This window comes from Liolophura sinensis, chromosome 7, assembly GCF_032854445.1.
Source record: "Liolophura sinensis isolate JHLJ2023 chromosome 7, CUHK_Ljap_v2, whole genome shotgun sequence".
Classification (NCBI taxonomy): Eukaryota; Metazoa; Mollusca; class Polyplacophora; order Chitonida; family Chitonidae; genus Liolophura; species Liolophura sinensis.
The window spans coordinates 49,143,675-49,215,763 of record NC_088301.1 but is presented as its reverse complement, the minus strand read 5'-3'; the positions used below and the strand labels follow the sequence as shown (position 1 = coordinate 49,215,763).

The 72,089-nt window shown below is 38.8% G+C and overlaps 4 protein-coding genes across 4 annotated transcripts in view; 1 reads left to right on the top strand and 3 right to left on the bottom strand.

Moving 5' to 3' along the window:
- The window catches only part of LOC135470996 (monocarboxylate transporter 14-like), an 8,787-nt gene extending 8,660 nt beyond the window's left edge, over positions 1 to 127 (bottom strand). The window contains exon 1 of the mRNA XM_064750046.1: positions 1 to 127. This exon is cut by the window's left edge and continues 60 nt beyond it. Within this exon, the coding sequence (XP_064606116.1) occupies positions 1 to 127 (127 nt within the window).
- Positions 128 to 24,569: 24,442 nt separating this feature from the next.
- LOC135471195 (monocarboxylate transporter 13-like) lies at positions 24,570 to 36,673 on the bottom strand. The gene is made up of 4 exons (XM_064750304.1): positions 36,483 to 36,673; positions 32,929 to 33,072; positions 31,584 to 32,342; positions 24,570 to 27,006 (listed from the first exon to the last, which is right to left on the bottom strand). Exons 1-4 carry the CDS (start codon positions 36,640 to 36,642, stop codon positions 26,831 to 26,833), a joined length of 1,239 nt encoding a protein of 412 aa, XP_064606374.1. The 5' UTR covers positions 36,643 to 36,673; the 3' UTR covers positions 24,570 to 26,830.
- Positions 36,674 to 46,003: 9,330 nt separating this feature from the next.
- On the top strand, positions 46,004 to 53,975 carry LOC135471334 (mesoderm-specific transcript homolog protein-like). Its single transcript, XM_064750525.1, has 11 exons — positions 46,004 to 46,135; positions 46,374 to 46,450; positions 47,667 to 47,744; positions 48,228 to 48,358; positions 49,481 to 49,542; positions 49,779 to 49,819; positions 50,282 to 50,349; positions 50,591 to 50,692; positions 51,085 to 51,161; positions 51,709 to 51,769; positions 52,254 to 53,975. Exons 1-11 carry the CDS (start codon positions 46,009 to 46,011, stop codon positions 52,378 to 52,380), a joined length of 951 nt encoding a protein of 316 aa, XP_064606595.1. The 5' UTR covers positions 46,004 to 46,008; the 3' UTR covers positions 52,381 to 53,975.
- A 346-nt stretch (positions 53,976 to 54,321) lies between these two features.
- LOC135469698 (uncharacterized) lies at positions 54,322 to 71,616 on the bottom strand. Its single transcript, XM_064748253.1, has 7 exons — positions 71,578 to 71,616; positions 67,754 to 68,411; positions 57,840 to 58,074; positions 57,317 to 57,522; positions 56,315 to 56,482; positions 56,040 to 56,151; positions 54,322 to 55,134 (listed from the first exon to the last, which is right to left on the bottom strand). Exons 2-7 carry the CDS (start codon positions 67,827 to 67,829, stop codon positions 54,705 to 54,707), a joined length of 1,227 nt encoding a protein of 408 aa, XP_064604323.1. The 5' UTR covers positions 67,830 to 68,411; positions 71,578 to 71,616; the 3' UTR covers positions 54,322 to 54,704.
- Between the last annotated feature and the right edge of the window lie 473 nt (positions 71,617 to 72,089).

Below are 72,089 nucleotides of genomic sequence, written 5' to 3'. Positions count from 1 at the left end.
TGTCAAACGTCTCCAGAAACTCCACATAGAAGAGCCCAAGGGTGTTGGCGAATCCAGCGCTGAACAGTTGGGATATAAAGGCACCAAAGAGCACCATGAATTTCTCAGTCCGATGTGATTTTTTCATCCTGACTCCCGTTCCCCTTCCCACTATCCCGGCACGGGCAATATATCACCAATGGAACTCGGACACGTACTGGACGGCGTGTATGATGGTTTCCTCAAACGAGACTCGCTACATATCTGCAACCAACCGAAGAACTGGAGACTTGCAGTTCGCTGCAAGGCAAAGATTGTGACAGTGTACAATCGTTGACAGTTCCCCATGTGATTCTGTGACACACACAAACCCCTCTTTTAACGGTTTACTGAATAAATCGCAGCTATCACGTGACCAACATGCACGCTCTCACACACGCACACCAGTTAACGTAGAAATAACCCACTGGGCATTTCCTGCAGACACCGACCGTATTTATAATTTTTTTCCCTTCCCCTCGGTTTCTCTGCTGCTGGTAATACCAAGTGTACACCGTGGTTCAGTCTGTAGCCTGTACCTGTCTGGCCTATAGGTCGAACTGACAACCTATATAACGACCTGCCCAAGGTCGGCGAAAGATAATCACGGTTTAGGTTAGTATCAAGGTACGCTTCCCTCCAGACTGATTGCTAATAAGCCATGTTTGGGAAGGTATCGGGCTGTCCCATCAAGCAGTCACACTATCTCCGAGAATACACGGATAATTACTTAATTACTTGGGTTAAATGAGAAAGAAGTGATCAACTGGATACAAAGTCCAGAAACGCCGGTATGTCAGCCCTATCAGTAGAACGATTACAGCCAGCATATCCTTTGAAACCAGACGCTATAAAGCGCGGATGATAAAGAAAACTTACTTTGTTTCATTAATACAGATATTAATAACACGGGATTTTCACCTGCTGATTTCATGGCGGGAGAGAAATAGAACAATAGTTTGGCTTCCAGCCACGTGTCCTTTACGTAAGTCGGGGTGAATGCAAATGCTGCTGAGACTTGGATCTGGCTAATAACGTGTCTTCAAACCCAAGCGCTATGGAAGCCTATTTAATAAAGATTTGCACCCAGCTCACCTAAAACACTGTGTCAGGGTAGACGTCTTTTCGACAAGCTATCTCAATATAAATGTTTGTAATAATTATTTTATTGCAGTGAAATAATAACAACCTTATGACAGCCTTGGGTGTATTCATTCATACCCAATTTCAACACATCTGAACCTAGACAGGCATACTCCTAACTTAGGTCACCCAGTTATGGCTAGGATGACTTTGTCGCGCTACCAACCATAAAACAAACTATTACAAAACAGTACAGTGTAAATGAGAAACAAATTTCATATGAAAACTGAAGAAAGTTGCTGTGATGTGTTGAGGTTGCAGACAGACTTAAAAGTTTCGAATATATTTTGAGGCGCATTTTGGGTATATCTAAAATAATTTGATGTGTATCAGCACGTATGTGTTATGCATTGTCAAAGAATACTTGGATACATCTTCCCAGTAAAGACTGTGCCCTCTTTTTCTTCCTTTGCATTGTTTTATGTGATTGTATGTTAAATGTGATGACAACACAGCATTTTGAGTAAATATAAACCAGTGACGTCTAATGAATTGCAACTACAATCTCTGCGTATTTTGCCTAACTGGGTCTTCGCCATGGTCCTAGTGCTCGTGTGATATGCTCCTATTGAATTATTTTCATGAACAATAAACACTAACTGAGCTAAACTGGCAAGACGACGTTTACCAACTACCGCACTGTCGTCGGTGCTCTGGTTTTACTCCCTATGTAGTAAGTCTTTTATTTTGTACATCGAATAAAACTTTCATTGGTCACGCATAGTTTTGCATGTCCTATATGTAAGATGCTACGAATAGATGTCTGAACGCGAACCAGGTTTCGGATCATCTCGCCGTATAAGCACCTCATTATGAGTTTTTACATTGAATAACGAGCGTTCACTCCAAGCTCGGTGCACAACAAAGATTTGGTAATGTCATGTTTGTGAGACTATACATAGTCGCTTTTATATCGCAACGACAAAAGGAGTTTTATAGATTCATGAATACAAATATTCAGCTGCCTCTGCATATATGGAGTCATCGACCCAAGGTCTACTGGTACACCATATACTTGAAGAAAGCATTCAATGGGACACTCATAAAATATAATTAAAGACGTACAGCGTAGAGAGTAAAACCACAGCAGCAACGACAGTTAGCTGACAGCTGGCAAACTATCACACGTAAGGGGTGAAATACAGCCTCTTGTCAATTTACCTGAGTCAGGGTTTTATTCTGCCTGTTCTGCCCCCTAGCACCACGGCTTCAGCAGAATTAGGTAAAAAAATGCACCTAGGCATACTCCTAATTAATTGCAATTTATTAGACGTCACTGGTTCAGAATTACTCAGTAGGTTGCGTTTTCATCACATGTAACATACAAACAACATTAAAACAATGCAAAGAGACCGGCCTCGTGGGTGCCTAGTGAACTCCCACTCGCCTTCCCATCTTGAACAGTGGGAACCAAAGCATTGTACACTTTTGTTCTTTTTTGCATTTGATCATATTTCTCGGTGCATGTGCGCTAAAAACAACTAGGTGGCTTAGGCAAGACGTTTGTGGCTACAAAACAGAAAACGGAGTTTTTCTTTACTGCGGTTAGTAGGTCTTTGGGTAACCTGTGATTGAACCGAACTGTTGACCTTTGTGTAGGACACTGTTAATTCGTTCCAATGACGTCACTGGTTATGTTCCACCATAGTCCCATTAATAGGAGGACAGACCTAGCCGAAGCTGAGTGCATGTCAACTTATCGCAATGATTTAAAACGAGGTGCGTTATTTTAGACCTGTGGCCGAATTGCGGGAATATATTAACATTCCCCAGTTTCCGGTGAACTCAAATACCGATGTACTTCTTTCGTACGTCGAACAAGCAGAAAGGAAGACTACAGTTGGCCTATTTATTCAATAATATCTCTGCGATTCCTTCTGAAGCGAGATCAATATTTCATCCACTCTTCACTTATGACAGTGTCAAAAAATTAGCATTTTGAATTCTAAAAATACAGCTTTATATACTTAGTATGTAATGGTATTTTACTGCACTATTCATTGTAAAGAAACAACACCCAAAAAATTATAGCATTACACAGCACTGAATTGGAAGCAATACAGATTACGAGGAGACAATAGCAAAACTGAAGAGCTGTGTTTCAATTTAGATTTTCAGACATATATGATCACCATTTTCCTCATTTAGTGCTTATCTTCGACCTTTGATGCTTTCTTTTCTTCTTCTGCACTACCATTAACACGGCACCATCTGGTCGCATACGCATCAAAACATAAGCCGCTATAGCTGTATTCAAGTATTCAGACCTCGCGGCATTGCATACTGGTCACATTAGTTGCGTTTTATTTCATCTAAACTGCAAGTGCATATTAGGGCTGAGAAGAGAGTATAGGGGTTGAACATTATGCAGTTTAGTTTTACATCTAATATCATATTTTACGCTGACATATGGTTGATTATGCAGATACAAACTGTTTTCAGTATAAGCTAAGAAGCAGAATAATTATGAAGAAGATGATAATATATGTATATATTCCATTATTTCAATTGACTGGTATACCCCATTGCCCGAGGAGGAAAAATCATTCAGAAACATTCTCTATAAGTTTACAGGGGTTTGATAAAATGTCAGGAATTCCCTCTGTGTTATACGGACACCGTTGCCGTAAAAAACATATATACAGTGATTTTGGCAAATTAGCTGTAAATTTACAGAGGTAGACTTAACTCTGGCGTTATCTGTAAAGGAAGATACTGTAAATTTACAGAGGTAGACTTAACTCTGGCGTTATCTGTAAAGGAAGATACTGTAAATTTACAGAGGTAGACTTAACTCTGGCGTTATCTGTTAAGGAAGATACTGTAAATTTACAGAGGTAGACTTAACTCTGGCGTTATCTGTAAAGGAAGATACTGCAAATTTACAGTGATCTGTAAAAAAAAAGTTGATTTTTTTTTAATTGACTGTACTTTTACCTGCTATTTTTAAGGGAGAGGGCAAAAGTACAACTAATTTTTCAGTAATTGTTTTAGCACTGTATTTAAAATTTCGTATTTAGTGCTTACAAAGCATATAAAATATATTTTGGCTTGAGGAATATTTCAGGAAAGCTACACTATATCTGTTATACACAGCTCATAAACTTCAGAGGAATTCATCATGTTAAAAGACTTACAAAGCATAGAGAGTAAATCAAGAGCAGCGATGACAATCTGATAGCTGGCAAATTCTCACACGTAACCGGTGAAATACGGCTTCTTGTCAATTTATCTCAGTTAGGGGTTTATTCTAACTGTTCGTGTAATTACTTAAAAAGTAGCAAGTTACACATCCTCTAGCGCCACGGTTTCAGCAGAATTAGGTAAATCATGCGTTCATGTTAATTGTAATTTATTGGATGTTATTGATTTAGAATTATTCAAAATGCTGTGACCACGATTAGCAACATTAAACAATATAAAGGGACCAAATGTACAAAATATATATAATTACTAAGCATTGAGCCAAAAGCCGGACATACTCATCAACTACAGTAAAAAGAATATTCAATTCATACTTCAAAATTCATTACTTAACCTTTATTATTGCATGTAGAAATACGTCATAAGTATCATTTTCGTATGACCTTCGCCGTGTGTTCTACACCCATCAGTGTCAATGACCTTCATGTCAAATGTCACACGGTGTATAAACATAGATAGATTACACTTTGCATCCTATTATTTATCAACCTTCATTCTGACTTATCATTTTAATAGTGTGCCATAGATATCTTTATCATCAAACTATATACAGGCGGTCTGTGGCTGTCATATCTTGTGTATAGACATTATCGGTTACAACGATATGTGCAACTATGACAATGTCATCTCAAGCAGAACATCACATCCTTTTTGAAAAGATAGCCAGTATTCAAATGTAACAACTTGTGACTATTATATTCTTTACAACCAGATCATCACCGTTCCTTACACTGACTGTTATACCCCTTTTAAATATATCGACATTTCTTGAACTCTAATATTTACAACCGTCTCTGTGTGCAAATATATACAACCACCGACTATTATGAACACACCATCAACATTCCTTCCATTCTACCATTTACAACCTGATTATTACATCCTTTATGACTAATAAAAAAACTAAATAATATAACAAGACACACTGTGGACACAATCTGTTGTATGTGTTCATGTTTTTTACCCGTGTTATACGCTTATTACTTACACCCATAGATAAAACGTGATCTTTGATCACGAACTTTGTGTTATATACATGACTATTGGTGGGAAGCACGATATTGGTGAAATGTGTAAGACATGGAACAGACTGTATGCCACATTTTTGAAGGTGTAGTGTCAAAAAATTACATGTTGTCTTCTGTGTCGATTTTTTTTGTCGTGCGCATTTTTTGTTTCAACGATATGGTATCAAAATATAGAATTGGTTCAGAATATTTAGGAGACTGGCACAGCTTAAGATGGCTAAGTCATTACATAAGGTACATTGCAGTAACATGCATCTTGATGTCACTGACCACATCAAGTCTTTTGCAATATCCACGCAGACTGAGCAAAATATATTGTGTTACGATAACCATTTACGTAATCATGCTTACATATCAGTCGTAAGATAGTGCAGGTTGCCCTGAAAGTTCACTATAGAAATGTGGCGTTCCCAAACATACTCATATTGTAATCGGATCGATGTTATCTGATACATGATGAACAAAATAAACGCCCCTGATGAGGTAACTCATATAGATCGTTTGTTTGTTACAGTTTTTTGGTACGTCAGCACTTAATGTGCGGATATTCTAGCCTACCTAGATGTTATAAACTATACTCATCTGCCTAGCGTATCAAAAATATAGGGTAATGACGTTACAGCGCCCTAGGAACAGAGACCGGGTTAGCATCATAGAAACTGTGTTAGACATGCATGTAAGGAGTGGCACACATGTGTACTCAATCAACCCACACGGCAGTATCTTGGAGCTAACAGTACAATGCGCTAGTAATAAACAGGTGCAGTGGAATTTCACTCATGTTGCGGCAACTTACGGAAAACTTGTCGGAAAATTTTCGTGCTAAAACTATATCAGGTCAGCGTCGTCAAAATGTTACAAAGTGATACCGTTAACTTTGAGGCGCAGTTAGGTGTATCAAGTTTTGTCTCACTGGTCAGTATCATATTCCTTTTTGCTTTGTTTTTCTTTCAATTGCTAGGTCTGCATACAAACAACTGACAATTTAAACACTGGTAGGTCTGGTGCTTAGACCGAATACACGTCTTATGCTTAACTGCGGGGATAATTCTGAGTACTGTTCCAGGAAATTTCTAGTTCAACGAAACAGAAAGCGTGGCCATATGAAGTGTTCTCGTCGTAACCAACAGTTACGGTATTAATTCCGAATCGATATGCAAAATAACATCACATGCTTGCCTTTACGTTCAGAGCAAGCAGATATGAATATTGTGTATGGTGGCTTCTGTTCTGACGGTGACGACATTAGCTCCTGGTAATGCCTACATAAAAGACGGTCTCACTGCATAAATGGTTAATCTCAGTTGTTTCCACTGTTACATCACTATCACTGCAAGAATCACGAGGGAATGACTCCCTCCTAAAAGACAGTGATGCACCTTTCCATTCACAAATTGGCAACAATCAACAATGTTTCTACGTCAGAAAGATCAATTATTGATCCAAAGTCGGCTTCCGTCTTTCGTGTCTTTTAGTACGAGATGCTTGACGCAGCAAAAGAATGTTATCTCACTTCCACACACATTACTATCAGAACCACTGGCACCGAATTATTCTCGTCTGCTGATACCAAAAAAAAAAAAAAGAAAGAAACTGAATAAATAAACCAGTCAGCCCTTAATGGAGGATATACCTGCAATGCACTTTCTCAAGATCTTTGAAACCGTCGGTCAATTTTGAGACACGTCATTCACTCAGCTGTAGAAAACCATTACGAAATATCATTGTGAACATTTACAGTAACGCAGCAGATAAAAATTAAGGTTTCGTTGTTAATTAGCATCATTGAAGTTCGAGCTCTTGTTTATCGCCTGACTATGTGTTTGTTTATTATTAGACATAAGCGTATCTGTAAATAGGTGTCATGAACAGAAACATGGATCATTTGCGCGGGGGTTCTAGTCTGAACATGGCGTCAATGGCACGGAAGCGACTGTCATTAAAAGACAAGCATGTGAACACTGTTTACCTCGTCTACATCCCACAGAAAAGGGGTCGGGGTAATCCTGTATATTACAGATGATTCAGCCACACTTTCTGTAGCGAAGTAAATAGGTCACAGGAATCGATTTTCATTGACTTAAACAAAAATTTGAGAATAACGTATGGCCATTTGGAAAAGACCTAAAAAAAATTTCCCGGAGCACTTTAAAACTGTACTTGGTAAAATTCTTACAAGAAAATCTGCAACAAGGGGACACTACCTGCACACTAAGGAATCCTTCGTCGTCATATATATTGGTATTATGAAAGGCAATTGCATTCTCCCACAAATAACTACATCAACTCCCATTAGTTCAACTGCTGCGTATTCAATCGATATTATGTTCACATCACTTTTTTGCTGAACTACAGAAACTCAAATAAGTGAGATTTCTTTTGATTTAACCATTTCTTTTGATTTAACCATTTTGATTTAAGAGTAAAACATAGTAAAATGACAAAATCAAACCGAAGCATTTTCGGAGGTAATTAAAAATACACAGTGGAATGAGATCTGTATGAGTTGGTTGATACAAGTGATGCACTTCCAATGGCATTTACTAAGCTATATGGTGAACTTTTTCCAATAATATCATTTCTCACAAAATAACCTCTATCGTGAACAACCACTCAATCCCTTTCAACGAAAATAAAGTAAGACCTATATAGGACCCACCTAAATCCCTACCGTGTTCTGCAAAGTGAACGATTCGAAATATAACGTCTTCATACACACATACCCATAAACGACGTTCATTCCAGCAATTACAAAATCTTGATATTATTCAATTGAACACATTCTCTTGCCTTGTCGATACGTTCATATATAGGCCATTCAGCCTTCCTGCAACCTATCAAACCATTTTCAAAATGCAGCCTGGTGAACACCTTTACCCTACACGACATCAAAGATTATATATTCATATACCATTTACAAAGACTAACCTCCCGCAAACTAGCACCATGTCTTGAAGCATTCGCTTCTGTTTCACTTAATGAAATAATGGACCACCTACTGAATACTATGGATAGCAGACCGTAAGAAGGTATATGAAGAGTGAAATTAGAGGGCACTCTCGCAAAGAGAAGAAGTCAATAGTTTTTACAGGCACAAATGCCTGTGGAATTTGGCTATATGTTTCATGATGCATAAATATAGCATGCAAGTCACTGCGGTAATTAAGATTTTATGCGAGTGCCTATACTAACTTGGAGCCTGGTTTCACGAAACTTCATTAGTACAGTAAATTGATTAAGTATGTTTTTTTTTTTTTTGCCGAACTCCATTCAAGTCAAATATTATATACATAAAACGCTTATACATGATAAAGCGAAACACTTCTGCTTAAGCACAGCAAAACAGCAAGCTAGAGTCAGCTTCAGTCATAACCGAGCCAGAGTTAATAATTTATTAGATGTGAGGGTAGTTGTAATCAGGTCACACGTGCAACTTGCCTCAAGTGCATTCATCCGTGCTTATGACCCTGGACTAGATTTCAAACAACCATGCATAAGCAAATTACGTGGGCATAACGCATTTCCATCCAGACCAAGTCGATCAAGACGACGTCGTGCAGGTAACAGTCTCGGGCAATTCCTGTCAACAAATCAGAGTTATGCACAGAAGCGGCTTTTCGGGCATCATCACGCGAGATAAATAATGATCCAACAAACAATGTGAACGAAAATTAGCCATTAGTACTATAACAATGCTTTCACCGCGCGAATCTGTGGTTTTTATGGTTCCAATCATATGATGGAAATGTCATGAGCAGTTATAGATGATGAGCTATGCCTTGCTAGTTTACTATAACTCGAAATAATTTCGCTGATTGGTCATTTTGTGGGTTTGGGGTAGGCTTATGATGGTTCCTAATAAACCCGGACATGAATCGAATGAAAATTTTGTTGACAGAAAGTAGAGAAGAAAGTCCAATTTGCTAGAATACCTTGCAACGTCCAAGCAGCCTCCAGTTCTTACAGTCCGAATATCCTCCATATGATTTTGTGCCGAAGAAATCGCCTGTGGTGCAAGACCGGGGTAAGTTGATGCACGTCGTTACAAGCCCATTAGAACAACTAATAAGCAATATGCCACCGCTGCAAATGCTCCGTCGTAGGACACGCAACGTAGGAGAGAGGCGAGGAAATCCGGAATAGAGGTTAAACTGCATGTTTACAAAATTCAATTTTGACCTTTTGGTTTAACTTTCACCCTTGCGACAAGAATTTGTCTATAATTAAAACTGGGAACGTCCGTTATACTGGTAAAATTGTAATGTTAAGGCTTATGTTCATTATACATCTTTATTTACGTTCTTTATAAGCTCTGACCCCAAGTATTCATTCATTCATTCCCAAAGCTGTGAGTTAGACTGACCTGTATAATTTAACATCGTATCGGTCATTAAATTATTGGCTTTCTTCAAGTTCTTACCAATCAAATAACCCACGAGCACAGGTTTTACTGTTTATTAAATATTTAAAACAATAAGACTTACTCTCATCTGACATCTGCCTACCCGGTAGTAGGCAGGCGCTAAAAAAAATATATTAGCTGATCTATATGTACAGCCCAATCGGAAACCATTTTGCAGCTTTTGAACCCCAAAACGACGTAACACTACCATTAAACTATTCTAACCATATATAACCCATGCAATATATGGTGGGTTTTTTTTTTCGTTAAATAAAATAAATTTTGTATAAAATGTCTGACTCACCATAGGCCCTATACATGTATGGTAGTTGCTTTTGTCTATTAGGATCCCATTTCAGTGAAAGAGGTTTACTGTCCATGCTGTTGTATTTTGTATTGTATACATATGTACCTGCGTAAACCAGATTTCTGCATGCAGATGGAGTCCTCGAGGACATGTCCGTTTGATTTGTTTTCATGTAAATGTTTATTAAGATTGATGACAATACAGCCTGTTGAGTAATTCCAGATCATTGATCATTTCCAGATCACGTCAAATATATTTCAGTTTGCATCATTGCATGCTGTAAACCCACTCTGCTTCAGCCACGAATTTAGGAATGTATATGTTGAAACTTTCTCAACATTTACAAGAATAGCTGGAATAAATGCCCAACTGAATTAAATTTACGTTATGTTACACTGTTGTTCCTGCTCTAGTTTTCATTACTCACCTGCTGTAGCCTTGTATTTATACCACTGTACTTCCTAGATTGATATTTCGAGGACAAAAGGAATTTTTAAAAAACTGGCAACAAAGATAATACATAGCTAACAACTTATTCAGAGGGCCGGTACGCTGTGATGGAATAACCTGCCTAAACTAAGGAGAATATGCTATCTCGACAAATAAACTTAATACCGCTGTGAACAACCGACATGAAAAATCAACTTACCCTTATTTATAATTTTATTAACATTTTTTTTTCTTCTTGATCTCAAGGTTCCGTGAATGATCACACGTCTCCCTTTCTATGAACTACTCCAACATAGACGATGAGGTTTGACCCAAGGTTTAGGTACCTTGATGGCAAAAGCCGATATTATACAAGTTAAACAATATGATTAGTTTGGGGGATCGATCAACATTCGTGATCAATGTTTTTTATTTGGCGGGTGATGCTTATAGATGCATCCTTGATTTCATGTGGTACATTTTTGATTTCATGTGGTACATTTTACCACAAAAATATTTCACTTATACATCTCATTCATAGAAATGTGTCCTAAAACCACAGAGATTTTGATTGCTATAGCACTGGTGAGTCCTTTATTTATGCCTTGTTATTACGGACTTCAAGCGAAATGTGCTCCTTTCTAGGGTGTCCCTTCCCAAAGGAAATGAAGTGGACAATCGTCCTTATTTAAAGCTCAAAAGACAATATTTGATAAAAACCCTATCTGCGGTTAATTGACAAGAGGCCGTACTTTCATCAGTTATTCGTGCTGCACGTAACGGCTCTGGTTTTACTTTCTATGCTGTAAGTCTTTTATCATATTATATCATAACCTGTCTCTAGTGGCAGTATATCCACCAGCTGACACCCATGGCGGACGAGTGATCAACCCGAAATCCCCTACGATCTAAGAGACATTTCGAGGAGGAGATCGTCAGAGTGATATAGTAATATTTGGCTTCGTGTTATTTGAGGGCTGGTATACGTACATAAAGTCTGCATCGAACACTTAGATTCATGTACGCGGACAGCTTGTAAAATGGTAGTTAACTCCCTTGAATGTTTCAGGAAAAGAGCCCAGATTTCCAAAACTGAGAAAATGTCAATTTCGCCGGTCTGTCTAAACAGACCTGATTCTGGTACCATTTGTTTCTTTTTATGGAAATGAAATGAATAGTTTCAGAAGCTGAGCATGTCATGGATTTTGATCACATTTGTTTAGTCTCCTACGTGTACCTGGAGGACTATAGGTGTTCAAATTTAGGCGTTCACTGTATATGAATCTTAAAACTTAAGGCGCTTAAATACATGTACCATGTAAGGACGTATCCTTAGTTTCAGTTTTGACATGGTAAATTATCCCTACTTGGATAACAATATACCGAAGGGCCTTGCACATGGCGTGTACGTATTTAGATCCTGTGTGTCTTCAAACCACCTCACAAGTTAAAAGTTAGTGTGCCAAGGTTATTCCATCAAACGCCTCTTTTGTATATAAGATTTACACTGAGTAGTTGTAAGCAAATATGGACAGAGTATCAAGAATCTCTGCCGCTCTGTTTCATGATTGTGTCTAATTCCGCTTAACCCAGGGCTAAGTATAGAGAAAAGAGAAATGTCAACGTTCGATCTAACAAAAAAAGATCATTTCGGCGATTGAGGAATATGTTAAAAATGGTCAAAACAGGAGAGAGTGGATTCTTCGGTACTTACCCATTGGCTGGAGATATTCAAAAAGAAGGTTAGTTTTGCTATACACTGTATAGACATCGATGCTCTACCTAAAGTTGAACAGGTTCTGAAGGATCCCACTGTGCAAGAAACACTCGCTGACATTCAATAGTAAATTTGTCATCACTGTAACAGACAAGGCTCCTAATAAAGTCATCTTTATTTGCAAGAATTATTATTATCAAATTCTTGTTCAACAGCTATGTACATCAACAACATCCACGTATTCTGCTACTATATGTACCCTGGAGGAACCATCTAATAAACACAAAACCTTTCTTAAAGAAAGGCGTCTAAATGTACCTACCCGTCATACAGAATTACCACAACTTACCACACTGGATTCCTAAAACGCACAAATCCCCATACAAGGCTCGATTCATTGCGGGTTCAAGAATCTGTACCACCAAACTCTTGTCAACCCTACTTACCAGAGCGTTAGAAGAAGTAAAGTCACTTTCGAATAAGTATTGTTGTGCCATAACAAACAATTCAGGTGTCAACTGCATGTGGATTCTTAACAATTTCAAACGTCTTACAGAAGAACTTGATGTTCATATGCATATACGGTACAAAGACGTATCCACATGGGATTTCTCTACTCTCTATACTACAATTCCTCACAAAGATCTCTTTGAAAGAATATCGTTAATCGTTACCATTAATTGCCTCGGTATTTACTAAAACAGGTCACCGTTAGATTAACGTCAGAAGCAATGAGGCTTTCTTTAGTTCTACTATTTATAAAGGTTACCCCTCATGGGATCTTACATTATTTATTGAATTACTTGAATTTCTCATTAATAACATCTGTGTGAAATTCGGGAATACCATTCACCAACAGTGCATATGTATTCCAAAGGGTACCAATTGTGCGCCTCTTTTGGCAGCCCTATACCTGTTTTCATATGAATACGACTATATGCAGTAAATTACTTAAAAGTAATATCTTTAAAGCTCGATCCTTTTCATTTAAGTGGTATATTGATGATCTACTGGTGTTAAATAACCTCTATATTGCTGAAGCGGTGAAGGAAATCTATCCACCTTCATTGAATTTAAAGAAGACAACAGATAGTCCTGATGGCACATCGTCTTATTTGGATATATATCTGGACAAAGACGAACAGGGTCTCCTTTCACGCCGCCTTTACGACAAAGGGATAATTTCAATTTTGTAAATTATCCTTATTTGGATAGCAATATACCAAAGGGCCCTGCACATGGCGTATACATATCTCGCCTTGTAGCATTTGTCAGATCTTTAATCTGCGTCACAAGTTGTTAGTTCAAAAACTAGTTTGTCAAGGATACTCCACCAAACGCCTTCATTCTAAGTTTCTCAGATTTTACAATGAGTATAACACTCTCGCTGGTATGGACAGAGCGTTCAGAATCTCTGGCGATCTGCATTGCGATCAACCACATAGACGGCGCTGTTATCCTTATGTCCATATCTCTGGCGTACATGGTATTTAACAACATAGATGGCGCTGGTTGCCGAGTGTAACCCTCTAGCATGTCATGTGTAATATCACAGATGGCGCCTCTTGTAGTATGAGATCCTTACATGTTAACGGGAAAGACGTAATTCCCCATCACAATCTGTTCGGTTAAGGTCTGTAACGCTTGTCATTTTCGTCAATACCGCCTAACCTGGGGCAAGGGGCCGTAAAGGTAGCCATGCTCATTACATCTACATGATGCCTTCATGAATAGTTGCAATCAAAGCGCGACTGACACCTTGTTTAAATCTTTTTTGGCCTGGAACTCATTCATGGACTACGAATTTGAAATGAAGCAGATATAATATTCTATTCTGCTTACGCTTGTATACATAATCACAGCTAATTTAAAGTCTGTTGAGGTAACACATTATTTCCCTTTCCCAGTTTGTTCACCTAAGGAAAGGATAAGATAAACTCAGAAATACTGTTAAAACACCCAACCTGTCGAAATGAAACGAAACGACATAACAGCCTCTGCACAGACTTGAATGAATGGCCACATCTCTTCATCTGGTTCACCCTTCAGAAAGTAGCTGTATCGCGGCCGCTGTAAAGCACAGCTTAGTGGAGCACCAAATGTAATATATACGTATTATATACATGTATGCTATTACAAAACACATTTTATTTTGAGACACTGATATCAATGTTGGGTGAACTACGCATCCGTGATCCCTTTTTGCATTGTTTTTATGCAATTTGTGTATGAAGATCGCAAAGCATTTTGCTCAACGGATCAAATTAGTTTCCTATCGTTCGAGTCCGCCAGCTTCAGCTATTGCATTCCAACTGCCTGTTGGGAGGTATTCTGCAGTCAAGTAAATTCTATTGTTGACAACATAATTGCGGTGAAAATGGGGTGAACCCATTAACTGTCGTTAGTGACATGGACCAAAACACTGTGATAATATTAGCTGTAGCATCCTGATGTGTTTCTTGGTGCCTTCTAATCACCTAGCCCCCGCCTATTCTTTCCTGAGAGTACATATCGCCCGTAACCGCGGCCTGACCCCCTTTAATCTGAATAAAACATCTGAAGTAATCATCAGGTCCAGAGCAGGGGAGATAATCGTACTTGGTCTCGGATGACGGATAAACCACCTTCTCACATGTTTTGTGACAATAAATATTTTGATTTCAGTATTTACGGATAGCAGGAGAGCGAAGCTAGAAGCACTGTCAGTATCAGAGTACCTGTTACTGTTCCCAGTATTACCACATTTGACAACATTTTTCTACTTCCTCGTCTAAGCTTTTGTTCATGTATCTAAAGAATGAATGAATGAATGAATGAATGAATGGATGAATGAATATGGCTTAACGCCACATCCGTATCCAAAGAACATGGAGAATGAGATTTGTCATTTTTGATTTGGAGTTACCAAAACTAATATCTGTAATTAGTATTCTTGGACCGTGTGTGATCTTTTAGAAGGTGGAGCATGAAGGTGGGAGGAAATCCACGACCATCCGCGGGTTGCTGAAAGATCTTCCCCCGTACGGCCGGCGAGAAAGCCAACATGAGCTGGAATTCACGGCACCGCATTGGTGACCTTAACGGGCCAAACAAATCTGGTTTTATACATACCATTCAAAAATTTCTCATTTACTGGGTCCATCTCAGTCCTGGCAACTCAACCATTACCTTTAGACAAGACGTCACTCATCTACGTAATCATCGGTCTTTGGTTGTCACTGGTGTTTTCTCCAAGATTATTTTCTCTGTTGCGTCAGGAATGAACTTAAAGTTAGCAAATGCGTCTAAAGATATGAATCTATGTGCGTCGAAACAGACATTCGTATACCAGTCGTCAACCAATCAGGATGTCCCAGGTACATAATCTCCAGGCCAATTCACCTAAACGAGGCACAACACAAACCACCAAAGAAATACAAAAGTATATAAAAACCGAAAATTGGGTGAAATTATACAAAAAGAATCAGTCAAAACTTTTCAATGGTGTTGGAAAGACGCAAGGTATGTGGGCGACTGAGATAAATCAGTATTCAATTGTACCATGCTAGAATATAAGTTGTCGATAAAAAAAAATATGTATCTCAGTTGCGCTTTGACTGCAACTGTTAACGTATTAAACGTGGTGATCAGATTCAACACGATGAATATAAAACCTCCAGCCTCGGGGTTCAGCGGAATTAGACACAATCATGAAGCAGAGCGCCAAAGATTCTAGACGATTCTAGAGAAAATTATACTCACTGTAAAATTTAAGAAAAGCAGAGTGAAGGCGTTTGATGGAATAACCTTGACACACCAAATTTTGTAGTAAAAACTTGTGACCTTGATTGAAATCGTCACACAACACACAGAATGCAACAAATGGTACAAGTCGAGATACGCAGGACTCTTCGGTATAATGTCCAAGTATGGATAATTTACAATGTCAAAACTGAAACTAACACATGCCTTTGGGTAAATGAAGTTTTTCTCTATTGAGACAAGTTGACCCGAGTGGATCAAATCAATTGCATGAGTTTCAGAGCCACTGGAATACCTATATTTATCATCGACCTGGAAATTATTCACGAACCACGACTTAATCACTTATATACTTTGTATCGGCTTCAGAACAGTTAAAAACGCTAAAATTGTGGCCCAACTGAAGAATATGGGACGTGATTAAATTAGTTATCCTGTTGACTACTATCATGTCCCAATTGGCGAGGTTCCAGACGTTACCTGGCTACGGTATTTTATGCTGCCAGATAAGTGTTTAGAAATTTTTTATGGCTGAAGAAGCCAGTCAAAATTTATTCTGCATATGCCACTCTGTGAAGCGCCCTTTTCAGTGAGACAGGATAAGCACGTGTTGATTGGTATCGAGCGATTTGTCAGAGGTGTTTCAGGTTTGCTACACATTATATTAAACATATTTCAATATATTTATTCAGGTTATTTGGAGATTCATATAAATATTTGGAGACACGGTGGACCCCTGATCTAGATACACTTGATTTTGGAGGATGTTCTGCTCAATACAGGGCAATACAGAGAGATTATCATAACAGTGTATGATCCGCGATGTTGTATCAGCTTCCGTTGTTTGAAGCCGGACTGTCGTATATCGAGCTCGGTTGATAAGACAGGCCGGCCTCAGACAACGAGAGCTGATACACCATCGCGGAACACCCACTTTTATGACAATGTATTTATCATATATCTTTATTTTGGCGTAATATGTGGTCAAAACGCACATGGTTTTTCATCAATCAGTAGACCGGCTTGCTACAACTAGAGACCTTGCGCCGACAAAATGTCGTTCATCTTTAAGTGAATACAATTTCTTCAGATCGAATATGATAATGTTCTTTAAATGTCTATCTAATTAGTTTCATTGCAAACTATTTAAAATAAATCTATATAGTAAACGTTCACGAGCTTAGACTATTACAAGGCCGCCTTTTAACACAGTCAAATCCCTAAGCCACGCGAATTCATATCACTGACTGTATGGGATTGATAAATATGTGAACATTTATCTACACGGCCTTGTGTTTAGGTGGGTAGGGAACAAAGTTAAAGATTTTTACCAAGAAAATCAGTCATATTTTCACTCTGTTTTAATAAAAACCGCGACGTTGTGGTGTTAACCAAGCTTGATGCGTAGAACGAGTTAATTTGGGAGCCACGATCAAAGTTGGGACAGCTTTGGACTTGAAAGTTACATGATTTCTCCCAAGCCTTAGGGGGCATGCTTGTCATTCCTTTGTGTTCTGAAAACGAAGACCATTAAATGCGTTTCTTTACAAATTGATGCTATTGCTATTACATCACACCAAATTCCGATGTTAGTTCAGGGATGTCTCCAGCAGTCCATGTTTTCAGAGGATGCATATATGGAAAAGTATAGGATGCCTATATCACGTGGGTAACGGCCATATGTGTATGATAAAGGAAAAAACGCGTAAAGGATATAGGATGGAACTAAAATGTAGAAAATATAGAACGTTTCACCAAAATGTAGGACAATATATAATGGAACTAAAAATAGGCCTTATTGGACATGGGAGACATACGAAGCCTTTTTCTAGTAATAGTTATGTAGGTAAGCCCAGGAGGAATACAACATCACACCCACGGCAGTTTTGAAATGAAATTGAAACTTAATTGATACATGGCTTCACCATCATATTTCAGACTTTTGTATTTGTTTTATTTTGACAATTCAAGCTGTGAGGAGACATGTTAGGTAAGACAGTAGCAATACTTTCAGAATGCTTGTTTAATGCGTGTGGGTAGACATTAATATATTCATCTTCATGTAATCATAATTGTTTAATGGTGGTTTCCCTACCACGAGTAGTGTCGTTCTCTCATAAATAAAATAGACGGAGGGGCTAGGACCGATAGTTCTTCGGTTCATAATTGCGTCTAAGCCCGCTTAACATGGGGCTAGGGGCTGTATATTCATCGCGTTGAAGTGGCTCACAACGTTGGTTATATGAAAAGTTGCAATCTAAGCGCAACAGAGATACATATTTTGAATATATCGATTATTTATAAGCTAGTATTTTACATGATTCGAATATTGATTTAATTTATTTGCCTAAAACATTCCTTGCATGTTTCCATCATCCGTGAAAATTGTTGACTGTTTCTCTTGTTTTCGACAATGGTCTTGAATACGAATGTTTGCGGTTGGTCATTACTCGATGAGACCGTCAGACCAGGAAAGTCAGAAAGGGAATATAGTCATGACTGAAATGTTTTGCAGCATGAATTTCCTGTCCTAGCTAGATAGCAATTAAGCTTTGGCTTGCTTGGTTGTTAAAATGTTGTCCGGCTTTTCCCCCATAATTAATTTTACATCCACACAGTATGTAAGCATACATCGTTCAGAGTAAATGATTCGAGCTGTGCTTATTGAGTGGCCTTCTTGTGGTTATTTTTTAGGAATCATGCTAGACTGTATAGTTGATACATAGAGTAGGTAGCAGTACTACTTCATATAATTAAAAACGTACAGCGCGGAGAGTAAAACCGGAGAAGAGACGACTAAGTGCTATCTGGTAAATGGTCACAGGTAACAGGTGGAATACGGCCTCTTGTCAATTGACCTCAGTTATATAGTGTTTCATTCCGACTGTTCATGTAAATGCTTAAGTGGTAGCAAATCAAGCTCACCCGATAGTACCATAGCTAAGCGAAATTAGGCAAAGAAAACGCAGTGATGTTAATTACAAATTATTTGACGTAACTGGTCTAGATATACCCCAAATGCTGCTCGTCATCACATTTTAACATGCACTAACATTGAAACAATGTAAAGGCTCAGGCCTCGGGGATGTTTATTACACCACACGCACTTTAGAACACAATATGGACCATATCATTAGACAGTTCCTCCCTCCACGATCTTCTTTTGACGTTCCAGCAACGACCACTTTGCGGTGATGTTGCGGATAAACGTTGAACACAGAAGCCACCTTTTTTCTTCTTTTGGAACGCCGGAGGGAAGTGTAAGGTGAAACCTTTATACGACCATATTGACGTAGCATCTCAAGACCTCACTGAAGCGAGAACAGAGAATTTACGTGGATGACGTCTCCATGTTACCGTAAACAAGGTAATGACAACAACAGCAACGAGGGAATATGAACAAGACGTGAATCATCTCTTCCAAGTCTGTATCTTACAGCGTTGAGGTTATTGTTTCCGTACGTAAAATTTATTTAATCTTATTTGTAAGGAAACCCCAAAATGCGTGAATTTATTTCAGATGGTTTAACGTCACGCCCAAGAATTTTTCACTTATACGAGATGGCGATCAGCTTTATGGATGGAGGGTATTAGAGCCGGGGTAAAGCACAAACTTCGGGCCCGTTAATGACGAAATTGGAGACATTAAATGGGAGTTACTGTTACTATAAAGCAACACTTCGCCGCAGGAATGGGAACTAAATTCTACCTTATTCTTGCATATAATCCTTATTGCTTTATAGAAAATACAAATATGAACCTTTCAGTTTTCAAACATAAGGTGTTGTAGACAACGTACGCATCGTATATATCACGCACGTTTGTCTTTATGGCGTCATGAAGAACTGCTGCATAACTACTTCTGTTTCTTCCAGTAAAAGAATTTATATTTAGATATTGTGATGGCAATTATATTAATGAATAGTTGTCTCAAGGAAATTGAGTTGTGGTATTGTTTTACCGGTTGACCGCCTGAACTGTGATTCGGATACTTCGCTTGATTCTCAGCGACTGCCACAGTGTATGCTCGCCTAGCTCCTTCAGTGGATTTAATATTGAATTAGTCAGCCTAGGTACGAGAACAGTTCTGGTTGATACTTCCCGCCGGGTCAAAAACATAAATTAATTCAACAGATGTTTGAGACAGCTGTACCAGTCCAATACGCAAGGCTAAGCTCAATCCCTAGTTACAAACGGGAAAACCTTCAAGCAGCTCTTTCGTTATGCCTAAAGAAAAGGTCGCTTCTCAGCGTGGAAATAACCGCAACCTTGACGCCTTCAGAACTGAACTTACAAGATGTAACAGACATTTTCTGGACATTTTATAAGGATGTTTTAGGTCCTGTCAGTGAATCACGATGCAGACTTTGCAGCACAATACGTGACACAATTTCGGATTCAGATCAGGGAAAACACCAATATTTAACTACTGGACCCAAAATTCAGCTGAGAAATCAAACTTCTTTACATGGAATCAATTGAAAACATATATATCTCTGATGATCTGAAGGGTAATTCTAAGTAGATTATTCTACAGCTTTTACACATGAACTTACTCAAGGCATGTTTAAAAGATGCCAACTTTTGTCCATCATTTAGCTGTTGGTGAAGTGACAAAAATATGATGTCGTCATGGTAAAATTAACGATCGACTATTACGGCAGTCTCTTTCTGTCAAGTCAGTGGCTGACTCCTGACACTCTGCTTTCCCCCAAAACAAAACTGACGGCCATGTGTGCACGCCATTTAATAGTAATCAATCAATCAATCAGTGAATCAATCATCTGGAAACCTTGTCAGTGGGTCAGGTCAAATAATATGGTCACGTCGACAGTTCCGAGGCGCAGCTAGTTCCGATGCGTTTTCACGCACTTCGGGTATTTACGAAAACAGAAACGCGCTAAATTCGAAGGAAACCCAGGGGTCATCAACTACATATCTGTAAGTATTTAGACAAAACGGAAGAAATGGTCTTACCTTACACTTGGCAAAGCAACACATTGTTTAACCGCTTGAGCAAGTGTTCACTAAATTTTGTTATAATCTTTAAACGCAAAATTTCTTAGATAGCTTTTTTTGTCATCCTCCATCGCGGACGCTTCTCCGTATACTGATATAGTGATGTCAAAACAAGACTATAACGTTGTAGCGCTCACTAGTTCTGTGATTAAGGGTTATCACATATTCCTTACAGCGGATCGGTAGTACGGAAACATCCCTTAGCAAGATAGCGTGTTTGGTGTGGATTCCCCCAATCACGGACATTCCCAAAATCTTCCACGATTTGCGGACATACGACTACAGAGAGTTCTTTTCGTCGGATATTGAAGACGTACCTATCTGACATGTTCCACGGATTATCTCTGCTACTTTTAGAGAAATATTAGACCAATTAGAAACAATACCCAAAGTTACGACTGGTTTCCCAACACCTCCCTTGGCCAGAACAAAACGAGACGGGGTTGTAGTCGTCATTCAAGCTGATTATTTTGTTAAATGTAGTAGCAATTCATTAGAAACGCTGCGGGGTAGTCTTCAAAGGGAGTTAGTTAAAATGCCCGAGGCACAGAGCATAACTCTGAAATAAAAAAATTGTTGAAGGGTAATATAAATTAATCAAACATGTGTTACTTGTCATAAAATGTTCAAAAGAGCAAACAATATTTTAAAATACTTTGTTATATTCTGGTTAGCATAGACGTACCAAGTTATAAGGATTGTCAACGCTATCTGAAAAAAAATGGTTTTGCGTAAAAAAAAAGATTTTAAAAGTTTGCCCCTTTTGTTGTGTTCCCTTTATTATACAATCAGACTTAATCTGTGGGAAATATATATATCCTGACAATAGCGTGCGTTACTCAGCGGCGAAAACAGTATGATTCATATTTTGCTATTTCATATATTCATCTTATATACTGGTTGACATCTGAACACCTATGCAATCCAGCAAAGAAATACAATTTATACAGGAGCAGAATATCTCATTTACTGCATCATGATATTATGGCTGAATTCCTGTAGATGTCTTGTGAATAGTGTTCCGGAGAAGCAAACAGCCGGAGGAATACTTTATTTCTTTATTCTATCTTCACAGTTATTTTAATCTCCCAAAGAAAGCATTTACATATCTTCTCGGTTTTCTGCCACCATATTGCTGACCGTTGTCGTATTATTATTAGTTAAATATTCTTAAAGCACCAATACAATAAAAACATGTATGGGATCATCAGTTATCATAAAATTAACGGCCGTCATATAACTGCAATATCATATAACGGCGCTATAAAACATGATCGATCCAACAATCAGTTTTTAAGCCACCTACAGTTACCTTTCTCAGATCCACCATGGAGAGGCTGATACGCCCAAATATCAGCATCAAAAAGCAGAAATATGCTGGAGGCTACTCTTTGAAAGGAGATGCTGTCGGCCGCACGACGAAGGCTTTGGAGGAAGTGAAGTCTGGGTAGGCAAAATGAAAGCCGCCAGAATTAATGAAATCTCGTTAATTTTCGATCTTAAGACAAAGGCTACCCGGAGAAGTGTCAGTAGATAGCCCGCGACCGGTGTTCTCCAAGACTGAAGAAGAATAAGCCATTGCAGGGTGTAACTTAGTAGTTTTATAAATGCATAACGTTATAAGCATTGTGCTCCACGTCAACCACATTGATAATGTAGTCATCTCCCTAGACTGCTGAGTACATGTATATTTGTACTAGTTAATGGACCAAAGCTTAATTGTTTCCAGTTGTCTCATGAATGCAGTTACATAATGCTGTACAGTTCACTTGAATCATGGGCACTTGCTTTCAAGGGAAGTAACCCTTGTCTTTCGTTTTTTTTTTTTTTTTTTTTTTTTTTTTTTTAGCAACCTGCTGCTTTTTTTTGTTGTGACTGTAAACTATATATGTGTCTGGCAGCATATTACTGCCCCAGTCCCCAATAATAAACTGTGGAAGACATGAAAACTGGTGTCGACCTGGTTTTATCGTTTACACATGAAATTTTTTCAGTTTGCTCCATCAAAGAGTATCGAGCTATTCCACATTGTTCCCAACGCAACACGCCTCATGCAACCCAATGACGTTGAAGTTTTGGTCTACTGGAAAGAGAATGGAACATGACTCTCAGAAGAAACACCAGGGAAAGTCCAGGCCGGCCAATCGATATGGAAACGTTTGCTGCCACTCAACGAAGCATTTACGGCCTTTTACAAACCGTCCACCATTGCAAACAGTTTCAAGGCCTCCGGGATTTACCCTGTCAGTCGTTCAGTGATCAATAACGACAAACTGAGACCATTAATTACATCTGAACCAAACAAGCAACAGGAAGACTCGTCGGAAGAGCAAAAGCACGATATTCGAGTGGATAAAAATCAATCGGCGTTATCCGTTCTAGAATCAGTCCTGTCACCAGAAAAAAATAAAAATCCGTTACGCTGAGAGATACGACCTCCTTGGCTCTCCGGTGTATAACACTTATCCAAAATTGCGAGATGTAGAACAAGTCGAAAGCCAAAAGGTCTACTCTACCAAAACACGGAAAGCACGCCGTCAAGCAGTTCACGTGATTCCAAAAAATTGGCGGACGTAGCCTTGTCACAATCAAATTCAACCGATTCCATTTCCCCAGCTGTGTCAGATGGTTTCACATATCCACATGCCACTCCACGGAAGAGGAGAGGCTTGATATTTCTTCGACTTGGGTGCAGTGTAGCAATCGTACACGTTGGCTTCACCTATAATGCATACCCACTGGAGTGAATTACGACAATTCTGCTTTTGAGCCCGATAGTTTTGTCCCCTTTATTTGCTATCTGTGCTAGTAACTAAATTATACAAATCAGCAAACGTACCTCATTGAATGCTGCATGAGGTACATGTGGGTATATTTACGAATCGACCTGTCACGTATAGATTTGCGCGTGCCGGTCCGCGGACTTGTGTGCATGAAACGGTGTGTCTCTGGATCGCAACTTATTCGGTACACTGGTCGTCAAGAAGGGGATTGGAGTGGGAACAATCCCACTCAACTGTCAACACGGCCTATCGAGTAAATATTCTGACCTGTGAATGATGACAGTCGTTGGTAGGAAATGGGAATTAAGCCATCTCCAGTTGACTGTATCCTTCACAGGCCAGAATAGCGACAATGAAGGAAATTGTTTTATTGGTAAGACACTGATTTTCATTCAGAAGCTTAATGTAGAATGGACAACAATTCTGATATTGGTCCATATATTGAACTCTTGTATGTGTTTAAACAATTCTGGTGGTGATTATTCTCTGAAAAAAATAAGAGAATCTCTCCACAGTTTAGTTTTATACTGGTAAAGTTATGCTGAAATCCATGTAGGCGGCTCGTTGGTTTGTGGTTTGTTCAAAAACCACTATGCATGGAAAATGTCAACAGGAAATCCAACACTCCCGTGAGGGAAATCATAACGTCTCCTATCCGATAGTATAATATATACTAGTCAACGTCGGGAGTTTGCAGGCTCTCGTTTTCTCTTGCCATAAAAAACGACGGTAATTTTAAATGTAAGCGTCAAGCCCGACATTCATATACTATTCGTAGTCCGTGAAAGGCGTTCCAAGTCGATAATCGCAAGATCCATTTCCAAAACAACGTTTAACACCAACCCCCAAAGACAAAGGTATGTAAGAAATTATACAAATAAGAAATAAAGCCGGTAACACACAAGAGAGAAGCTGTCATCAGTTTTCAATGATGCCGGGCAGACAATGAATATTCCAGGCATGAATTCCATATCAAAGTTCAAATTCGTAGTCCGTGAATGAGTTCCAGGTCAAATAACAATTAAACAAGTATCTCAGTGGCGCTTTAATTGCAACTGTTCATAAAGGCACCATGCTGATGTAATGAGCATGGCTACCTTTAAGGCCTCTAGCCCCAGGTTAAGCGGTATTAGATACAGTTTGAAAATGACGAGCGTTACCTAACCGATCAGACCCTAACCGATCAGATTTAACACACAAGGAACCAAAACGAAAAATATACTGGTACTCAAAATCGTTTTTACATAATGTTGACATTCTTAAACATATTGCCCTTATTTCTTGGGGAAAATATACCACTTATTTTACATTCTATATTTTAACACAATCTTTGTTTTATTTCATGCACCTGCAGATGCCAACTACTAAATCCATTTACTAAATGACCTTTCGCGGGAATATATTTGCGCTATGAGACCATATAATATTACATTCACAATTGATGACACCATGGTGATTTACTGTCATAACATACAGTCAGGATGTTAATTTTATTTATTTATTTGATTTGAGTTTTAAGCAGTACTCAAGAATATTTCATTTACACGATGGCGGCCAGCATAATGATGGGAGGAAATATGCCCGAAGAAACTCACGACAATCCGCATTCAGTGTATTGGAAACGGTGGACTTGTGAGACGCAGTGACGTTGAAAATCTTTTTTTACGAAAAGAAATCTCCTTGAGAAATTCATTTCACACAGTGGCAAAATATAGTATCGGCAGTAGAACAGAAGGCCTTACCGTGAGAATATCGTCTACTGATTGAGTACTACTACCAGTTTAGAGTATTTACGGTAATCATGGTCTGATTTTTCTACGTCACTGATCCCTTTTATTTATAGCGCCGGAAACGTGAGCGTTCAGTTTATGCGTTTTTTACATCATCTTATTCCACTTAGTATATACTAATATGGTATATTTGTCGTATACAAATTTCACATCAACTGAGGTATAAAAACCATTCCATAACAACCTTGGCTACGTTGAAATGATTTAAGACCAGTGAGCGCACAGAAACTGGTGACGTGACAGTATTTGTCCGAGTAATATATGGAAATAAATCAATCAAATAAATCAAATACGCATAATCAAATGGTAGCATGGTGTTTTGTACGAAAATCTACTGCGCAGAAAGGTTACTCAGTTTCACAAACTAAACATAGCGTTACGTGCATATAGTGTCAACGTAACATCCACAGTTTTGGTTGTCAATGTAGTACCGTAAAAACGGATCCAAGGTCTATATTATAAACTATTACAAAGCAGGCAAAACAAGTACAAACTCACGGATCAAATACAAAAACATGAATCTCATTCATGATTACCAATAAAAAAAAAAACACACACACGTAATAGAAGAAAATAGTTTCTCTTAAAATAACTGTCCCCTGTAACGTTGAGTTCATAAAAAGCTTGTTTCTTAAATAGAGGTTTCTGTTCAAATAAATGCTTGTTTCCCAAATGCAGGTTTCTGGTCAAGTAAAATATTAAATAAACATGGGTGTCGAACTCTTTCAGTACTAAGGGTATAAAGTCCTAACTGCATCGTGTGACGTGCCAAAATGTTAGGCAACTAATTTTGACCACATTTACTAAGACACTTATCAAAACGTTTCACAAAGTCACTTACAGTAGAAGAACAATAGACAAAAATTGAGGATCTCCTAATAGGTGTCATATGTCTTGCTGGAAAATGATGAGACTGGTGATCGGTATATAAATATCAACAAAGACTGCCTAGCATTTCTCCCAATTTAAAAGATTACAGCACAGAGTGAAACTAGAACAGTGACGATAAAGTGATAGTTCACAAATCCGTGAAATCTGGTCACTTGCCATTTTACCCCAGATAGCGTTTTAATTAGTTACTATGTAAGTCACATGTCACAATAGGACTGTTTTTATCTTTAATGACAAAAGAGTTGGAACCCAATACTCCCCTGTTACTTGCAGAACATTGTCAGATGGGAGTGAAGACACACAATCACATTATATAAAATGTACACTGGGGTAGTATGTTTGTAATATGTATCGGTGTCTAAGATATCGTCAGCTCCAAGTTTTCTACCATTCCACTCATTGTGCCTTCGGAAGATCTTAATCGACGATTATGAATTCCTCGTACCACACCAAATAATGCTGCGCAGCCAGCACAAAGGGATCCCGCCACATAAAATGCAATGTTATATGTGCCTGTAAAGTCGTTAATTACACCTGGAAAAGAGAAACAAATATATAATTTCATATATTTTTCATTGACAACAGCGTCGCAAATTCATAAGAATTAATTAAATCTGAAAACTCCATACAATTAAATCGAAAATGAGGTTGTTGGGTCACCACAAGCTTGAATTTAACGTTAAGTGTTTCTCCTATATGTATCTCCTCACACTATGAACTTTAACCGTCTACTGACAGCTACGGGTACAGGTCACGAAAAGACAGACAGGCTTAAATGGCTAGGTTATGACACATGGACACTTGAAGACCAACATTCCCACATATATGTTTTACCAGGGAACAAAATTAAACATGGCTTTCATACGGTGGCCCGTTAGCCGAGTTGCTGACAAGCTTTCCTACATATGATGTACACATAACCAGACACTTACAAAATGCAGACAAGTGTATAACAAATTGCTCCTAGATCTTTTATGCGAAGTACGTCTTCATCAATAACAAGCGACACATGCTCTATACTGCGAACCAATACATTAACTGTCCTTGCGACACATACTCTATACTGCGATCCAATACATTAACTGTCCTTCATGAATAACACGTCTTACCGGCTGTCGACAGCTACAATTTGGTGTACTTCGTAAAATTACTCGACTGTTAAACCCATCCAAACTGGCTGTATCCTCTGTTTCAACTAACACCTCCAGTCCAAAACCCCTTTCACACTTATGCGGTTTAAGTACTGTTACACGCGGCTTTCGAGTTTACGGTTTTCCGCAAGTTTTTCTCGCTCCAGAGCCCAGTTTTATTACGCTGGCGGTATGCTCGCGTACTGATCACGGGGACATGGCGGTTCCTGCGTTTTGATGCGTTTCCGAGAGCGGAAGGTAGTTGAGGGTCCAATTTTATCGGATTGCCACGGATGACAGACGGTAATAACGGAGTTATCCCGTTATACACATGGATATCGACGGTTTCCTCGTAAATTGCTAAGGAATGTCTACGGATAAGCACGGTAGCCTTACGGATAATCGTGTTTTCATAACGGCCTCTCGCGGAAGCAATACCGTAATTACGGTTATCACATTAGCTACAGGTTTCACATGGACACCGGCATCGGTTACAATGATAGAAAGAAAAAAAAGAATCTGAACTTAGAGGAAGTCGGATTATGAAAAGACGTAAACGGGTTTGGGTCAAGCAGTGGATGATAAAAAGGACATAGTTTGGACAGTATGATCAACTCATGATTGAATTAGGAGCAGAAGACCAGTCAGGATACAAATTCATGCACATTCATTTCTGTAACAATTTTCATTTCGTCCTTTAATTTCAAACTTGGAGGGTTTTTTATTGAAAAAGCACATTAAATGGAACAAAAGACATGTTTGTTATATATATTTCTTCCCCCGGGCTCTGCCCAGTTTCCTCCCATCATAATGCTGGCCGCCGTCGTATAAGTGAAATATTTTTGAATACGGCGTAAAACACCAATAAAATAAATAAATAAATATATTTCTTGTGTTTTCTTTCAGAATGGAACAAGGTATCTTCAACGAAATCCTGCAAAGTATTTCGTGCAGAATTACAAAGCAAGACATAAAGCAAAACACCTTTATGAGGAAAACTTTGGAGTCTGGTCTAAAGTTGCCAATAAGATATTTGGCTACTGGAAATAGTTACAAATTATTTCAGCACTCTTTCAGAGTTGCCCACAACTCCATCTGCAATTTTATACCTGAAGTCTGCCAAGCATTCATTGATGCGTACTCGGTAGAAGTCATGAGTTGTCCCAACCCCCCATAGCTTGGAAGGAAGTTGCTGAAGGATTCAACACACGATGGAGTTTTCCACACTGTGTAGGAGCTATTGATGGCAATCGCTTAGCTTAGCATCATATTACCACAACAAGATTTTTCTCCATAGTTTCGCTTGCAGTGGTTGATGCTGACTGCAAATTCCTTTATGGTGATGTTGGAGCTAACGGTGCTGGTTCTGATGCTGGAATGTTTAATGGCATAGACTTGAAAAGGGCGCTGGAAGCTGACAGAATTGGATTACTCACCCCCTATCATCTACCCAATAATGACAAAGCCATTGGATACTTCCTTGTTGGGGATAATGTGATTGCACTAAAAACCTGGATGATTAAGCCACTACCATTGAAAAATATGTATATAGAGCAACGGATCTACAACTACAGACTATCACGGGCAAGGAGATTGGTGAAATCTCAACAACAACCAATAACGTCTTGCGCCATTGCCATAGCGTGTTGTGTCCTTCACAAGTTATTGAGATTAGGACATCCTAATGCAGATATCCCAGTAGACCTGGAAAATCCAGAGTTGAAAGCTGTGCTGTAGGGGTTTCCGATGCAGCTATAACTGGAGGAGGCACATGCTGGGATGAAGATGTAACTGAACACGATGGCTGCCATGTTCGGTACGAAAAAGGGAAAGTAGTTCCTGAAAGGTTTCGTCCATCATCAGTTTGGCTTCATGGAAAGCATTTGGGCCCAGACTTTCCTGGCTGCCGTTCGGTCATCATCTACACTTATAAGTTGTGGGACACTCATCCGTTGGCACAAAGTTTCTACACTGGTTGCTCTCTCTAGTATCTGATAAAATAAAAAACAACTTTAAATATACACGTCAATACATGTGGAACTTTCTCTGTAACTACTTTGATAGCTATTTCTATATAGAGGTAAAGTGAACGAAACACAGATCTGAAAGTGGTAGGTACAATTTATTTATTTATTTATTTGATTGGTGTTTTACGCCGTACTAAAGAATATTTCACTTATACGACGGCGGCCAGCATTATGGTGGGAGGAAACCGGGCAGAGCCCGGGGGAAACCCACGACCATCGGCAGGTTGCTGACAGACCTGTTAGGTACAAAATAAGTAAGGAAAATTACATAAATAATAGACCAAACATATCTGAAATAAACAATTTAAAATTACAGGAAACGACAGAGGTAATTTTTACTTTGCTCAAAAGTTCTGCTGAAGTAGTAGGTGTCAAGAACGTTTTAGAGCGACGTTCGGAAGAGGGAATGTTTGAGGTTTCGTCGGCCTAGACAAGCTTGTCACCTGACTCCGGATCTGAATGAGCATCCTCCTCGTCCGTAGAAACATCTTGTACAGAGGACAAAGCAGCAGTAGTGGGCAAGTTCTGTGATGATTGGTCACCTTTGTTTCTTTTGTCTTCTGCTATCCTTCGCAATTCAGCTAAAACCGAAATTTTGCATGACCCACTTCTCACGGTCAGTGAGGAGCTGTGAGCCAGAGCCAGAAGGTTGTTTCTTGGTGATTTTCCCTGCCCTGTCTCGAATTGACTTCAGCCAGAGGGTTAGTTGTTCAGCAGTAATTCTCAACTGCTCTGCCGTTTCTTGCCTGATCCTCTACATTTTTCCTTGTTTTTTATAATGCGCCATCCTGAAGTTGTGCAAGAAATCATTATCTTTATACCAGTCCAGGACGTCCTGTTCCCGATCAGTCTGCAATGTCAGAGGAACAGCCCTTTTTAACACTTTGTTTTCTGCTGAGGTGCTAGCTCCAGCAGCTGTTTCTGGCATTTCTTCCACGGGGAATAACTCTGATATTACTTCTTCATTGTATGCTTCGCGATCAGGATGTGGTGTAGATGCAACAGTAGGAGTAACAGATCTTTGTCTTTTCTGGTTTCCCTTTTCTTTCCCTTTTGGTGAAAACAGTAGTGTTTCAATTTATTTTCTGTGCAGTTGTTAATTATGCAAATTAAGAACTTTTTGTCTGTGCTGCTTGAATATTTCACCGTAGAACCGCCGGGGAGCCTGAGGAAAACGTGGTAACCGTAAGAACCGTTTGAAAAAAGTAATAATCGTATTAACCGTAGAAACCACGAGGAGACCGTTAGTATTTCTGGGTACCGTATGATTCCCTTGAAGAAATCGTATTGAATCCGTTGCTACCGCAAGCAACCGGAAATATCTGGGTCGGCGGAAAGTTACGGTTATCTTGCGGAAGTTCGCGGAAGGTTTGCGTTTTGAATGCGGTCAATACAATTCCTTCACGGTCCTCGCGGTTTCCTTACAGTTTAGAGCTTTTTGTCACTTAAACAGGTTAATTTTTGCGGCGGTGAACGCGGAAAGTCACGGAAAAATGCGGAAGATTACGGGAAACGTTTACGTTTTCTTTGCAATCCCCTGCGGCTATCGAACCGTGGGGAACCGCGCCTTGAACCGCATAAGTGTGAAAGGGGTATTACCGCCATTGCTCTACTACTACTGTATCACTGGCTGTGTCATTTTACATTCACCTGCAAAATTGACATGTTGTAAACTGGTAGTAAATCGCAATCGTCCATGCTAAGAGTGTGCGCCTCGCTTTCCAAGAAGGGAATCTCTTCTGCACGGTTAGAATTTCTAGCTTTTGATGCATGACAGACGATTTTTTAAGGACAAAGATCAAGTCATTGACAAATGATAATCGGGGCAAGCGTGTGGACTAGCTAATTATTTACTTGAATGAGATGCGAAATAAAACAAATCACACAACTGCGGTTGGATTGTGTGAGTTATTGCTTTCGCATTAATGCATTGTAAAATATCAACATTTCTCACCTGCCACCGGTGCGCTAAGGAGGTAACCTATACCGAAGACTGTACACACAATGCCGAGTCCTATGGAGTAACGCTTGAGACCTAAGAGGTCTGCCGTGACGACAGCATACAGGCCATTGATTCCTCCAATAGCAACACCATACAAGGCCGAGACGACCACAAGAGTCTCATATGACGTCACATAGGGAAAGGCAAACATGGCCACACTCATTGAGATCAGGCAAACATTAAATAACAGCACATTTTGGTTCCAAAGTAATTTCAGCACGCACCCAAAGCAGAGAGATGACATAGTGCTGGATAAACTCATATAAGTAAGCAAAAACGTACTTCGAATCTTGTTAAATCCTAGCAGAATGCCCAGGTCAACTATCACAATGTAAGCATATTGGTAGCCAATGGAAATTATAGGGCATATAATGGCGTAGCAGACAAATGAAGGATTTCTCCACATACCATCACTGCACAGCGATATTCTCGGCGTTTTGCTGTCTTCTTTTGCCTGTGGAATGTCTGGTTTGGGTTTTGGTACTACAAACATTCTAGATGCCGGCAACAAGTTAAGCATTAGACCAGACATGATTATCATTGATCCTCGCCAGGTAAACCAGTCAATAATAGGCCGCAGAACCACAGGGAAAAGCAATCCACCAAGGCCCGAACCCACGACAGCCAGTGAAGAAGCTGCGCCCCTGCCTTTGTCAAAGTGTTGGCCTAATGCAACGAAGGAAGACAGACACACCAAACATGCTCCTGTTCCTGCAATAAAACGAAATCTGTAGATAACAAAGTTGTTATCAGGAGACAAAATATATTATCCTACATGATGTAGGTACCTTTTCGAGGAATATTAAGAATGTTAAGTGCATTGTTTTCATGTAAATATTCATTAAATGTGTCGTCGTCATATGACTGAAAAATTGTTAAGTACGACGTTAAACCCCAAGCACTCACTCACTCATTAAATGTGATGATAACACAGCATCTGAGCAATTCTAGGAATGTGATATCTAATATATGGCAAATATTACAACTGCAATTTTGAACTTGATCAATTAACCATTTTGAAAAATAAAGCCTGAAAACTGTTACAGTCCAAACACGAACATAAATTTGACCAAATTTGACTTATCTCGAACTTGATCTGCAACAAATTTCAATTGAAGACGATGAACCGTTTCATATCAGGTCTGAAAAACTGTTGTAACAGACTGACGGACGGACTGACTGACAGCCTGAAAAAACGGTTGTAAACCTACAATCCCCTCCCCCTAATCGGGTAGGGGGTAGGACTAATAACTTGTCCAGTGTCCATGTAGTGCGCACCGTTGTAAATAGGGCTTACCTGTGAATACACCAAAACACAAGTAGATGATGGCAATGTGTTCAGCGAATGCAGACGACAAGAGGCCGATGAAGCACAACAAGCCACCTGCCGCAGTACATATCCTTGGGCCGTATTTTTCGATGACCATCCCAACAAAAAGTCCTATAAATGATTTAAAAGGTTAAAGTCACATGTAGCCTCAGACCTGAATCTTAAAGCGGTTGTGTCGATGCATCAAGATTTAGGTATAAGACGTGTGCATGTTACCTCACCTTGAAAAATGAAATATATTCCGCAAATCCGCATTCTCTCTCACATAGACGTTAAACATTTATGTGTTTCCTTAACATCTGCCATGTGCAATGGTGACAGTCTTGGATTTTCAGATTATTTTTGAAAGTTTTCATGACTGCATTATCTAGATGCCGAACTGAGATGTCTCTTTATCGCAAGGTCTTACCAATTTTACCAAAATCGGCCGGATGATTTGATATTTATCTTGACACAACAGTTTGAAAGGATTTTGTAAACCGAAAAATACATAACTAAAACGACACCATTCTCGTTATGCGGCGCCATACCGAATTTTCTATTATACACCTCCAAAGACTAACACTAATGTGTTAAATTTATATTAATATTATGCTTTCTGAGTTAAAAGATAATTTGCTACAGTAATATAAATATTATGTTATGTGAACAAGATAACAAATCATCAGTCATTTAGTGTTTCCTCCATGAAACTCCATATCTCAGACATTACAGGCAGGATACCCCATTCTAAGTCACCTTACACTGAAACCGAATCGTCCTACAAGTTTCATCTTCGGGCATCAAGCCACGAAAGTGCAGAGAGTGTCAAGTTAAAAGTTTAAGGCATAAACCCTTCTTCCGCTCATATACCTAGCGCGAAAACCAATGGCGTCCATAGAACACGATGCTAAGAATAACGCGGCTGAGTGCAAGTTCATGTAAAGTGTCAAGACAATCGGTGTGGATTAAATATGTTAACCTGAACATGTTTGCCCCAAGAATATCCAATCATTATACATTTATTCCTGTTTATCCACCAAAATATATCCACAAAAAACTGCTGATCAATTAAGAATGAAATTGGCAGTGTGAATGAAGCTTATTACGAGACAATGATATATTTCGATATGATATGAAGCCTTAAACTATACCTAATAATGCCGGAAATTGGATCACGGAAACTTTTCTACGCTATATTTACTGCCTCCATGGAAAACTGCCACACTTGATAACATTAAGTTGGCAGTAGTATTGCACTACTCAGTAACTGTTTAACAACATGTCATGTGTAATCTGTAATTATTATTGTCCATACAGAGATGTTTGAATAGTAATAATTATAAATGGCACATTGGGTTGGTACGTTAAGTTTATCTCTGTACCTCCAAAAGAATGAAAACATGCAAATACTTAATTTGTACTTTATGTTCATTTAAGACTGTTGTTCATTTAAATGTTCATTTAACTTCCCTGGTTTATATTTGTTATCTTGACAAAAGGAAAAAAGGCACCGAAAATAAAGCAACATTTGGGTATACTTGTGGGTTCACTTTTTTTAAATTTTTTTTTTAATTTTAGGAAAGCATGTAATGTGATCTATGGGTATTTTATTGCACTAAACGCAAATGTGACGGTACATAAAGATATCTACATTTAACAATGAGTTTAGCATTTAAATAATTTTGAGGATTGCCCTTGGCGTTCACACACGAAAAAAATGCTGTTTCGCTGATTCGTCATTATTACACGGGTGCCAGTTTTGTTTTTCAGTAAAGGGCCTAGTATGGTCCGGGACCTGGGCAACGGCCCCAGTGCGAGAAATTGTGCACCTCTAGTAGTGAAACTGACTATAGCTGTGAGAGATACCTCCTGACACACTCGTAAAGCTACTTCTTTCTCCACGTCTGTTTGCTCTTCTTTTACTGTTATTGGCAAGCATGTGACTTGTAAAGCTCCAAACATGCACTGAAGCGATGTGTAGGTCAAAAATCGAAAAACTGTGAGCGGTTTCAATCACACTGAAATATATCTTTTCTTTTGCATCAAACACTTTAGAAATGTGACAATCACTGCACCGCAACGTTAATTTCTGAAAACTTCTTGAGAGCACGCAGTTAGGCACCAATGAATTAAATAAATATGTAACAAATGTAACTTTCAGCCTTATACTTCCGCTACGCATAACAATGTTAATGTTAATGATAGCTAGAGGACCACATGTGCTCTCAACCCGGATTCGCGTATGATTTTGGTATAGTTGCCAAATGTTACGTAATACCATATCTATCCATTCTGATTCATGATAACTTTACTTAATGCAAGACGGCCTTTGTCTTTACTGACACAAAAGTATGTCTCCAAAGAAAAAATAGCCACACAAAATCGAACTCTTCTTCGATGCGCAATATGTTTTTCAATGGCAACTTCGTTAGTCCACTGTATTATAGAGGATGCCTGAGAGATTATCGCAGAAATACGGATTTCACACTTGCCAAAATAAGAAAAAACTGATCACATTATAAAGTTTATGTTTTACCTATGAAGACGAACGTTAACCAAAACAAAACTTTGATTGCACGCAGAAATACACACATGAAAGTTTCAGTAAAGATATATTTCTAGTTAAAGTTGATCTTCATAACGTAAATAAAAAACACAATGCCTCGTTTGAACGAAAAATTTGCGTTTTTTTGACCGAGAGTGCATTTTTGGCGGGTTATTACTAAGTAACCTTTGCCTTTATGGCCATAACTTTTACGGGTGCTTCGACCAAGATTTACACTTCTAATCTGTAAACTTACAGAAATGTGATGGGATCTTGAAATTCGCACTGTCTTATCGTACCTCTCTGGGGTACTCCGATTCTCCGCCTTACCATACCAGGTCCTTTCTGTTTTACTAATCATTTTTACAAGATCTCAATATATTATGTTGGCGATCAATGCGTCTCTTTCAATAGAGGGGTCCATCTTCCCTATTCTTAAAATCGATCCGCACAAGGGCTATATATAGCAAGTTTCTGCCCTGGTAGAAAAACAACCATGCCTAGCATGCACGTATCGGTGCCCGGGCGGCCTTTGCACAAACAGGGATACTTGTGGATCTCCATTTGATCTCTTTTTCAGTATTTATTTATTTCATTGGTTCATAACGACCATCCATACACAGGTGTCTCTTTTATAAAGACTGGATAGAAATGTATTTCCGCAATTTAAAAACCTCATATTTATTTGAATTCGTGCACGTTTATAAAGTGTGTTTTTGCTTTTGTTCATATTTATACCTAATCTATATATTTATTATATATATTGTCAAAGACAAATTATGCCTGAAGTATATTACATAGGCCTGCACCGTTAATTGTATTAGTCCTCTTCACCGACACTGTATGGACCGGTATGCTAACGCAACCCAAACCTTGACCTTGAACTGCTGGCCTTGTTGTTGTTGTAGAAGGCTATAAATCGGCTGAGCTGGAAAAACAAGAGAGATAAACAACTAGCAGTCCTAACATTGCGATGTTTATCTTAAGCACGTACCTGCTCCGAACACAAGGCCACTACATATAGATGTAGTCCAGCTCACAATACCCCTGCTCGTTTCGAACGACTCCAAAAATTCCACATAGTAGATGCCCAGACAGTTGCAAATCCCGCGCTGAAGAGCTGGCACCAAAAGGCTGCTATCAAGACTAGCCATTTCTCGTGGTAGCCCTTCTTCTCTTGAGCCATCCTTTCCACAGCGGCTCCAGCAGCGTTAGGTGGGAATATGGCTCTCCAGCTGGTGAAATCCTGAGGTCATCGTTCGATGTATGACGTCACCTGAAGAATGCAATAAGACCAGGGAGAGAAAAAATGTGGAGCACGACAGGGTCAATTCCAGTTAAGGCATACGTAGGCGACAAAGCGTGCAGTATGTCTGGTGAAAGGTGAACTACACACGTCAGTGGAAATAGTACCGGATCACATATAAAAACCCGTCGCGTATGGAAGGGGATATCCGCCAAAACTGTATGTGTGTAACTTTGAACGTTGCAAGTTCTACACTGCTATGTAAGTCTCCAGCTTCTGCTATGTGTCTACCGACATTCGGCAATGTGGCTATCGAAATGTGGGTATGGTATGTAATCTGAACACTGCAAATTGTGATGCCACAGTTTCTGTCTTTCTAACGAGAAAGCTTGTAAGCGCGTTGAAACTTCAAGGGAGGAACTTGCAACGTTGAAAGTTACACGCATACGGTTTTGGTGGATATCCCCTTCAATAGTCGATATCTCGTGTAGACGTGATGTGTGCGGTTGCTTATACGATGACAAACGACTGTCCAATTTTTTTCTACTTTTGTGCACATTTCCGTGCCGTTGTGTCGCATAACTCAAAGCATGTATAGAAGAAGCACTCAAACGTATCTATATCCGTCGACTTCCCCATATGGGTCCCTCTATATACAAATATGCTCATACTATCCAGTATTCAGCACATACATTTGGTACCATCAGCTTATAGGTGCTCATATACCAGACAAACTAACGTCCCTAATTTCTTTATGCGAATTACTAAATTTTTGCGCACCTAATATAAATAATCCATTGAAAGGTGACCATTTTTCAATATCTAGAAATGATTCCAACATCCAAAGTTTAGCTCCCGTGCGGCTAATTAAGTTTTCTTTCTGGTAAGAAACTCAAAAACATTGAGACTTTGGTAAATTTTTGTTTGAAATCTTTTTACATCGTGAAATATTATATGAACTCGCTCTTTTTCGTTCACTATAGTCACATCCGATATAGCAAATGTTGTGGTTGTATAGTGTGACAATGCTGGTCCCGGTTTTCTGTCGCGTTGTTTTAAATATGCGTATCTTCATATACATTTAGATGAATAGTTAGAATAAAATGCTACACAGGTAAACTGACAAAACAAACCAGATTTCACCGTTCGACAACTCTCACACGATCGTGGCTGCTCTGGTTTTATTCTGTGTTCCGTGGTCTTTTATACTGTATGCATGCATACAGCAGAATTCTGCTGGTGGACTATGAGCCCTTGTCAAATGTGACAACACTTAATTTTTAGTAATTCCATATCAGCATGTGCAGTGACGTCTAATAAACTAATTATTAACAGGTATCAATGCAGTTTTTGTTACTAAAGTCTGCTCAAGTCATTGTATTGGAAGGCGTCTAAGTTGTCATTGTTTTACTTTTTACACGAACAATTACATGACAACCCTAACTGCGATATCACTGTTGATGTATATATATTATATATATATATATATATATATATATATATATATATATATATATATATATATATATGTATATATATATATATATAATATATATATATATGAGCCAAACCTACAAATAAATTGATCCCAGATTTATATTTAGCTAGATATACTTTATATTATTGTGCTTAACTTGACTGCAGGTTTGACAGTGCTATTGGAAAACAATGGCTACTTTAAGAATAGATGGAAAGGTACTATAAAAACGATAAGTATAACTTTAGGGTACATAGAGGAAGATATGCCATTAATAAAAATTAAATTTTTGTAAACATGCTTTATATTTCTGGATTTCCTCTATTTAGGCATGTTTTCATGCCACGTTAATGGTCGAACATATATTCGGAAAAGACATCATCGATGAACATACTGAAACACACGAGACCGCCCTCCAGTTAGGGCTCTCCCCCTATACTTAATTTCCGTACCGCTGGGGCCTAAACTGTATTTTATAGCTACTTTTGTGCTCCAAGAAGAAAGCGGAGAAGCTTTTAGTGTATTTTTATGCTATTTATGTGTAACCGTTCCATGAATTGCTGATGACGAATCATGCTGGACACACGACAGGACACCATAGTCGTATCTGCAAAAAGGTTTATTTATAGAACAAACCGGGCGGGAGAAGCAACATCGTCCTCTCGGACACGCGTGTTTTGGTTACAGTCAAAACACTCCAAATTCAAAGTTACATGATAGATTTGCATGGTTTGAACTTTAAGGAGCTACAAGTATAGTTACACGAAATTTTAACATTATTAAACCACAATTTGAACTGTGCAACCGACGTGCAATCATTGTCAAGGGAAAATACATTTATTAACATTCAGCTCGTCATCATATATGGCGTGGACTTCCCTCTGTGTTTACTAGAACCTTAATTGCCCTCATATCGGATACGTGAAAACATTTATGTCAGTGGACACCATTAACGTAACATTATCCCGAGATTCACTTTAGCGTACATACAAACAATATTACTAACTATTCAAACAACTATTCCACTTATTGCAGTACAGGTATGTGCATCACAACTGAATAGTTCACGTAACTTTAACATTATGTACCTGGCTTCGCTACATCACAAAATTTGTTTAACGGGACTATTCAAAATACCACAGTAAAACACTGCTCGTTATAGTTTCTTTAATTCTACATACTGAGACAAATATATTTCCTTCTCTAATATAAGTGTTTTCTTGTTCATATAATGCTTAATATATGTAGTAAACATACTGGTATTTCTGGGATTCAATAGCAAACAGTGGATGAGTAATATATCAAACACATAAGCAATGTAAACATGGTGTGGTTGTTGTTATTGTTGTTGTAGTGAAGGATTGCTGTGTGGATTAATTACTATTTTGCGATGTTAATTACACAGCTAAAATTGAAATGTCAAGTAAGGATAACTTGTTACCTATCAGTTTAACTTGTTGTTGGACACAATCTCTTGTGTATTTCTCGCCCTGAACTGGTAGAAGGTGCCATGTGATGTGTGCATGCTACATGGAGCGGAAATGTTTATTTCACTATAACCCTCTAATAAATAGGTTTGTTTTATTTGAAGTTCTACACATATTATAGACCAAAAAGAGGTACGGTAGGAAACTGTTTTTATGATTATTCTGGATGTGAAATCAAACAAAACATGATCTACGGTCATTCTAATGATGCACTTAGTGTAACTCCATTTTGATGTAGAGAGTACTTGCTGAAGTGTATAAAGTGGGAAATTCAAGTAACCCAGGGACATGGTCTAAAATACTGGCTTTATTGGCTACCTTGACATACCATCACTAACCGGATCACGGATTGGAATATATCCACCAGAGGTATGATAGAGCCCTGGTCATTATCTTACAATCTGTTTTAATTTGGAATTATAAGATTAAACGTCCTACTTTCTCTGCATGTCAGTTTTAACCCTCTGTAAACATGGGCCCCAGTGTTCCTATAAAATCATGGGGTTACTACTGAAACATGCAGATTTCCATAGGGCAATTATCTTATAACAGTTTCAAGGCATTTATGAATACCTCAACCCTAATGTCTGGAATATACGAAGTTAATGAGGAAATTACTAATACTGTCTTTACTTGCACTGGTCCGTAAATTCATGGGGTCACCCCATGAAATCATCTGGTACTTAGATCACCTTGCAAAATCACCGGGTACTAGTGCAAGTCAGTGTGTGTACTCCCTTGATGTTGATGGTCACCCTTTAGAAATGACTGTGTCATTATAATGTTGTAGATATCCATTTCTCCTTATGCTGTCTAACTGGTTAATCCCAAGAAAGCTTGCGTAGCAGCTGAATCCACTAATTTATCATTCACGGCACTTGCTCACGCCTACCCCAAGAAATCATTGGGTACTGAATTTACTGGCTTGCATACAAAAAGAAAAGCACATAGAGAGTTAATAACTTCGGAATGAGACAAATTTCAAACACCTGCACAATCACACAGCTCATATGTCATCCTCTTGAATAAAATATTGTTTGCTATGTTTCAACTGAAGATTAGTGTGTTGAGTTGTTCACTATGTAGTTCTCTCACCACTACCTTATGATCAGGATGCTTTTATCATAGTCTGGTGATTAGCCTATGCCAGGTACTTGCTATGGTTGTTGCTGAACACATCGGGTACTTGGTATCATGAACGATTAGTTGGCGTATGTATACTTCATTAAAGATTTAGCTAGGCTTTATCGCTACAATACTATTGTCAAAGTTATGCGAGGTAGCGATGCGAGGCAGCAAGGTAGCGATGCGAGAAAGCGAGGTAGCGTGATTAACATCACCTTGCTACCTCTACAAAGGTCGAGGTAGAGAGGCAGCACGGTACCGAGGTGGGGAGCAGTTAGTATAATCACTTCCGTGTCAGACTGAGCCATACACCGCGTGTAAGTTCTTAAAGGAGAAGAAAATTTAAATGTCAATCAAATACCATTGAAAAGAGTATGTATTTCCTCGCAGGTGCATGCCATAAAAAATTCTAATATGTACCTCAAGTTGATAGATTATAAAATCAGCGCCAAAACCCGCTGTGGGCGACTCCATTTTGCTAAGAACTAGCCTTGAAGTCTTCTGTGTTAACAGGAGAATTGCTGTCGGAAACCGCCGAAGTGTAATTCGTACATTTCCGGTAGAACTCTTCTTCTCAGAAGGTTGCGAACAGTACAGTTCGTTTTCCGATTGACGATCGGGAAGCCAGAATGTTGGACGTAGGTTCCGAGTTCACACGAACAAGCCGGTAGTTTTAAAGACTCTCATTGGCTGAGAGGCAACACATCCCCAGCATAAATTACAGTGTGTTAAAGATGGAGGACGCGATGGACTCATCGATTTATGCCAGCTCTGCCGTTTTCAGACTTTACGTGTATGGCGAGGAAAAATCGCAAAGTTATGCAGCAAGCACCACCAGATAGAAAAAAAATGTGCTCTTTTCAGCCTATAGTGTCATGTTTTTAAATTTTCTTCTCCTTTAAGACACCTGGCCGGATGTGATGCCGATTGAAATTAACACACTCTAATTGCCAGGAGCTGGATCTATTATATGATAGTCCCATCTAGGCCACTTGTCCTGTTTAGCTGAGATGTGAAGGGCATTTATGGGAGAGAGTCTCTTGCCCTCTGTGTCTCTGGCATTTTGGACAAACCTTCAGTCGAAAAGGTTAGATTTTTAAGTGAGAACTAGGCGTTTGAATCTTGTCCTTTTAAGTAATCCATTCGATTCTGCTTTACTCTTCAGGGTTTTGATCTGATTTGCCTTACATATTTTAGCTGTCAGACACAGATGATCTTCAATTCGTTACATTGCATTTGGTCGAGCCTCCGGCGAGGTGGAGACGAAAATTTTCTATCCCTCTATGTGTCAACATATAAACCAAAGTTCATTACTTTAAAGAAGGGTAAATAAATAAAAATTTGGGGGTTTAAGTCTCATTTGCAATGTTGAAGGAACATATTAACATCTAGAGTCAAGTATACAAGATGTTGTCTTCTGCGATGTCAGAATAGCAGGTATGTTTTCATTGAATACATGAAGTATGTCATAATCATCCACACCGTATCTTGAATCTATGTCAAGTACACCTGAAGGACACCTGAAAACAATTTATCTACGAATGACGTGTATAGTTCAGCGTTAGGCCATCAGTGGTGAGACTAAGCCTAAAGGTTACGCATGCGTAATTCGGCAACTGGGTCCAAGATTTGCTTCTGAACTGGAGTGATGGAGCACCAATTGGGTAATACAGCCACACAGACATTTTAGGTTGTTGAAACATTATAAAGTTCTGAACTGTTATTTTGCACCTAGTTAAAATATATCAGAATTTTGGCTGTTTTTGGATAGATTTTTTGATATGTTGTATAGAAAAGTGCAAGCTGCACGTGGGGGTATGACATGGTACCACATGAAAGGCTGCAGTTCACAAACTTACTATATAGTAAGGAAAATCAATGCGCTCGTGTAACGTAAAGAAGCCTATACGTTCCTCGCACGGGCTCCAAACGTCAATCTTGTTTATAGTGGTAGCTCTCAGCGCACGTGCCGCCCTCTACACTGGCTTCACATCACTGCCAACACTAGACAAGCTTGACTTTTTGACTCATTTCCTTGGGCGGACCTATAATTACCATCCATCAATAAAACAGTGTCAGGTAACCGTTAGAATCATGATGAGCGTACTTTAGATGAAGAGAAAGCATATGCATCAAGTATTAATAGAAACAAAAATTGAGACAGTGATTTTGTATTTTCTGAAATCACTTGCTGCATCATCACCGTGACCCTAGCCACCTCGGCGTTGTTCAAGATTTCTGTACAAAATTTGCTGGTGGTGGCAGTGGTCTAAAGCGAGGGCAGAGAGAGGCACGTTCGTTGTAAGGAGTATGTGGCCAAAGTTATGCGATAACCACCCGAACGTATTCGCTTTTGTATAGAGAACTCGTATTATATACACTGTTTCTGTATAATAGCTTGTTACATTATATTGCATCTCTTTCTGGAAATAAAAGATATTTTACGGAAAACCTAGAACAACTGTGTGAACAATGTTATGTTTCTGTAGATTTTGTTTAGTCCCTGTTAAGCCAACGGTTTTCCATAAGCACTACCGCTTCTTACATTCTGACCAGCCCCGATAGCACAGTTGGTAGAGCGAGATCCAGGGTCAATCCTGGGTCGAGTCACACCTAAGACCTCAAAAGAGGAAGTTGTAACTTCCTCGCTTGGCGTTCAGCATGAAGGGGACAGTGCAACGGCTGGTTGACCCATATCAGTATAATGCCTCGGGCGGGGCGGCTTACTTGCCTTCGGTAAGTCGTCTCAGTGAAGCAGCACTAGATATAAGAGCGGTGGAAATCCGTCCTGCAACAAGGAGGCGCATCATATACACTCCAAGGATTCCTTTGTCGTCATATGACATATATATATTGTCGTCAAATTGTGAAGTACGACGTTAAACCTCAAGCACTCACTCACGCACTCTTGCATTCTGAAAACTGATCTTTATCCACGCGAGAATGGCATTTGTTGCATTGTAGAATGTGTTTTGTTGGCTGTGTATTCGAGGCGTTTTATATGTACCATATCCATAGTTTTGAAATATCATAGCTGTTCTGAGCAAATCATCGACACTCGTTTTGGTCCCGTGAAGATAGTTTTTAGAGATCCCTCCAAAAAACAAAAAAAAAAACAAAAAAACAAAAAACAGATTAGCCTTAGAGAGATAGTCTTGAATATCATTTTAGCATGCAAATGAAAATTTAGGCTTTTGGATTATCAGAATATACCAGGCCTGCACATAAGATAATTCCACTGCACTGCAGTAAAAACTAAGCAACCCGCCCATTTAACACCATCTTGTTTATGACGTCCTCGTCAGCAAAGAATCTGAATGCTTGGAACCATGAATTCTACTATCATCAGGTAACACTCATGGAAATTTCTAAACGTATCACTCATTTATCCCCGTGGATTTTTTTTTAATTTCTAACAAATTACATCTGAATACTGAGTAGTGACGTTACGTCCTTTTGACACGTGACGTAGTCGCTTTACGGCATGGTGGAGAATGTAACGTGCAGATATATACAATAATGAATATTATCAACAATAGATGAATTTTATTACCCGAAATTTATATTTTAGAGGATTTGTACGGTAGATCAGATAATTGAAATCATGTTTTGTGAATAATTTTCATTATTGTGTGATACCTGCCTATGTTAAAATGTAGTGATTAAACCCAACGTGTCGTAAAAGCGACTATGTCACGTCTGAAAAGGACGTCACCACAATGTCTTAACCTCATAGCTCGAAACCCATGTATTGAAATATCCAAGTAAGAGAATTATTCACTCCACCAGTCAAAATGACAGGCCTACTTATCCACTGCTGGTGTTTATTTTCTGGTAATGCCTGTGCTCTTGGTTCACTGGTTGTGGTTGCACAGCTTTGGTGTCATGTATTTTAGTCACACTCAACCAATTTTACAGGCAGTTCAAGTACTACACTAATATAGGTGAACATGAATATTAAAACCCAGTGCGCCCCCTGTCGGTAGCTATCTAGGTTACTGGGTTGGCTGGATTTCCTCCGTGTGCACCAGGTAATAATTTTTGTCAATAGTGCAAGTCTGATGGCAGCTTAGGGGTGCAAATTCGTGTAACGGTAGAACCGATTATCAATCAGCGTTTATTATTGGTTGTAGAAAATCTGGTTTGCGAGATAGTTTGATGAATTACTTTCACTAAGTGCATTACTGCAGTTATTTTAGCTCAACACCGTGTCTCGATCTTTGTGTTTGCAACCAGTCTGTACTGTCAATCTCGTGATCTTTGGACTATATGACTGAGTTATCTCCCATATGATACCAAAGCTGGGTAATTCAAACTGTCCTGAACGATTCAACTGTACGCCGTCAGTTGGTGACTTCATTAACTCAACAAACCGGAATAATATGAGTATAAAATATCGATAGTAAAAGTGGATTATTTTTTTTTAAATAAAGTTAATTATCAAAATTCTATTCTCGATAAATTGTTCAATGTTAGAATAAAATCTGGACTTTACGGCACCTATATGCAGCATCTGAAACCCCCTGTATGTATTAGTCATCAAAAACACAAAAGCGTGTCTCACGTCTTTGGATCTGAACAGTTTACCACATTCCCGACTTTCACACTTTAATAACCCGAATTTTCAATGTAAAATTTAAATGATACGTTTTCAGGCTTTAATAATTTCCAGTCCAAGCTTTATTTTGTCGTGTATTCATCGTTTTTATACGATGTATTTTCAAGTTTTAATAGTTATGAAGACTTGACTGTGTAGAACATACTCCATTTTCAGGCTAGTTATAAACACAAAACTTTAGTGTATAAATTCTCCATTTATAAAATGCATTTTCTGGCTTTATTAGTTATGAAATCCAACCTATACACACAAAAACACTTGGGATGTTTTATTCAACACAGAAATGTGTTACCCCAACATGTGTAAATAAATGTGAAGTACACATGTGTTTTTGTGTGTTCCTTGTATTCACCTTTAATTGTGTATTAATCAGTGATAATTCAGACAGTGTGTATAGTATTGCTCATTTCAATGATACATTTCCACTTTACAACATTACTGATGAATTTAATTTCTTGCGTTTACATAATTGCATGGTTTTCTTGTTTATCGTATCTCAAAAATGTCTTTCAGAGGATCGATCTGAAAAAAACTGACGTCATGGGCGTAAAAGGTCAAATAATTCTGATGCTGGTAGGATTTCTTGTATTTAAATACCTGACGCATCCACCACCTGACCTCTCACGTGAGCTAAGAACATGGATGAATTCTGGAGAATTCTATGATTTCCATGGGTTTAAAATATTCTTCATAGGTGAGTTAAAACAAAATACCTTGTTTTTAAATTATCGGCATGTATAGCTTAAGTTGTAGAAATTCTTACTTTGTCTTCAACCCATATATTCGTAATTCCATTAACATGAACAACGAACTTGACATACATATAGAAATACACGAATCTGAATTTAATTTACAAATGCACTGTAAAATTCCAGATATTTTAAAAGTTTTCTCGATTCCCTTTTAAACGGTAAAATTGCGTTCATATTTAGACAGAAAGGGGTCTGGAGTAGGCGGAACTCTCGTTGCATTACACGGTTTCCCGACTTTCAGCTACGACTGGACAAAGGTTTGTTCATCCTGTCACTGGTGGAATATGTAATAACTGAATCAATATGATTTCAAATACCTGCCAGTATTCTATACAAGCCAGTTTGGAATATAATTTTGGCGTTTGTTGCCTTGGGTTTCTGGATAACAAGTGAGGCCAAGAATTGTGATGGTGTAGGAAAGTGCCGGAGTCGGCATCAGCATCTGCTATGGAAGCCTGATAAGACCATTATTGTACCATCGTGTCATCGCTTCGTACTGTCCTGCTTTCATGGGAAGATGGTACGATGATGGCCTTATCAGGCTTCCATATCGTCAGCTTAGATTTTTGTTAATACTATTACTGGGTCTGGTGTGTACACTGCACCATACTTTTCAAATTATAGTGTTCAAGGTAGGATGTATGTCTCGAGGTCTGGGTTACGCGTTTCCGCCTGTGAACGAAGTGGTTCCTGGATTTTTGTTTAGCAGCTGCTATGATTTTTGGACATCAATGACCAGCGAGCTAGTTGCAATACATGTAACTCATCTATGTGGCGCAGCCACGAGAGTTTCAGTGCGAAAGCTTTCCTAAAATGTCCACTTCCTGATTGAGGACATTTATAGGTAAATGTCTTCAAAAATATGCTCCGTTGCAAAGCAAAAGTTGTACTAGTGCAGAGTGCATATACAGACTCACCGAGGCCGAAAATCCCAGTGACAAGCTCTTTTCGTGTTTATGAATTTTTTTAACATAGCTCAGACCGAAAACAACATGTTTGGAAATACAGTATAAATGTCAAAAACATGAAAATAAGACCTTGTTAGTGAGATCATTTGGCATCTATAAGTCTATATACACTCATCTATATCTACTCTGTGGACTCGTAGTACAGCTCTTACTCTTCACCGTGGCTTATTTTTGAGGATATTTGCCGATAAACGTTCTCAATCAGAAAGTCGACATTTTAGGAAGGCTTTGGCATTACAACGCTTGTGGCTGCGCTACTCGATAGACAGATGAGTTATGTATATTGCAACTACAAGTGAGCTCGCCCGGATTTCTAAAAAACTTGTTAACCTTGGCAGGGCATTCATTTATTTCGAAAAATGTCTGTTTTTATCTAGGTTTAAATTTATAAATGAATTATGGTTTTATGCACCAAAAAGGACATTGATTTTCACAGTTGTTGTTTCGTATTTTGATTTGGTTAGTACGCTTTTGTTGAATATTCACCCCCTCTCGATTGTTTCAGATATTACCTGGCCTGGAGAAGCAGTTCAGTAGAGTAATACTCATAGATTGCCTGGGATTTGGATTAAGCGATAAGCCGGTACGCCCGCTTAGTATATAGCTTTTATGTCTATAACCTTTATCAAAACGGATTTCAAAATCGCTGTCGCTGTGCGTTTAAGCGTAGCTCATGTTGGCTTTCTCACCGGAAGTAGGTGAAAAGGTCTGCGGCAACGTACGGATTGCCGTAAATTCCCCCGTAATTTCCTCCCACCGTCGTGACAGCCGTCGTATAAGGGAAATATGAGAACGGCATGAACAAATAATCAAATAAATAAATAATAAACGTAAAAAGGTTGCAATTTTTTATATTTCTTGTAAATAAGATTGTCCTTAAGTAAGACTGTGCATGTTTTTTCAAGGTGCTAAATGTTTTTTTCACGGTCTCTTTTTCGAGGCTACATTAGCAGAGATCTTGACGTGTCTTGTGACGTTCAAGAATACATTTTTATTTGAATGACTTGGTCATTTAGCTAACATCGAATCAGTAGTAAACTTTGTAATTCTCATCTGTCCGGAGCAGACCCAGCACAATTACTCAATTTTCGAACAAGCGGATGTTATAGAAGGTCTTCTCGCGTCTCTCCATGTTAAAGATGCTCACCTTATATCCCACGACTATGGCGACACCGTGGCTCAGGAGATGGTAGCTAGGTAAGAATGTCTCTTAAATTCTGGTCTTTTTCAATTTTCCCTTTGGTGTCTTCACACATGAAGGTAATGGTTTTCTCAAGCTGTGATTGGCCAACATAAGTTCACTACTTCACCTCTACCAATGAAACGCATCAGTTTTTGTCAAACCAGATTAACTTTTTGTACAATTTTCTGTTGTCGTCTCGAGACTTCCAATGGATGTTACCCTCAAATTGTGCCATGACACGATCATTCCTTCATGTGATGTAACCATATCTGAATATATCGCGTTGTGGTATAGGCCAAGATTTCTCATTGAGATGATTATAAGTAGAGACTTTATAATGGTTCGCCGATGGCCCTGTTTCTCGTATATCTTATACTTTCAGTAAGTTGTATTAGATTTCTGGGACAGCGCCTGATATTCATTTATTTTGCTGGTGTTTATCCCCTATACTGGCGAATTTTTCACCGACGAAACCCGAGTGCCCTGCTTAAACCCCGGCTCTTAGTAAGCTACGTGGAGAAGCTCCCCACCAATAATGGGACCGGTAGATCCAGGATCAATCCTTGATCGAGTCACACCTAAGACTTTAAAAGAGGAAGTTGTAACTTGCTCGCTTGGCGTTCAGCGTGAAGGGGACAGTGCAACGACTGGTTGACCCGTATCAGTATAATGGCTCGGGCGGGGCGGCTTACTTGCCTTCGGTAAGTCGTCTCAGTGAAGCAGCACTAAATAGAAGAGCGGTGGAAATCCGTCCTGCAACAAGGAGGCACATTACACGTACATGCACCCTAAGGATTCCTTCGTCGTCATATGACTGAAAAATTGTTGAGTACGACGTTAAACCCCAAGCACTCACTCACTCACTCCCCACTAATGACGTACAGGTTTGCATGTCATGTTAGCGGAAGAGAAGTAATCTTCAACAAGCGCAATACTCCTCACTCAGCTCCACTAGCGCCGTCCACGGATAATTATAGCGGGAAATATAGAAATTCCTTACCAATGATAGACTAAAAAGGCACCACGTGTGTCAGTTGTTCAGAGACACATCTTGTCACTGAGCAAGATTACATTATGCACGGAGCAATCTTTTAACAAACCTGAAAAAGTCTAGGTTTTCAATTATTTGTTTACAGATTTAATGAGCGAGAGACAAAAGATGGACTTGGAATTTTGTCGCTGTGTATGTTAAACGGTGGTAAGTGTACATAACAAAGAAAAGCACGTAAGGTAAGTTACATAAAATGCTTAAGAACCGATGGAGTTACCAGTGGATGGACACTGAAAGAAAGGACACTGAAGTGGTCGAAAATAACCTGAGCTTATCCGTTGTTGTAACTTTAGGGCATGATATAACAAAGAACTGAAATGCTGATCAAACTTATATACTTTCGAGAAAATGAATACTTTTATATCCATGATTATTGATTGCAGGTGTCTTTACTGAAACCTCACACCCAAGACCTCTTCAGCTAGTGAGTAGAAAGAAAATATTTAGATCCTAAACATTTTAATTCAACGACAAGGTCTATTTTCAATGACTTTACGTCATGAAATTAAGGCGTAAGGACAGTTATATGAGAAAAAGTGGAAGACAGACGTTAGTTCATTTACCGTTGTATGCCTTTGGTCGTATATTTGCAATTTTAATTTCCATTGTAGGTGTATTCGTCGATACGTACAAAGCTAGGCCTTTGCAAAAAGTAAGCGAAGAACATAAATGTATTTGAGTTCAGCTGCAAACTGCATATTAATGTCGAAACCAGATTTTATTTTTATAATTAAAGGATAGCAAACTTTAGTCTGTAGTGTTGTATTCAGTTGTTTGATTTTAGTAATGAACTACATTTAAGACCATTTTTACGGAAACGATACTAAACGTCATATTGATGTAATTTTTTTTTTTTGCTTTTTTGTTTTTTGTTTTCCCAATTTAGCTTCTATTGCGACCGTGGCTAGGACCGATTCTTGCCGGCTTGGTTCCGTATCATTTGTATAAACACGGGTAAATGCATAATTATGTGTCTAAACTCAACAGTTGTATTTACTAAAACATGTTGCGTATGTTACGGGGCAATGCTTGCTCAAAGGGAGACAATACCGACATCCATCTTCGTTATATGATATATGGTAAGACTAGAAGACAGTATAGGTGATTTGTCAAAGTAACTTTCACTAAGCTACTACAATTCAGTGCTTCGTTTAAATATTTCGCTGTATTTTATGCACACGATGTTCCCATACAGATTTAGTGAAATCTTCGGACCGAATACTCAACCTACCTCTGATGAATTCTGGGAGTTCTGGACGGGAATCCGATACAATCGTGGGGAGAGAGTCCTTTACAGGTAACTATTTCACAAGAGTTATCTTATTATAGATGTGCTTGAGAATTCGTTGTCTTTCAGCTATATCCGAGGCTGTTTGCTTATACACCTGGAAAAGTAAACATTGTGGGGACCCGTACATGACCCACATGGAAATACCGTACAGGTTTTGTTAAGACGTGTGTTACAGATTTCTTCATCAGTAACACTACTAACCTTGATAACCTTGATATTTGGATAAGTCCTTCCAAATGGTTATCGTATGGTATCTAGCAATTGGCTCAAAAACCTGATATGGCGTGTATAGATTATTATATTGTGTTTGCCAAATAATGGCCCCTGTTTACGATTGATGCAATTTTGTGCAGAGATCTAGGCATGACTTTGTATTGAATGTGCATTGCATTCTTCAGGATTTTACAGTATATTCCAGAGCGTTATGCAAATGAGGAACGATGGGTCGGGGCTTTGCAAAGTACAGTTGTTCCAGGTATGGTTAAAGGCAATATTCTATAATAGTAGATAACCGGTTTGTTATAAAGCAATATGAACGCATGTTTGCATATCGTATATATATGGTGGTGTATGGTGGTATAGTGCTCGACGTGAATTAAACCATCATTAGGTAATATGCAATGAATATACAGGCTTCACGTGTTTGTATGTAGGCTACTTTTATATTGGTTTATGCCAACCTGATCTATGAGAATTCTGGATACTCAGTTTGTGTCAAGAAAAAAACTGCATACTGGATAACCTTGTTGTGATGATTTCCTAAATTTCGCATTTATCATTCTAATAAACAATACAGTGTTATTGGAGAGAGTCTCTTTTTTTATAACAAAGGTTAGATTTGTATTGTCATACAATGAACTATTGGGGAAGGCATTCTTGATTGTTTTGATACACTCACTGTTGCATTGTCACACACATAGTGTTGGCACATTTCACGGTCAGATTGGCATCACAGTACTTGTTATCCAGGCATGGTACCTTTCCTATTTTCTATATAATGATAAAATGTGGTATTGTTTCAGTTCATATGATATACGGGCCCGCAGATCCAGTGAATCCACCCGAGTTTGTTACACATTACAGGTACATGTTTAAATCTAGTTTCTTTAAGGAAAAACTGGTTACATGTTTTCGTGATGTTTTATTTATCCATAAATTTAAGAAAAGTTTAATGTCACACCAAAAGTGACACACATCATTGGAGAACATTGAAATACAAAGAGGATTGTTCATAACTGACTTAAGTCTCGAAATTTCATGAATGCATTGGTTTTTCACGTTATGTTCAATAAATCATCACTAAAGGGACTTTGGTCCGATTTATAAGTGGATTAAACCACCTTCTCTCACCAGTTACCGGGCAGACCTTCTGTTTTATAGCTCCGTTTAAGGTGGAGCTTATAGGTCGTGAGCCATCAGAAAGCAACAAAAGCGTGAGACAAGATTGACCTCCCGCAAGTAATTAACTAGAATTTGAAGTTTATTGTTCGAAGGATCGAAGATCCTTTATTTTATAAATGTTTATCCGTGTCTAGGATAATCACAGTATTTTCTTTTTTTTCTTTAGGAAAGTAATGCCAAACCCCAGTATATCCGTCCTGCCTGGAACCATTGGTCACTATCCACAATGGGAAGCCCCAGGCGCTGTTCTGAAATCCTACGTTAAGTTCATAACCGGCTTGCCTAAACATTGAATGAACTAACAGTCCTTAAAGTTGAAACTCTGCTTAGAGATTAAATCCAAATTTATTAAACTTAATTAAACTTAATTAAAACTTATTAAACTAGCTCATAAATTATATGTAGAATTCATAACAAGACCATCTATGCAAGAAAATCACATATATGCGATTCCCTGAAATTTCACAACTCTCAAGAATCAAGTTTTTTTTCAGTCTGTTATGAATGTCGCGTATAAGTGGCAAATTTTCCCAGCAAAACACTTTGACATAGACTATCTGTACTGAGACTACATCATTATGCTGCACGCTGCAGGTAAACTTGAGATACACGTTTGGTTGTGTGCTTTATCTGACAGAGTCTGACATTCCAGTTCATAAAATGACCGCCAAATTATACATATCTTAGCAAGTAGATTCCCATGCGAGGTAAATATTCAGAAATGGACGTTGCTGTTGTAATTGGATGATCTTCAGCCATATGAGATCACTGAGAAATTTTCTGCATCATTCATTTTTATCTGAAGAAAGGTGTATATCTTTTTGTTTTCATGTTACTGTTTGTTAAATGTGATGACTGCACATGGATTTGGAGTAATTTTAAACCGGTGTCGTCTGCTGAACTGTTATTATCATCGCAGCATTTTTACCTAGTTCTGCCTAGGCCTTGGTTCTTGTAAGTTATTTCTATTTCAATGAACCTGTTTTACAGATCATGTGTCTCTGTTTAAGATAATCGTAAATTAATACACAAATAATCTCCCACTAGTTATCAGTGTAGTATAAATGTGCCTGAAGGGAATGACACTATTAATCGGATTCCAAATGTTTACTTTGGTGCGTTATTTGATACCACATTTTATGCATTTCATGGTGCTATAAAGATTACAAGAAGAAGAAAACTGAGGGTTTTTTTTAGTGCAGTGTCTGGAGCAGTGAAGGTGCGTGGGTAATGTGGAAAAGGTTTAATGAAATCAAGATTCATTTTTTTTCTTTCAATTCATCATTTTAACGTGAACAAAGACGTGGACCATCATCTCAGATTAGCTTGATTGAACTGTTTTGTCTGTGTTTATTAGCAGTATGCAAACTCATGAAAATTGGTCGATTTGCTAAATATGTAGATGATATGCACACGCGGCCAGTTTGCCATGACTTTTTAAGTGTGCTGTGCACTGAAATTCTATAGTTACATATTCAGTTTTTATCCGCGAGTGCAAGCCATCTTTGGGGAGTTGCCCCTTGCCCCCTAAAAAATATTCAAAGTGAATATAGACAGTGAATGTATTATCCTCTCCCAATCAAGCACATGTCAACTATATATAGATGAAGGACGTGTATCAGTACATACAGATTACCATAACTGTGACCCAGTATGATGAATCAGCTCAAGTTGTGGGCTTAAGTCGATTATCTAAATAGGTAGTATTCAGGTGATTCATATGTGCACAATGATAAGATTGCTGTACGTATTGACAAATTAAATGATCTTAACTCTAGAAGATGCGCAAGTGCAACTATGTAGCAACCATTGTTAAAACATACGTGGAATTTCAATTTGCATTGTAGGGATATCATAACTGGTTTCTCGTAGTTCTAGTGATCTAGTGATCCTAATGAATTATGAGATCTGTGTAAAAAAATTATTTTCAGATAAAAAAAGTTATATATGAAAGCCTTGGTGTAAGTTTTGTCATGTATTCCTGTGAATTCCATTTATCTTGTTCTCAGTCCACATTCACAAAATTTAGACATTTGTATTCTCGTAACTGTTTTCCTGTACGCTTTTATATTCAGTACTGAAATACGAATTACACAAAAACATTTCCGACAGCCATTTGTCCGAAATTCTGCGAAAGGAGACCGTCGTATACGTACGCATTTGCTGAATCAATAACAAGGAGCTTGAACCGTTATCAAATGTTCATAGCTTTTATGTAAAGTACTTTCTATCCAGCGAAACAAATTCTTAAAAATTGTTCGTTCGATTTATTATTGTGACTTTTTGTCCCTATGTTACATGGAAATATATGTACACTTCAGGTCTTAGAACAGTCAGTATGAGCAAATGATGAAACAACATAAATGGTACATGGAGAAAAGTTCTTAATCAAGGAATCAGTCTCTCACTATTGCACATTATTAATGGATCACAACTGGTAAATGTTAAAACTCCATATGTGAAGAAAGATGATTCTCAATTCTCAAGTAATATAGTCATGTCGTCAGGCTTTTCCTGAATAGTGATATACTGGACTTTTTATGTCCTTTACAAATGGCTCTTCCTTTAAAGAGCGTACAGAAAAGTAACTTCTAAAAAGCTGTTTCGCTTCGTTTTGTCAGCTCTCGTGGTTCTCCGAGTCATTAGACACTTCCGTTCCGTTTGGCAATGAACTGGAACTATCCGTTAAGGACGTGGCCACGTCTTTATCACGATCACATGTACTTAAAATGAAGCTGTTTGTAGTGGACCTAACAGTTGGCCCCACCAGCGACAACGACGTAGCTGATGTGAGTGACGTTTCATGGATTTGTCTAGCGCCAGCTCGTCTGCGAGGAGGACTAATTTCTTCGATATGCAGGGAGACTAAAGAGTCATAAGGCGGTGGATTTTCTTGGTTAATGCTTGGGTTGCTGGACATGACGTCCTCATAAGAAGGCGGAGCATATAATGTTGCCAATTCAAATCCTCTATCAGGAGTTCCTCTGTCCCGTCCACGCGATATAGAGCCCGTCAGGCTTCCAGTTTCCCGACGGCTTGTAGCGTTCCTGCAATTGAACAAAGTTTCAAAATTGTATAATTTAAAGTATGATTTTCGCTTTCCATGTCCATCCCAAGGAGCACAATCTATGTGAAAGGAATTCCATGGCAGGATAATTAGAAAAACTTAAGGGCAAATACAAGTAGGGCAAACAGGATTTGCTTGGGGTTTAACGTCGTACTGAACAATTTTTCAGTCATATTACGACGAATAGTCATTAGATGTGTGTACATATATTGTGTCCAGGATTTGTATATATAGTATTAGGAAATGTAACCATACATGTAAGGTGCAAATAGCCACATTCCTTTGCGTCATATAGTAATAAATCGATGCGTCGAAACATATATTCGTATATCAGCCATCAACCAAGATGGACGTTCCGGGTCAATAATCGCAAGGTCAATTCCCAAAACCACGTTTAACACAAACTACCAAAGAACTAAGAACGTAAATAAAACATATCATATAAATCATCCAAATCGTGCAAAGAGAAGCAGTCAACAATTTCCAATGATGTAAATGCAAATCCTTGAAAGTCACATTCGTGGCATTCATCTCTTGACACGTAATGATTGCATCGATGGATATATATGGAAACATATACTTAGTTTGATGGTTTATTGTTCGGTGTGTGGTTGGTTCAAGTTATGGGCGTCTCCGTGTAACAGCCTGGTTAAGTAAAATATGAATTATATATATCAGATTAACTTATTAATCGTAGAGAGGCAAGCCAGTATATCAATGGGCAGTATACCAAAACCAGATCGCCTATATAGCGTCAGATTTTAACTTTTCCCATTCTGAACAGACACGTCGCATTTTGTAAAACAATTCTCACGCATTTTTTCAGCATTTTTATGTTTTCTTTAAGCTTAATTAACTATGTAAGCTAGGAATTGTTGGACTTACTGCCTGCGCCGTAAACGTGTAACAAGGAAAATGGCCAAAGAGACGAGAAGAAAGGTGAGAGTGGCGACAATTCCCACCGATAAAGCGATCGGCATTGCGTTGTTTTCAGAGCCTGGATTGAAATACAAAAAATATAAAATATTTTTCACACAATCGCCATTTGATACCTGAACCAACAGTAAAAATCGAATCTTTCACTCCAAAATATAACTCCTTAGTTGTAGCAGTTATTCATAACCAGCGCATATGCGAAAATCCCAAAGAAGACGACTTACCATCTTTACTATCGGCAGGTAGTCCTAACGAGCACGAGACCTCATCGCTGTCATCGTATTCCCCACAGTTACGATAGCTGTCACATTTCAGCGAAGGAGAAATGCAAATGTCTGCCTCTGTACACTGGAAATAGCTGCCCAGACACGTCCCTACATAACTGGGGACATCTGGAGCAGAGAGAACAATGGTTTTACAGCCAGGTTACATATATAGCCTAAATATATCTGTAAACAAATCGAAAGAAATGAAAGAAACAATGATTTGTGGTCAAAACTTTGATCAGTGTAAAATTCCTATATCTCTAAATCGAACCTAGTTTCGCGTTACGAAATGTGCAAGGGCATAATATAGTATTAGCATTATTGTCGTGATTACCCAAGGGATGTAATATAGCAATCTAAACTGCGTTGGTGAACACCTATTCGACCTCACCAAGCCAACTGACATTCGAGGAATACACTCCTTATTCGTCTGGTAGAAGGGAGCTCACGTATTTCATCATGACACCAGTCAGGCTTATTAGTGGAGGAAACCGGTGTGCCAGGAGTAACCCTCCTGATAAACCTTATGACAAAGTGGCAATCGAAACAGCAAGATCTCGGCAAGTATTTATCAAGCAACTCAGCACTTAAGTCATAAACTGCAGTAAACTGTCTAAAACAAAACATTTTAATCGTAGATGTGTTTGAATATTTGACTGAAGTCTAAAGGCGTTTGATAAATACGAAACCTAGATTGCAACATGCGACCTGATGGCTTTGAGGACCTGGCAGTCGCAATGAGCAAGCGCCGTAACCTTGTGAACCAGCGAGACTGCATCAACACGATGTCTTGAGCCATATGATACACATGTAGAATGCAGCCCTGACTTTATGTGAGTCGTTCTGAGCCGAATCTATGTGACCACATAATACCTAGGTATCACACTGTATCACATTGTAAACTCCAAATTGGTAAAAGTGTCAAGTTTCTGTTTTTGGTTTATTTTTCTGTATTCTTACCGTGGAATTCCGTGAATAATATGGTAAACCCACTATATTCTTGTGTGGGCAATCCTTTATAATCCAGATAAAATGCATTTCTTAAGGTTTTGTAATCTGTGATCCCATCGCTGGATATCTGCACTTCACCTCCATATTTGCCGTACAGACCAGTGGCGGGGGATAACCTCTGTAATTTTGTATCCGAGACCTCGTAAATTTGCAACCTGAAATGACAGACGTCTAGGGCCACTATTTGAAAAAACTTAAACGTAAATCCAATTTCATGACCATTCTTGCTCTTTTTTTTCCCAAATTAATGACGTTGATTAGGTTATGATGAAAGACGGAGGCATTCCATACTAAAAGTAATTTACACTGTCTCGGGACGCTCCTCCTATCTGTACTATACACAAAATAGCTAGGTTTGGTGCCAGAAAGCAAAAAGGAGCAAGATATTCAAGTGAAGATAGCAGTGGATTCCCTTCTTGATTTCAATTAGGTAAGTCAACTTGGTAATGTCCAAGAACCCTTGTTAACTCACCTGTCGGCGAATTTCAGGTCTATGTGCAGCTTTATTATGTGGAGCAGTAGTCGGTGGGTCTGGATTACTGTTGATATGGTAAGCTGACATTTAAGCAGTTTGTTGCTTCCGGATCTTTTTGGCGGCAGTTCAGCCTGGCGAGTGAAATGAAGAATCACGCTGTCGCTTACACGTATGTTAACACTGGAGGTGCAGAAATCCGCCATGTAGAACTCTTTGAGTGCTGCGGAACATTCTGAAATACAACCAAATGTACACATTTAAGTAAATCAAATAGCCAATTCCGATATTCCCATGTAATTCCAGAATGAATGAATCTAAATTTTCAGAGGCATATATGTCTAGGTTGACAAATTACCCACGACATATCCCTGACTATCTACAAGAACTGAAAGGCGATAATTAACGTGCTGTTAAATGATCCAGTTTTTGCAATTAGCACAAAAAGGTGTCGTTTATAGATTGTATATAGGTTATGTCGATATACCCCCTGAAATATGGATACAGACCGTTTTGATTAATGCATCCAGAAGTACATTATTGGAGGTATACTTCTGGTGCTACTTGTATTAATGTACAACTGGTGTACCAAGGTTAAGAGAAATGGATGTGTCACTAGATACTGCAGTAAGTGTATATATACATACATACTGAGTATTTCATAAATCTATCATATGATATCCATATAATATTAACCAATTAGATTTACCGATAGATCGATTCATATGTTCATTGATCGATTGTTTCATTGATTGATGTGACTGATATTGATGTTAATTGACTAGCAATGTAATTCATTGAGAGTACTAAAACAGTATGTTAAACTTCATCGTAACGTTCACAGTTTTGTTTTAATCAGTTTTAAAGGTGGATCACATTACCTTAATACACATTTTAATTCGGCCTTGTAGTATTCCTTTTCCATATCAGCAATATGTTCAACTTTCAAAACGAAATAGGAGTATATACAAACTGTTCATGAAGTCAGAATAATAAATTACATGCATTTAACCAAAGTGCTTTAAAAGGCCGGATTTCTCTGGTTACATGTGACCGTTTGGTAACCATCACACTGTCGTCACTGCATTAGTTTTGCTCTCAACGCAGGTGTCTTGTGTGTATCATGCTGATCCTGTCAGCATTCAAACTGAACACATATTAAAAGTAACGTTCCTTGGTAATACACCAAACTGCTACATTTGTTATTACAGATGTAAAAAATAGTTATAACATATCATAAGGTTGCTACAGATTGCAGTCTTCACGCTGGAGGGGGGGCCGTAATTTAGCCGATTTGGTAGGCAACATACCTAAGCATGTAGTGACAATAATTATGCCCGAAGTTGATGGCATATAAAGAAACTGTAATCGGAAATTAAGCAACTATTATAGATAATATCTGACAAGCATTCATGTGTAGAACTTATACCTATAAAAATACATATATATTGGGCATGATGATGATCTGTACAACGCCACATTGGACACAAATTTTTTCTTCATTCAAACCGCTGATCCGATTGCCTTGAAATTTGATAAAGCCATGAAATTAGAGTTTGAAAAATTTGTGATGACCTATTTTAAATTTTTGAAATAAAAAGTATGAAGTCAGATGTAGGCCTATAGTTTTTCTTATAAACTACAATTAACGCATGGAATGCTGTGTTACTAAGATGCTAAGTGATGCTACTGTCTGCCTTCATTCTACAAGGCTGCATTGGTTAAAGTGTAGTTTTTGACATTTTCCCCATATTTCAATAACAAGGAGAAGAAGTGGGAACAGACAATAACTTATTCCATGGCCGTAAAACAGACAACATTCCATAAGCTGTACATCTTATATCACTGAATTGCTATGGACATCTCCCAACATCGTTAAGGGGTGAAAAAGATTTATATCGAAAGAAGAATGAATACAAAAATTGGGTTTAAGGTCATGTAAGCCCTAACTGAATGTATTTCTAGATAAAACTTATTGTTCTTGAAACAACATTTTGTCTGCAACAAGCAAATGTAGCTTATTAACGAGGGCTATGCATCTAATAAGGAACCTGAGTGCCAGATGAAATCAACTTTTTGAGGAATATCGCAGCTATTTCGAATTCTTGGGAGAGTCTCTTTTCTTTTCTTTTTCTGGCTGCGACAAACAGCTCTGTAAGGCGACGTACGTGCCGGACGGTTGGTTACATATGTTTTAACATGGGCCGTTAAATCAATTTCCCATCTTCCATCACCTAAAATGAGGCATTCGTTTTAAAGAATTTTTCACGTTGTATTAAATAGTGAATTAAAATGGGCCATTCGTTTTAAAGAATTTTTCACGTGGTATTAAATAGTGAATTAAAATGGGCCATTCGTTTTAAAGAATTTTTCACGTGGTATTAAATAGTGCATATCCTTCAAGAGATTTCCACAGCCCTTTCGCTCTCCTCCACGTCAGTTACCAGAGGGCGCTGTGAAACTTGTGTGTACAACCAAATCAGTGACATTAGGGGATTTCAGGGAATTCTGCCGCTTCATAGGCCACAGCTTTATATAGCTACTACATACAGCTTCACAATATGGCTAACCTGGGAGATGTATAGTTTCTGCTGGTTTTATTCTCTTTGGAGCTAGCCTTTCTTAACATTAAATCGCAAATAAAATATAACTTGTTACTATAGGGTTTGTAATCCATGGATCTTCACTTCTAGTATAACTGATCTTATGTTTCTGTTGTAAGTCCCAGACGACATCAACTTGTACGGGAGATGAAAGCTAATACGAGCCTCCTTTTCAATTTTTTTTTAAATTTTTTAATTTTTTAATTATTTTATTATCGCTGATCAGCTAACCCCTTTAGCTATACAGATTCGCACCCCCCCCCCCCTCCCCCTTCCCCTGCCAAAACCACCGTAACTCTCGGTGCCTGGTGCCAGTTAATGCTTGTGCCAGGATCCTGATCGCTCTGAGGTTTTCATAATCTTATCTCACCCTAGTTTTACTCAACAAAAGAGAAGTTCCGTCCTAGTAAATGCAGCATTAAGGAAAACGGCCTAAGGGCTGACGAACGGTATAAAATAATATAGGCTAGCAGCTGAAACAAATACCGCAACACATACAGCATGACATGTTCGTTTGAGACAGATTCTTGGAGTGTTCAAAACTATATAACATAAAGACCCAATCACAATCAAATACATAAAAAATATGTGGTGTAAGTTGTAATTTACGATACTTAATATGCACACATGCCATTGACATTTTCCTTGACAATGATTTCAATAAACAAGAGGCTATTAGTCAAAGGTTTTATAAATTACGTTAATTACCTCTCAACCCACAACCCTATCCTTCACCCTTCGTAGTATTGTGCAAACCTTTAGCGCAATGTATGCAATACTTTATATAGATATCACCCCTGATATTCACTCTAGTATACATGTAACTTTAGCTGTTATTGGACACCGACGCCCGGGGTATGGCATTTTTCAGTGTAAATATTTATACATCAACTTTGTGTATATACCGGTGTGAGCCACTATACCGGTGTGAGCCTAGCGCAGCGTAATGACCCATGAGCCTCTGACCAATGAGATCGCTGTGAGTTCAAGTCCGGCTCATGCTGGCTTCCTCTTCGGCCCCTACGTCTGAAAGTCTGTCAGCAACCTGCGGATGGTCGTGGGTATCCCCCGGGCTCTGTCGTCGTATAAGTGAAATATTCTTGAACTAAATACTACTATTAAACATATGAATCTTAATTTTCATATAAGGTATATAAGGTATATAAAAAGGTGTCGGTTTCGGTCAGCTTTATTCCTGTTTACTTGTGCAGTCATCTGCTGGCGTATGTAAACGACAGGCTATACTAGTACTGACATGTCTTACGCCATTATAAAGAATTGCTATTTCTACGTACAAAGACTGGTTTATGATTTGAAAGGTTATAGGTGTAAAATCCATGGTTCATTGCACACCAAAGCCTATATTGCGGCCACGCTATCGAGTCAGTTGTACCTGCCACATCAAGTTTCTGTATGCATGTGGATATCGTAGAAACTGGCAAGCGTTAACCTATATAGGGGAAATTCTACTGATTGGATTGGTTGAAGGGCCAAAAATACGAGACCGAATATGACCTGACTGCGGGGGTACATTAGACTTGAAGGCCCGAAAACATCATTCCCAGTCAAACCACCCTCTAAAAGCTCTTGTGTCCGGACACTAATCAGCTTCGTTCGTCACTGTCTATAAGACCTTTCTCAACTGTCAGTCAAGCACATGCAACTGACCAATCATAAGCATTATTGTTGCTGGATGTCCCATACATCTCTTACAAATGTTCAATCTTTCTTTGAGGCCATGACGTCACAATTCCTTTCAGCGTGAATGGAATGAATAGTAATGTTGTCAGGAGAAGTTGTGGTGGTTCATTAGACGTGTAGTCTGGGGAGCGTTCCATTCGTTGATCTGTCGGCCAGTGATTGCAGATTAAGTGGTCAAAAGAGGACACAGTGGGCGCGTTTTATTCGTCGATCTGAAGTCGCATCAACTCGCGTGAGTAACGACGTTTAAATACACGCCATCGACAACACCGAAGTCAGACTCGGTGTTGGCAGTAGCGCCACTGGTCTCCTCCATTGGCCGCTGGAATGGCACCCCAATGGCCACTACCCCCTCCAGTGGCCACCGGCCAGCGACTCGGACCCCTGGTTCCCTTAAGTATTCTGCGTACCTTGAAAGTGACATCAGAAGTGATGGTGGATCCATCCATATTATTAAATACATACACCATATAGAGAGAGTAAAACCAGAATAGCGAAGACAGTGTGCATGATAAATTGCAAATGGTCACAAAATGCACTAGCATGCTGACTCGAGAACGAGAAAAACTTGGTATGGGAAAAGTGTGAGTGTTGAGTGCCGAGATTTCCCCTGCCGTACCATCCGCATCTTCATCCGAATAGACACCTTCTCTTCCGAAAACAAAATTACCCGAATAACATCTTTCACCTAAATCAGTTGTTCAGCGGCTTTGGTGATGTAGCTTTGATGTAGCACTAACAGCGACGTTTAATAACTGTACGATACAATCAGTGAACATTAATATTATCAGGGAACATCATCGATTACAGCCTTTCCTCGACGGCAGGTGGTTCTCAACTTATCGACACGGTCTATAGAGGATTAAAGATTTTATTCTTGAGTACACAGGATACGCAAAGGGAGACATTTTCTCGGTTTTACATCTCAAAACTGCTCTTCGTTGTGATCAATTCGACGATCTACGTACCGTACAGCCCTTGAAGGGTGTCATATCTCTATTAGTTTAGTTCTTGGTGTATAGGGCCATGCTTAAGTAACTTTCTGGATGGAAGAAACCGGAGTACACGATGTAAACCAACGACTTTTGGTAAGTCAATGACGAACTTGCCCACATATGACGTACAGATATGGTCACCATGTATATTGGTGGAAGACAAGCGGTATATGCGATGTACAGAAGTAACACTAACTGTATCCCAATAGATGTTTATGAAATTGGCTATATACCAGGAATATAATTACATCTATATACGTTTATAGGCCTACTATATGAACCCATAAATGGCCTATGTATTACACATGGTGTTAAGATTGGCCAACTGATACGTCTGTAAATATCTATATTAGTATCCTTGAATAAGATATACACATTGTTTGTTATATGATATATACAAGGTGAGGGTTGTAAGCCTTACTTTGTAGAATAATACGCATTGGTGGGCAAATATCCAGCCGTTTCAAAACGCTATCATGCTCACACAAGTAAAAGCTACTGTCTAAAAGCTATTGTTTGTCGCGCAAAAAATAACGTGTTCCCACATGAAAACATTAGTTGTAATTAACACCTGAACATTTTTACCTACACATTAATGTTACCAAATTGTGTACCTGTGATACACATCTTATACAAAACTGTACACATTAGCCTATTTTATCTGAGAGTACATAAAACACATAAATCTCTTTTTTCAAAGTGGCTCACAATATTACATTCTATTTATGCAGCTATGGAAAGCACAAACAGTATATTGTTGGACGGATTACTTGTTTTCCAACATAATATTGTTATTATTTGATTTGTCATGATCATGAATATTTCATTTGTAAATGGTTTTTGCCTGGGTGGAAACCACCAAACCATGCCCAGTGCAGCACAGATCTGTCTGTATTTGAAAACAACAGGGCTATTTGCCAACTCATTGTACAGAAGTGAAGAGTGAAGGCGTTTGATGGAGCATTCTTGACACTATTCTATAGAATGTCATCCTCAAAGGCATTTTTCCTTAAATAAGAAATCAATGTACTATTTATATTAAATATATTTTAATATTTAAGTTTAAATGCATGACAAGAAAATGTACACAACAATGTCATGACACTGTGTACATCGTATGTACTAATAGTTGGCATCTGATGAAATAAGAAACTTTCCAGAAATATATTCACTGAAAAGTCCATGAAAACTAAAATGTTTTGCACAAACATGAATCATTCGTAAATTCGTCTCTAAAGAATGCCGGACGTGCTCATGCGCTCCTTCAAATACTCGCCCAAACCGCATACTTCGCGTGTTCTGTGGGTTTGGTGGGGTCGCACAGGTCGCGGAGATCGAGGTCGGAGGTCGCGGTTCCGCGTGTTCTGCAGGGGCGTGAGGGTTGCGGTTCCGCGTATTTCCCGCGACCTCCGCACGTCCCCCGTGGGGACAAGAAGGTCGCGGATTTGGCAAAACAGCACCCTCTGCGGGATCGCTGAGGTCGCGGTCTAGATGGCAGCTATCTGTCACCACCATATAGAAAAACGACACGACATTTTATTCCTCCCATGCTCTGACGGCGTTTCACAATCCTAGAGAATCTCATGCAAATCTTGAGACCTCGTCCAATTCTGGGGCCAAATCTCCATGAATCTTAACCATATCCCACAGAGGGCATTGATTCCCGATCTAATCTCGTCAGAATATTGTCTGTTTTCTTAATCTCATCAGGATATTGCAATCTCTGATAAATAAGTCACTTTATACCCAAATTTAATTAAATATCAGAAATGGCGACATTCCGACGTCAGCGCGATACTTCAACTATAGACTTGGCATTGTATTTTGACGGTATTAGACCGCCATTTAGTCCGCAGTGCGAGATTTAGATCGAGGAATGGGGCGTTCGAATGAAAATCTATTTTTGTGTAATAAAAATACACCGAATCTCGAACTGCATGTCGTCGGATTTGATCTCCTCAAAATGTCGTTTACATTACCGAAATTTTTAACTTCCCCTTCCAGCCTATTTTCCTATTTTAAAAGAAAGTGACACACTGTTAAGACTCGAATTAGATAAAATAATATCAAGATTTAGTTCCAGAATACTCCATGTCCTCTAGTCGCATTGTCGACTAAACTTGTGCCGTGTATATTCTCGTCGTCCATGCATTTTACAACATTTCGTAAAGGTTTGGTCGATAAATGAACTAGGAAGTGAGATTCCAACGACAACAAGAGATTCCAACGAGATACAAGATAATTGGAATCTCATAAGAATATCACAGTTTAATATATGTAACCTCGATTGAATCTCGCTAAATCTCGACTATAATTCTCGAAGTGTCAATCGACTACACTTATTGCTGTTCTCGCAAGAAAAAAGGGCTTGTCTTTCTGTGGTGGAATGACATAAATTATCAACCAATCAAATTACTTGCTGTGATAGTTTGAAATGACATGCAGGAAGAGAAAAGATGAGCTTAAACCCGAGGAACACGTGTAGTTGCACATGCAACTCCTTTTTCTACTAGAAACCTCGAGCATCTGGTGTGGTGTTTTGCTTTTCTCCTTAATGAGTTCAAATATTTCTGCTTTAAGAATTACGTTGAAGAAACACACATATTACGCGGGTTAATTTGGCCAAGTTGCAGCATTAAGTGACCCGTAGGAAGAAGTAGGGAACAAAACGCGGCAAAGTGTTTTTCACACAATCACTTACACATAATGGGCAACGTTGGAACTGTAATTTATACTAAGGTATTGGGGGACCTAAGTTCGCCTGGCTCGTGGATAATAGGAATTATTTTAATACAGCAGGCTAAATTACACACGAGGCCATGTTGCTGAGCTATTCTGATATATGAGGGGCACTTGTACAAGCGTAAAGTGCGGAGCTAAGAGCTACCCAGCCAACATGGACCCGCAATGCATACGTTATTTATGGAGGTCATAACATGGTGTAGTAGCACTCCGAGACCAGCCCCAACTCTCCCGATCTGGTACCTTACAATAAAACATTGAACCCGAGTCATGCGAGTAATGGTGTTGTAAACAATAACACCATAAAGATATACTTCTCTGCATGGAAGTACATATATATGTACCACGAGGAAATAATTGGACCCTGTTCTTTCTTTCTGTATATATACAGCTTTGACATGCCGTAAAGAACAAATGTTGGAATAAGGAAACTCTGGGGGGGGGGGGGGGGGGGGTAGTACATGCTCTTTATATACATACCAGTATACAGTTCGTGTCCTGGTATAAGATGTTAGGATGGTAATACGCTTCATTAATGTTAACTAGCAATCAATTAAACAAATGTTATACTTCACCCTGACCCTACAGTCGTTGTTGTTGTGCGCCCTTGATGCACTCTTTTGACAATCACTAACTAATCGCTAATACAAAAACTATAGGGATATGAAACAAATATTGACTAAAATTTCTGGCACAAAGTCACCAAATTTCTTTTACTGGTTTTATATTTTGGTTACTTTTTATGGTCCTGTATTTGATTCAAAGTTAATGGTATAATATTCTATTTATCGTACTGTGTTACGAAGCATTACCGGCAGTACAGTTTCAAGAGAAGACGTAAGTGTATCTGTAACTAGTCTTACAGACGACTACCCTATACCTCTGTTCAACAACAATTTACACTATTTACAGGCGTATTCCAGTAAACTTGATATCTTCTTGTTGATGTAGTCTGTCAATGCTGTACATATACAAGTACAAACGTCCTCACATATATCGTGCCAAAGTTCATAAATAAGCAAGGAATGTATATCCTTTTTTCAATTGTTAGGGCAGAAGTATCTTTTGAAAATACGTACCACCTGCATGAGATACAAGTGTATCCCTGGTGTGACTAAGCTAAAATTGTCAGTGATTAATATCAATGTTACTGGCACCATGGAGTACGCCAGTTTTCTTTGACATTGCGTGGAATAATCAATAGCTTAAATAGACCCAATGGTATGTTAAACAATACACTACCATATGTGTTTTCTGAGCGCATCCTTACAAGTGCTGCAATGCCTTTCACGGAAGTACCTGAGACTTATTTGAACTCAGTAGTGATATGAGGTGAATAGTTAGTGCACTGTATACAGCACTGTAATAAATTTATATAGCACGTGCAGAGGGCTAGCCCAGAGAAAAGCGATATCCGACACACTTTCTAAAAAGTGACTCTATCAAAGTCCATTAAACAAACGTCATTGTTTAAACAAGACACCTAATCTGTTTAAAGCTGTATGTAAAAACAGGTTATGTTTTCTGGATGTGCAAACACGTGGTCTAACATATACCTCCAGCAAGGTATTTTCATTTGCAGTATTACATGTGTCTACCAATTGCAGAATAAGAAACCTAGTTATTGACAAATGAAAAAAATCAACTTTAATTTGTACCCACACTAGGAAATCGTTGAGAATACATAGCCAAATACAAGGTAAGTGTATATACCTTTACCGGGAATTTTTACTTGGTCAACTTACACAGCACTGGAGTGATCTGACACCATAGCATCATATTTAGAAGGATATCTCTTTCCTGTTATAGTTCTGTTAGTAATAAGGAGGAAATGTCAGTCACTAAAATAAGACTAGAGAAACTTTTGTCTTACCTGACAGGTAAGTTAGCAGCACCATAATAAAGAGTGCTATGTGCCGGAGACGCACGGCACAGTTCGTGTGTATCATGACGCTGAAGGGTATTTACAGGTGAATTCTTGTCCTTTATCCTAGGTCGCGGAGGCCAGATAAGAATCACTCACACCCTACAGGTAGGATTTCTGAGAAGATTTGTAAACACGACCATGTCTTCGAGTTGCGCCGCCGGTTAAGGGCTGTTCGAGACCCACGGACCCAGGGTATAGATTACACAGTCTCTACAGCTTACGCTGTACACAGTCCAGGCTTGTCCACGCACTACCACCTTTCAAAGAGGACATCTAGCTTTATGTCGAAGCGGCTAGACTGCGTTCTGTCAGCTCCAACTTAACAGGTGAGTGAGTGAGCCTGCCTGTCACTCCTCACCACGTGGTTTCATGCTGCATGGGTCCCGCGCAAGTCAGATAGATACCCCAGTTCACGGCGTGCGCTCGACTTCAGTCGCCTACCAACAATAACGTTAAGCTGGACCATAATACAACTACTGTCGCCCGTACTGTGTAAATCTCCAGGTTAAACATTCCCCTTCCATCGTTTCCGCGACGGTCTCCTGCGACACTGAAGGAAGCCTTATACATATGTGTGCTGGATTTGAGCCATATATACGTCCACCTGAGAACAGAATGACTCGCTGTTAAACAGAGGTACCGGTATACAGAATAGTCGAGGTTTGTGGCCACTTACATATCTATACAAGTGCAGATACTATTTCAAATTGTGTTATTGTTTCACAATACACTAGGGTAGATAGAACATAATTAAGTAAACTATGAATAGAACGAACATTCTCTTGCAAGGTGAGTGGATAGTCTTCTGGACGCTTCGTGTTTTGTGGGCTACTAGTATTTTTCGTATTTCATTTGAACAATGTGTTTTTGGTAATGAAATTTTATTGTGTAATATCATCTGTGTGGCGGTGATCTTGTAAGCTCGCTTTTCTGACCATGATCAAAGTAAACTCGCTTTGTGGTCATTGTCGATTGTCAAACAACGGAAGTTCGCTCTGTAGTTATAATCAACGCAAGCTCATTATGTGACCATGGTCAACACAAGCTCGCTATTTGACAATGTCCATCGTAAGCTCGTCATGTGGTCATGATCAACGTAAACTCGCTGGATACATGCACGACTAACTCGTCGTTTGTGCCGTTTCTGTGTCGCCAAGACCAAGGCACGTGCGATGTCTTGCCAAGACCAACGTAAGTTTGTTGTGTCGCCTTTATCAACGTACGTACGCTGTGCCACTAAAACTATAACGTACAGTAAGTGCACTGTGCGGTCAAGATTAACATAATTGTGCTGTCAGCATGGTCAACGTAAGCGTGCTGTTCCGCCAAGACTAAAGTAAGTGTCCAGGCCCACTTGCACGAAGACCTCTTAATACTAAGAGAACATAACTATCATGACAACCAGCACTGTAGGTATTATATCGCCACAGTAGTTACGTGCTGTTAACGTTAAGAGGGCTTCGTGCAAGTAGGCCCTGTGTCGCCATGATTAACATAAGTGCGCTGTGTCGCCATGACCAAGGTATATGCGCTGTGCCGCAAAGATTAACGTAGGTGCGCTGTGCCGCAAAGACTAACGTCAGTGCGTTATGTCACAAAGACTAAAGCGTGTTCGCTGTGTCGCCATGGCTGAGGTTAGTACGCTGTGTGACCATGAATAACATAAGTGCGATGTGCTGCCAAGACTAACGTATGTGCACAGTGTCACCATCAACGACGTAAGTGTATTTTACGTCATTTGAGGGCAACCTAAATTCACTTCCATGAATGGAAATGCTATTTTCCTTATAAAGTGAAAGACAGCACCTGACTAATGTTTATGTCCCCTGAAAGACTATCATTCAAAGTATCTTAAACCGGTGTTAAATATTTTTTATGATTTTTTCAACCCAGTAAAAGTTTAGTGAAACTGCGTCTTGGTACTGCTTCAGTGCGTCTCTATTATCGACAGCAGTGATGTCACGTTTACTCCAGCTCTGACGTCCAAGTTATTTTCCGTATTATTGTCAATGCAGAAACCTATGGAAGACGAAAGTTGTGGACATCGGCGATCAAAGCCTAAGTGATAAATAGCTTTCTAGGAAATTGGATATACTGGACGGATATTTCTTCCATTGCTTGAACTGTTAATACAGTATAAGCGTGCTATTCATTTAGAGTAATCCTGGTTCAGGTCGTAGCCTCAGGAGAGGTTGTGCTGGTGATTCTGACCCCTATTAAATATTTACAAAATTAAAATGGGATTGTTGTACAGCTAGATTCATGCTTGAATCTCAAACAAATGGAAATAAATATAAGCACCACTGAGGCTGATCTAGGCATGCGACTATCGCTGAATTTTATGCTTCAGTTTTGTGGTTTGTGGCTAAGATGAGAGTAGTGCTGACCTAGTTATTGCGCACGTCAGAGAAAGAACCCCGGCTTGCATGCGGCGTTTCAATAATTTTTATAAGAAAACAGAAAAGAATCATGCCTTGTATGCAATAAAGACAACGGAGCAAAATTTAAATTCTTCAATTCGCGTAAACTTAGAGAAAAAAATTATATCATAAGATTTAATTAATTTTAAACATTGTCGGGTGAGATGCCGTCTTCTCATTCCCATCAACCTTAGGCATCCCTAATGAATATGGCACTGACTCTGATATTTGTTATATAGAAACTGCTGACTAAACGGTAAAATGAACGACTAAAAATATATTTGTACCATTTGAAAAGCGTGTCTATGTAGGCATAGGCCTAAGGTCTTCTGGGGAGATGATTGCGGTTTGGGCCGAGACGGTATGCTACTGTCTGATATAACTTGATGAATAATTACACGGTTTTGTAAATCAACTGATTTTACGTCTGTGGTGGTCCTTAAATGATACAGACCTGTCCCACAACACTGTGTGAAATGCCCCCTCGGATATATGTAACTAAATCGTTGTAACCGATCTTAAAATGATGTCTTATGCAGTAGTTCTGTGTTATTGTATGTCATTTCATGGAGTGAATTGGTAAGCTTCGTCACAGCTTAGGCCGCACAATGTACTCATTAAAGTAATAAAGTATGATCCTTTTTAGAAAGCTTGAGAATCCTATTTTCGACTGAAATATGTTTTAGCCAGGTGCTGTCTTGTCCTTTAAGCAAGCATACCTCCACTCGCTGATTAAAAAGATAAATCAACAACTGTAGATTATGACAGTTTTGTACTTGGTATTATGTCTATTGGCGTACGAAATCTCAAAATTACCACTGTACACATTTATCAAAATAATACTAAGTGTTTTGGTTGTAGTTAAATCTCTCCATAGTAAAATTTACACTGCATTAAAAGTAGAACAGATAATGTACATATATATTTTATATATCAATCGTTAGACGTGTTTCACTGTTAACCATATCAGATTAGGTCAGTAATATTAGGATAAGGTGCTGAATACTTTTGAACATTGGATTGTTAATATTTTACACCTCTACCACTCTGATTTACTTATATAGTTTGGAGGGGCTTGGAAGGGGAGTGGGAGGTGGGAGGTGGTCATTTTCTGTGCGAACCAATAAATCATGTTTGTATAGCGTCCGGTTGTGAGGTTTATGCAGCTTGTATGGTCGGCACCACCTATCCAGGCCTATACTTGTAAGTCATCGCAGCGCTGTGCGGTGTAGGCTATACACATTCCATTGATAAGGCCGATCTATTCAGTTCTCGGTGACAGGTTCGGCCTCATACTTACAACAAGTCACTTACCGTATGACATCTGGAATATAGATAACATATACTCACACAGAGGGTTATAACAAATGATAATGTCCTTTGTTGCGGACGGAGAAGTTCTTACCACTGACCCTCTCGACTGGCGACGAGCAATGCTGTATGTGATTCTCTATGTAGTGTAGGTCCTATATACAATAAACACTGAACCGTAAATTTCCTTGTAAATCGAGTCCGTGTGAGAAATCTTTACTTTGAAACATTATTTCTAATTTATTTACTGACTTAAGTGGTAAAACCGTATGACTAGGCCCTTAGTTTAATTTTATTAGCTCTGCTGTTCAAAATATAGTGGAAGCTAAGCTATACCCCAAGCGTCGACTGGGGTATAAACAGATATAACAATGTTAATGTAAAGCATAAGGGTGGTATCTCAAAAAGTACTGCTAGTGTTGACCTTAAGTTCTGCAGACACGTAAAGCACATTGATACGAGGGACATGTGGTTCCACCGTTTAGGCCCTGTGTATACTATTTACAGTAAATTCATGACCTGCATGTCTCTTATGTATTAGAATAAATGTT

What these genes read in the sequence shown, in the direction of transcription:
- LOC135469698 (XM_064748253.1), bottom strand. Translation starts at nt 67,829, where the DNA reads ATGATACACACGAACTGTGCCGTGCGTCTCCGGCACATAGCACTCTTT. An exon ending in GCTGCTAACTTACCTGTCAG is followed by an intron (nt 58,075 to 67,753) that starts GTAAGACAAAAG and finishes GTTGTATTTCAG; the next exon opens with AATGTTCCGCAGCACTCAAA. An exon ending in GACCTGAAATTCGCCGACAG is followed by an intron (nt 57,523 to 57,839) that starts GTGAGTTAACAA and finishes CTGTCATTTCAG; the next exon opens with GTTGCAAATTTACGAGGTCT.
- LOC135471195 (XM_064750304.1), bottom strand. Translation starts at nt 36,642, where the DNA reads ATGGCTAGTCTTGATAGCAGCCTTTTGGTGCCAGCTCTTCAGCGCGGG. An exon ending in TGGCCTTGTGTTCGGAGCAG is followed by an intron (nt 33,073 to 36,482) that starts GTACGTGCTTAA and finishes AATCATTTATAG; the next exon opens with GACTTTTTGTTGGGATGGTC. An exon ending in GTGTTTTGGTGTATTCACAG is followed by an intron (nt 32,343 to 32,928) that starts GTAAGCCCTATT and finishes GTTTTATTGCAG; the next exon opens with GAACAGGAGCATGTTTGGTG.
- LOC135471334 (XM_064750525.1), top strand. Translation starts at nt 46,009, where the DNA reads ATGCTGGTAGGATTTCTTGTATTTAAATACCTGACGCATCCACCACCT. An exon ending in GCTCAGGAGATGGTAGCTAG is followed by an intron (nt 48,359 to 49,480) that starts GTAAGAATGTCT and finishes ATTTGTTTACAG; the next exon opens with ATTTAATGAGCGAGAGACAA. An exon ending in GCTGTGTATGTTAAACGGTG is followed by an intron (nt 49,543 to 49,778) that starts GTAAGTGTACAT and finishes TATTGATTGCAG; the next exon opens with GTGTCTTTACTGAAACCTCA.